Source organism: Maylandia zebra, linkage group LG2, assembly GCF_041146795.1.
Source record: "Maylandia zebra isolate NMK-2024a linkage group LG2, Mzebra_GT3a, whole genome shotgun sequence".
In the NCBI taxonomy this organism is placed as follows: domain Eukaryota; kingdom Metazoa; phylum Chordata; class Actinopteri; order Cichliformes; family Cichlidae; genus Maylandia; species Maylandia zebra.
Window position 1 is genome coordinate 17,653,112 of NC_135168.1, and position 72,089 is coordinate 17,725,200.

Below are 72,089 nucleotides of genomic sequence, written 5' to 3' on the forward strand. Positions count from 1 at the left end.
CTTTGCCTTTAGACAACAATTCTGATGGCAAAAGAGCCAAACGGGACAGGCAAAAAAACAAACAAACAAAAAAAAAAACATCAAAATACATTTAAGTTATGTATACAGATTGGTGCATAAACAATAGAACTTGGGATTTATTACAGTGTTGTTCAAGCATTCTTTGAATTCTCTTTTGGAAGGATGAGAAAAATTCTTTAAAATCCATTTCCAAATTTGGTGTTTTGATAATTTTCATATAACAGCCCATTGTCATTTCAGGGGTGTTATATAGTGCTGTTCTAACAAAGCAACTGGCATCTCACAGAAATGCACAGGCACACATTGGTGTTCATAGTTCACCACACGTAGAGACATTAAAAAAATCCCTTGGAGTCACATTTTGAATGTGTGGTTTGTCAGCTTGAAGAATGATGAAGGCTTACATTTCAACCTAAATGATCTACTAAACCTAACCAAGTACTTTTTAATGTCTTAATCTAATCAGTGACTGAAAGCAAACGTTTTTTAAAAAAAAGGGTGCAAAAGAAACAATTTAGTGAGTGAGCAGAAGTGCAAAATAGGACACAAACAATGATCTTCTGGGTAGCCTGTACTCTCCTCGTTTCGTCCAAAACAATCTAATATAGGACACATAAGCTTTGTGGATTCTACTTCTTGACATGGTATAAGATTTGTAGTCAAGCTGGCGGAATGGTTTAATTATGTTTCTTTTTCTTTCTTTCTTTTTGGACAGACAGGGAAAAACCAGATGACTCATAATATTTCCTGGCATTTTATTTTTATTTTTTGAAGTTCTTTAAAGTTCTACCAATTCTTTCAGTATGTAAAATTGTCCACCATATGTCTTCAGACTTTCTCTGATGAATAGTGGAACAAAAAGTTGAGGAAAATACATAAAATAATGTATCTGTAAATGCAGTTACTTTGAGTTAAAAAAGCTAAAATAAAACCAACAAGTAGAAACACCCTCCTTCTGTGGAGTTTAGGGGATGGCACATCATGTAGACATTGGCTGACTTGCAACAAATGCTGGATGAAGAATAGAATGTGTGGTTCGACATGCCAAGCAGCCTCGCATCTACCGGGACATTTATTAGGGACTGCATGGATAATCCATCCCACACATGAAAGAACTGTGCAAATAGAGAGGTCGGCTAGTGTAGCTCAGACTAGCCATTAAATCTCTGCCCTGCAAGCCAGTTAGTGGCTAAGCTATCAAAGTTAGGTGCTGTCAAAGGGCAGTTTTTGCACAGGACAGAGGGCTTTTGAATCACCGGGCTGTAGACAGAGATAGTTAGACTGCAGTTCGGTGAGAGTATGTTTGTTTTTACTGGGCGATGCACAGTGCGGCAGAGCAGACAAGGACTGCTCTTGAACTTGCTCTTAAAAATAGGGCTGGCGCCATTTTGGTTTTTTGGGGCAGTTGGCACCCACAAAGGCGCTGCATATATATTCATCCACTACTGCTGTGGGCTTCAGTAAATGTACTGCTTATAGCCTGTATAATGTGTTTTTCTAATGTTATAGTTTGCACTTTTGCTGATAAAAAAAGTAGACCTGCCAATGTTTGCAGCTTATCACTCACCACTGCCACCTTGTTTGTGTTAATGTACCCATAGCGAGACGAAGAAACATTGGTCTGACTTTTCAAGATATTAAGCACCTTAGCAGGTCCGCTTGGGTTGCTGATGCTATGGTAAGTGAAGCCAGACCAGAAAAGATATCCTGGGCATGTTTAACTTTCCATTGCACAGGCTGCAGGTTGTTTACTCATTTCTTCAATATTGATGGTGTCTCCATATCTTGCAGTTGTGATGGGACTGTTTTCCATTATGTAACCATGGCTTTTGGTTCTGTATGATCACACTTACCTTTACTGTAAGTGGGAGCTGGGAGCTTGCAACTGTACAGTAATTAGTCTGGAAAAATAGGTTAAAGGGTCCAAAGCTGCTGTTGCTAACACTTGACAAAAACTGGAATGCACTGAAGGTCAGATTCCAGCAGAAAAGTGTTATACAACCCGGAGTGGGTGGGAGGGCACAGAGGAGGGCTTTCACTCGCTTGTCTTGCTGACTTCAGAAGAACCACAAATTCCTCAGGGGTATTTATTTGTAGCAAGGTGATTTCCAGGCCTGATCAACCACATATTGAGAAGTGAGTGGAAGAACAGGTAGAGGAGAAGGGGAAAGAGCAGTAGAAAGCAGTTTATCTGCGCTGTGATGATACTCTGAACAAAGACTGCAATAAAAAGGAAGAAAGAGTGATTTTCATTGTCAGGTTGAGGTACCGGAGGAAGAAATGGAAGATAAAAATGGTGCAAATGAAAGGGGAATCCACATTTTCATGAAGTATATGTGCAATAAACCTGAATGTCATTTAACTCAATCATGCTCTCTCAGCCCGACCTCAAATACACTCACATTCTATATCCAGCATCTCTTCTGTCCTTGTGACACATGATACAATGCTATCTCTGATGCCTAATCCACAGCAACATGGGGATACTAGAGGGCTCATGACACAAATTGAACATTTCAACATGGTGTCCAGGAGTGCAAGGACTCGACTTACCCTATCAGAAATCTAAATGACATGCCTTTTGTGCCAGTTCCTGCGTACAGTAAGGAAATTGCACATGGGATTTTAGAAGACATCCATTTTATGTTCCAAATCCTTCAATAAAACTCTCACATCCTCCCCACCCCGACCACCATCTCTGTGATAACAAAGAAGATGTTCTCGTTTGTGAAGCCAACTGTGCCTTTATTTTGATTCATTGAGACATTAGCATTTAGATAACCCTTCTGAATACAGGACGTGTGGGAATTGAAAACAGGAACCAAATAAATAGTGTGAATAATCAGTAGTTACGTTCTGAATTAGCATTAGTTTGTCTTTTATCCTTTAAAATAAGAAAAGACTAGCAACAACCGTTTGTTTTGTTCTCCTGTTAGACTAGAGATAAATAGAACTGAGAAGGAAAATACAAATATTTTATAGGGTCTTTGTTGCCAGTGCTTTAGGCTGACTGCAGCAGCGTTTTCATTTCAATCACACCACAGATGATTTGCAGTCATAAGCCATTATTCCTTTTCAAAGCAAAAATATAAGTCGGGAAACCTGTCTCTGAAATTAATTGGTACCAAATTAAATGAATGAAAACAAATAAAACAAACAAAACATGAGCTACACTCTTTCAATGATCTAGACTTGAAATACTATATGAAGGATTAGCAAGGATTTTAAATCTAAGTTGATATCTGTTGATATCAAATCAACTTGCGCTACAGTGGATAAAGTCCTGCATATCAATTCAAATTACCCATAGCACAGCTTCTGTGATTTTCTGATACTTCTGCCCATTCCAAATTGGTCATTTAACATAATCAACACTGAAAAAAGCAAGATTATATAATTATATAATGGTGATTTCATCTAGTATAAAAGTTTCACCTGGGTGGTCAATATGCAAACTAACTGCAGGCAGTGATTTCATGGGCCCCAGTTTCTTCTTGATTTATCATTTAGGATTCTTCTCCTGCTCTCATGTATTATAGTCACATCCAGGCCTTTTATTTGATTTGTGCCACCAATTAGTATGTGATGGAAATGGCTGGGACCTCACTGAGATCAATCTCAGCTCCGGTGACACAGACATTGGCAAAATATTGTCTTAAACACTCAGACTGGTTCTTTTCAGGTGTTATTCTGTGGAAGTAAGCCTTTTTAAACATTTGTTTTAAATTTTGAGCTAACATATACTGTAACCCTCTAAAGTTTTTATTCATTAAAACTGAAACTAATTTCATGGAATAATTTCTTTTGATGTCATTCACTTGGTATTTTCTTATATTAAATAAAATCCGTGTTTCTTCTGAGCGGCACGAAAAAGGACATGTTGGTGGTGCAGGGAGACCCAGAGGCAATCAGTATTCTGGTCACCTGCTGCACAACATAAAGAGCATGCTAGCAAGCTGTGGACTACCAAACACACAGCCTACCAATACATGCAGAGACAGACACATATGTGCACACACAATTGGCCACACAGCGCGTTTCATAAACCTTCATTGAAATAAATGGCAACCTCTCCAACAAGCTGCACCTACAGCAATTTCTTGCCTTTAGCAGCAGTTGTGCGTGCGTGCGTGTGTGTGTGTGTGTGTGTGTGTGTGTGTGTGTGTGTGTGTGTGTGTGTGTTTGGGTGGGGGCAGCCTGGAGCAGATGATTAAAGTCTGACAAAGGGTTAGGAGATGTGACAACATGGCTGCAAGTCAATCAGCAGGGTGCAATATAAGAACCTTGCCCAGAGACCAGGTAATGGAGAGGAGGATAAATAGGAGGGGGAATAAGAAGGGGGATGGGAGGCATAATAGAGTGATGTTGCACAACACGATCAACTTTCAACATCTCTTTGATGTCCAGGGTGTAAATTTACTCCTCCAGAAAAAGAGGAGCATTTTTGCTGGACAACATCAGTGATTAAATGGTATTAGGGGGTTTTCTGCCTCAAGCGCTTGAATAAGAGGTTAAATCAGGCATGTATGAAATGAGTAAACATGTCTAAGTAAAACATGTCTGAGGTGTGGAGTGCCTGCAGCAATGGCAGGTGGTAGTTAACATTTCAAAGTGTAAGCACTGTGAATTCCTATGATATTTTTTTAACTTGACCTGAATGGAAGGTAGTGTTGTGGTGATGCAGAGAAGAATGAAGCTGGAAGGAAGAAGCATTTCTGAGCTGTCACATGCTGTGTTAAGGTACAGAAAAAGCTCACAGTGATATCACAAAGGCATTTTGTCACCTACACATCCACACTCACAGAATTCATAGTAATCAGGCTGAAAAAATGCCATTACCATTTGATAACTGATGGCCTGCATGCGTCTGTGTGCCTGCATATGTAATGATAGAGAGGTTTTATATGTATTCACACACGTGTGCTTGTACATCATTGTGTGTTAAGCATGTCTCACTAGTGGTGTCTCTCTCTGCTTCCACCCACAACACCCTCACTCAACCCAACCTCCCACTCTTGCCTGTCAGTAGTGTGGGCCTCTTACTGGGGGCCATGGGCTCAGTCTCCACGGAAACTGCACCAAAGCAAACAAAGGGGTGGAACGGAGCTTAGGGAATACGGTGACACAAAGGGGCTACCTTGCACTGTGGAAGATTTCAGGAGAGACTCAAACAAAGCCGAGCTGCCACTAAACAGTGAAGTCGGCGTAAATAGTCCTTGTTGTTGCTGTCATTAGCAACGCCGGTTCCTAATGCTCACTGCTGAAATCTGCAGTGTGCCGCTGTGCACGAGAGCTCAAGATTTAAAATTAATTCCTAGTCTTTCTCTTCTCCAGGCTTTGGAATTGCTTTATTAACATATGCAAATGACAACTTTAGAGATATGATTAGTGAAATTGCACACTTTTTCTGTGATTTTCCATGCAGTGCATAAAAGGAGTCAATCCAAAGTCGTTTCAATCCATCCTCTGCTTATCGCTGTGCATTTTGTCAGTCAAGCTGCTGTGGCTGACTTTAAACTGATAAAGCCTTGATTCGATTTCTCACTGAAGCTCCAGCAGCAGATAGCATTAACACCATAAGATGACTTTACACTATCCATAACAATAACAATGAGAGCGTTAAGGTTATAAAGATTTGCTAGTAAAATTAACCAGATTATTGAAAATGAAACTCTGTCATAATATGGAATTAACTAACAACATAAAAGATATGTCTTGAATATTTTATATTCTATTTCAAGTGATTGATATTTCTGCAGTCAGGTACTGTAGTAGTGACTGATAAGAAAGCAGACATGGGTACATTCAGGAAGTCATTGGTCTAAAGACGGATTACATTTTTGTAGGGGGGCTGCGGTTGGTCCTGTCCACTGAGACTCATTAAGAATGGCCTTGACATTAAGGGCCCTCTCTTTTTCAACCTGTTTGCAGCCATGATGCTGAGATCAAACAGAGTGCTATAGGTGAGGGCACTCTCAATGGCCTAAAGCTGGTCATTCATCCTTTTTAAAGACAGGAAATCAGGCTAAATAGAGGTCCGGCTCCTCCTCCGCCCTGCTAAAGAGGCTTCAAAAGCTGTAGAGTTTTTGCAGTAAAGAATTTCAAGTGGCCATGGGCCTTTGAGGGGGACTGCAGGACCAATAAAACTCGGGATTACTTGTGTCAAAGAAACACACCTGCATTTCATACATTATCAGGGTCTTTTCCTAATCACCAACTCTAGGCAAGGCAATGAAATGCTTCTTTTCCAGGAGAAATTCAACCCGAGGCAATCATGTATTAAAATATTTCTCACAGGTTTTTACTTGTCTAGTATGCACTTCCCAGTGTCTATGCCTGTGCAGTTCAAGTAACAAAAGAAATAAAGGGCCTTTGTTTGATTAGGCTGACATATCTTTAACTCTGACTTTTCAGCCTTGACATCAGCCCATTGTGATTTTCTTCTAGTGCTACTATTCTTCCAGCATTACCCATACATTCATTGTGTTCCTATGTCTTTACCAGGAATTGGTGTTATTGGTCATATGAAATTATTCGCCTGTTGTTCATAAAAATATTCATGAAATCAAAAGTAATACAGTAAAAAAGTTTTCATGTGTGTAATTGTAAATTCAGTCATGTCACACATCTTAAGTGTATAAAGAAATAATGTTTTAGCATTTGCAGATGCACTGTGTTTCCCAATAGTGGGTAATGGAAGTGTTTCTTTATATATTTATATTCCCTCATGTTAAGCTCCAGCTACACAGGCCTAGAGACTGGTTGGTGACCCCTCACAATAACCAGTTACTAAGGAAAACTGTTTATTCTCTGACCTGTTGATGAGTTGTTGTTGGAGGATGCTGGCAATCACTATGAAATCCATTGCAAAATTCTGAGTCACCTCGATAGCAACTACAGGTCACTGGGAAAAATATTTATTAATCTGTGCTGCAAGTGATTGCTGCAAGTTGCTGTCAGTTACAAGATTAAATTGTTTGCAAAGAGTTGTATGGTGCTGCACCAGAAAACTTGTTATGATTATGATAATATTGCCATGGTTGCACATTGTTTGCATGAAATATGCATGTCTGCAAACACTTGCCAATTACTCTTGAAGTGGAATAAGGGAACAACAAGGGAACAAATGTCAAAAGGTGCAACTTTAACTTTAAAGACAAACATTCTTCTTTTCTTCCATCCATCCATTGAAGAAAAGGAGAATGTTTGAATCGTGTAAAAATGTTTTCAGGTTTTACTTTCCGCTTGTGGTTAGCAAGAGTTTGGAGACAAATCGGTGTTTTCCATGCAAACTATTTCACCTAGTGATTGCAAGCAATCCCCAGCAACCACTAGCCAACTGCATAGTCATAATACATATTTTTCCCTGTTGAGTTGAGGGTGCTGAGTGCTTGCCAACCAAGCTTTAGGCCTGTGTGACTGAGGTCTTAATTGGCTAGTTTACCTTTTGCCAGTGCTGTCTTAACTTGCGTTCTCACTTTGTCACTAGGAAAATATAAATCTTAAACCAGATCAGTTTTTGTTTTTGTGTTTTCGTGCAGTGCATGGTGTAATTTTGTGATGAGAGCCAGTCATTATTACATACTAGCAAACATAATTTCTAAGGTAATGGAATTATGCTGTACTCAGTTCAAGCTGCGGAGGAGTCACAGAAAGGGCCACTCAAGCAAGGCAACCAAAGTGAACATAAACTTCAAATAGAGAAAGAGAAAGGTTACAATCACTTCACATTGTGCCAATAAAGAGCAAAATATACACAACAATAACGTCACACACTGTGCTTTTAGGAACGAAAAAAGGTGAAAAGCTGGATTTCAAGGGATCAAAATATTTCAGATAAAATCTAAATTTTAGCATCATAAAAATATTACCTTTGGGGAAATTTAATAAATGTTAAAATAAAATGATTTTTTGTTTAACAGCAACCATTATTAGATTAATATTTGCTCATCAGTGCACATACCCATTTAACTTTTTAATAAAATACCATGATCTGACCTTAAAATTAAAATTATGCCGTATACCTGCCTAATACAACAACAGGCTTTTGCAGCACTGTGTCAGCATACAGTATCAGGCACCAGGACTCAACATTAAAGGAGATGGACAGCCCTCATCGCTCTGTCACCCTCACGCTCTCATTTTCTCCCCTGTTTTTTCCTCCGCCTCAACTCTTTCTGTCCGTGACAGATGTGTGATTGATACCTGTGGTGCTTGGTGATATGCTGTTTCTAATTTTAGTCTTGCTCACTTGGGGACTCTCACAGCTACAGGTAAATTGGACATCCAAGCCAGAGTCCATCTGTACTAGACTGTAAATAGGCACTGATAATTTTTTTTTCCATGACAGCCATAGATATGAATGATGAAGCATGTGCTGCTTGCAAAATGGCACAAACGATCTATGAGACTGATGTATTTATGTTGCTGTAGTGAGTGCCTGTACTCATATGCACACTTCTGCATGTTTAACATTTGTAGAAAAGCCTTTAAAAATATCATCTCAAACTAGTTTTTCTATGTGGTATTTGGATGCCTTGGGTTCTGTTCTGTGAATAAAAGGTTGTGTCCACTATCACTATTTGCATACGAGGAGTTGCTTTATCAAGATAAACAGCTGGTGGCACAAATTGTCCACATGAGTAACATCAACTATTACCAGGCAAATCTGCAAGTGCACCAAAATTTCAATCATGAAATTGTTATTTGGCTCAAATGTCCTCCAGATAGCTTTGGCATTAAGGTTATTTCTTCCACCAGAAGTGTTCAGTTCACAAAGAAATGAAATAAAACCTTGATTTATATTCTTTCTAATGTTAAATGCATGAAAAAACTGTTCACAGCATCAATAGATGACACTTGCTCAATAGATAATTTTATTGAAAGAAAAATACAGCATGGTCAATGAAGCCTTTGAGCTTTAAGTTTCTGCAATGAAGTAAACAATCAATCACAAGGATTTTTGAAAATGTTTCTTATTGATTGTTTTGTTCTCAGAAATAGCACAAAAGTCTTTTCTGCATGATGTAAAATATTCATGCCTGACACAAAGTGGTACCTTTCTCAGTTTTTTCACACTTTGGAGTCTAAAATGCCAATTTTCTTTTTCTGAGAAAATACTTTTTTTGTTCATGGCACACAGCCGGGAGGAAACTGGGTCATTTTAATCATTTGAATCTCATAATGTAACCAGGCCAGCAATCTACCAGGTACATATAGGTCACAGACCATCTTGGCTCCCATGTGGTTTTTTTGACCACAGCCTTCCCTCCACTGTCACTCGTGATTAATCTGCTTATGTACACATGCAAATTTTCCAAATTGACCCCCTCAGTGTGACTGTACAACTAATGGGTGCCAGCGGAGACTGTTTAGCCATTCCATGCATATGTATGAGCTTGTATATTTAGCAGCCAAGTTTCTTTTGATCACCGTGTAGAGATTGAGTGGGCTGAAATGAATGGTGGTCCAAAGCTGGGGCACATTAGCAGCTGACCACCTGCCTTTCATTGCAAGCAGAAACAACAGATGGGCCAAACAGACTGCAACACCATTATGACGATGCAAAGCAGGGATAGAGTTGAATGTTTCCTTAAGTGAAGGGTTCTTTACTATATTCCAAAACATTTTACAGTGTGACATTCACATGGGGGCGAAAAGTTTAAAAGTTAACTGCAGTTGCAATATTTTGTAACCACATATGACAGCCACACGAGTGACTGTGTAGATGAATATTCCCTATTCAGGTTTTTTATAGGGGAAATACCAAACATTTAAATTGTAAGTTTTAATTTTTTGATGGAGTAGCAGCTCAAATAACACACGCTGGTCTGGTTTGGCATGAGAATTAGGTTTAAATTCTGTCCTAGTTTTCCTCTATATTCTTTTTATAAGCACATTTTTAATATTTGGGATATCCATGAATTGCAGGATATGTGGGATATGCGTTTTACTGAATTAATGAAACATGAATTTTGCAAAAACTTGCCTTTGACACATTGAATTCATGTTAATTTGATGAGAATCTCTTGTGGTTGTAAAAATTATGACATTGTAAACATTAGAGTACTTCTGGCGAAGATACAGAGTTGTCCCGTCCCTTTGCCAAAAAGGGCTCTGCTTTCTGGCAGGGTGACAAACAGTGTCACCCTGCCAAAAAGGGCAAAAGCAACAGACCAGTTCTGTAATAGGATGCAGCATGCAAAAATTAAGAAAGTTTTGGAAGAAGAAGAAAATTATCCAGGGGAACACCAGACAAAACTACAGAGTAGTTAATTTTCAATATTTTTAGAGCTACAATTTAAAATTTTCCCACAGTGTTCTTGGTGGAGATATCGTGCTTCATATTATATTATGAAACAGTACTAAACCACATTATGCTGTTAAATAGTTTAGATGGCACGGAATACTTACAAACAGGTCTTGTCATTCCAATGAAGGTTTACTTGTTATTGTTACTTGTTTTTTAGTTCATGAATCGTTGATCTACACATTTGTTACATTGCTACCTGCAGATACAATTAAAAATTCACCACCTATTTGCCAAGCTTCTGAGTTGTCTTCGAATACAAACTCTAGGACACATCTGGTGCCGCAGTGTGCTCTGCCTGTTATTTAGCAAATTGTACCAGTGAAGAAATCTTTCGATTAGAACTAGGAAATTGCTTCTGTCAAGATCACTCAACTAGCTGAGATAACGTTTGGTTGAAATGGGTCTCAATTTGAAAAAGAGGAGTAATCTAATGCGGCATCTGGATAACATTTATCATGAAAAAGAAAGGAAGGATATGTGCTGATGCTGTAGGGCTTTGGGATTTGTATTTCCTTGTGCTAAATGTAGACAAGCTTTTAATGTACTGAATTTATGGCTGTTGAACTACACGTGGTAGTTTTAATGTTCTTGATCACAAAGCATGATTATCTCTGTAGCTAATGAGAATTCCGATGGACAAAATAAAAGCAAATCTGGCCCAGCTGCACCGTTTTGGGGAAAAAAAAAATCTTATCACAGCTTTGCGGATGTAGTCTGCACATGCAGTAATTAGGCTCGCTAAATGTTTAATAGGCACAATCAATGTGGAGAATGGAGTCTGCCACATGGGGCTTCAAGCTGAGTTGTAGGAACTGTAACTCACTCTGTGGGCTACCTTTACCTTATTGGGGAAAAAAATCTTTGTAAAGTACTCAGACATTCCTTTTCTAACCATTTTAATGGCCAATGCCTCCTGGTCAAGAGGTGGTCGCAGAATGGACTAATTCCACAGGATTAGTTCTCTGTGGTGATCCAGCCAGCCAAACAAATGCGACCTTATGGTGCCGAATCTGTGCATGCACAACTATACAACAAGTGCATAGGAAGGGGCAGTTCAGTCAAGGGATTAGTGGGAATCAACCATTCAGGCATGCCCAGCCATTTTCAGATTCTCTTTCTTGACTTTGAAAGACTTGTTTAACAATAATCACTTCACAGAAGGGAGAACTGGTGGCACAACAAATGAAAGACCAGCCAAATGACAAAGAGGAAACTCAGGGTAAGTTAAGCCTATAGACAGGACAGCTAAGCAAACTCATAACACCCACACTCTGTGCTACTAGGATGTGTCTTTAGTATCCAAGGGACCAAAAGAGAGGGACTGTAGGTAAAACATGGTGAGGTAAACATGGTAGACCTGTGATACACTGGATTCCCGTGTGTCAGATGACCTTTTCTGCAGGACTGCACAGACAGAATAATCATGAAATATTCCAGAGGATGGCTGAAACTGTACACTGTGGTATAAAATTAAATAAATTAATAAACAAATAACCTTCTTGTTCTGTGTCACTAATACAGCCTCATAATTCATCTCATATCCAGTTTATAAAAAGCCTTTATTCTAGCTGTTCATTTTTATTTATTTTTTTTAAATGGGAAAATGTCTTTTGAGATGCATTTAATATTTCTTGCCATAACTAAAATGCTAGGTGATGTAGCGGAAAAGATGGGGGTAGGGGGTGAATGATTGGAGCGAATGAAACTATATTGATTTTGACATCTCCACCTGGTGCACGAGTGCACATTGTATTTCCCTTCCGCAGGGTTCTGTACAGCTGAACTGTGCATACTGTGATTTCCCTGAGCAGCTTGCATGGGAAAAAAGAAAGTGTTTAAACGTAAACAAAGCAATAAAGCAATCAATAAACACAGGAAGCCCTGAGGTACTGCTGAGCAACTAATAAACAGCAACAATGAGGGAGACTGCACAAACAGAAAAAAGAACCACTGACAGAATCTCAGACATTAACAGAAAACAGTGAGGTTCTGACAGTTTAATGAGTAAGTACTGAGTTAAAAAAAAAAAAAAAAACCTAAACAGCAACAGCTAATATATGTGAGGATTTGTATTTTTTCATCGACTGCTGGGTTTCTTGCAAAGACACTGGACTGCAAACCTTAACTGTTTATTTTAACTGCTGAAAAACCAGCACACGCTTCAATCGAACTTGGTCGTCTAAATGTATTATTTCAGTATGCCTGCTTGTCAAGCTGCATCTTGCTATTGTATCTGTCCATGCTCATAATCACGGTTCACACACATCATTAGACAATAGTTAGAAAAAAATGTTTTTACTTCAATCATAACCTAGGAGATTTGAAAGGTGTAAATCTCTAATTTTATTAAAGAGTGTTGTTGAGGTGAGAAACTTGTGAGAATTTAAGTGCACTCCCCTCTTGGCCATAATTTTGTTTTCTTTCTTGTGAGATACTTGCTTTGATACTTAAATAACTTTCTTTTATCAGTCATATGCGAATAAAAGTGACCGTTTATGCCAGATATCATGAAATTCTCTGTGTTTCAAATAAATTATCCTCACAAGAAAGGGACAGACAAACCTTTGACCTTTGACCCTCAAGATTGAATCAATTCATACTTAATTTAAATTGATTGCATATGTCAAGTGTGATGAAATCCATAAAATGTTAACATCACACCAATGTACCTAAGCTTTTCCAACTCCTTCTCTTAAATTCTCCCACTAGTGTACTGAGAACTGTGGCCTCAGACTTAGAGGTGCAGACTACTGAATAAAGGCACACATTAGGTTTATGCTCTCTCCAGTTTTCATTGTGGAGCAGTCTCTTTAGTCTCCAGACACAGATTTAAATACTCTCTACAACAACTTAGCCATGAATGGGGAAAGAAAAGGGCCAAAAGCTTTGACAGTATCAGCTACATGCCTACAAACAACAAAACATGAAACACAACTGAACAGTTTTTTTAGTTAATTAATTTTTAATGAAATAATTGCACAATTAGCAATTATTGAATACTGCAGATCATAGCATTTTTTATCTCATATAATTTATTAAAATATTCTTCTCGCCAAAATTTTCAACAGTCCCCTTGGCAGCTTTTAAACAGTCAAAAGGGGTTTGCCCTAGTGCAAACAATTCTATGCAAGGTGTCCACCCATTAGCTTTTATTCCCAACCTCTTATTCTTTGGAGGGTTGCAAGTGGCTGGACTGCTCTCCTTCATCCCATTCAGTTATGTTTTTACATTCTTTAGGCAGTAGCCATTGGTAATCATCTTCCCAGTCCCGTCTGTAGATCTGCCACCTCTCTATTTGCTCATGGACAAACTTGCAGATTGCATTTTTAAAGCTTGCACAGGTATCAGACCTATCATAGTAAAACTGGTGGCACATTGCTCACCATCTTAGTCACGCATATATATATATGTATATATATATATATATATATATATATATATATATATATATATATATATATATATATATATATATATTTTTTTTTTTTTTTAAGTAGAACAACAAAAAATGCTCAAAATGTGTTAAAAATGGCACACTGTTTTTTACACACATCTACAAGTGTTAATATAAAATGTAATCACAGCTCAACAGTAAGCTTGCACGTATCTATTTTTACATATCTTGTGGAAAATTAAGTGCTATTATTTTATTCTAGTGGCTTCTCTAAAGATGCTAGATCTCAAGACAAGGTGTCTTCAGAGGACAAAGAATTTGTTACTATAATTACAGCAACAATCTGTTTCTTGGGTTGTTTGTGACTACTGTGTAAGTACTGAGCCCATTAATTTAAAACCACTTTAATTTGGTGCATAATTCTTTATGAATGTATAGTTTTAGTCCTGATTTCAGTATCAATCTTCTAATAAATGCCTATGAATTTATGTGTGTAGGATAAGTCCTCATATCAGCTCAACTTCTCTCATCCCCCTACCTTGTCAGCGAACCACAGAGGCTGTTAATATTATCGGCTTTCTGACATGGCTATTAAAGATCACTGCGATTCCTATGAAACCTCATGCTTGAGGTTTTAGTCTTCTGACCACATTCTTATGCAATTTCTATTAAAACCCATTTAAGGCTGCTATGACTGAATTGTACTTAACAAGTCTGTCATCTCTGCGGCTTTATCAACATCAGTGGAGCCAATAGAATGTGAAATGGCTTGCTGGGTTGATGAAACCCCCAACAGTGAACTTTGAGGTTTAGGGATTTGGTTTTGGTGGACAGGTGGTTCCACTGGAGAGGCAGGAGCTTGGTACAGACCCTTTGAAATCTTCTCAACTGGAAAATATGGCTGCATTGGAGATGACAAGAGGGTCCTACTGCAAATAATGATCAGGTCATTCAGTTGAGTCTTAAAATCTTTTTTGCTGAATATGTGTTGAAAGCTTCTTCAAACTTAATTAAATCGGTTTCTGTGTTTATGGATTGGTCGGGCAGTTTCAATTAAATTATCCTGTGTGTCTTTTAGAAGGCAACATTTTATCTGACGTGTCATTTTTTTTTTGTTTGTTTAAATACTCAGATGATGAAATTACCTGAAAGGTGGCATTGATTTTGATAAGCCCGTTTGTTTACATTTCAGTTACAGTTCAACAGACAATAATTCCCTTTGAAGCAGACATTGAGAAAGACAATGAAGTAGTGAGTTTCATGTGCTTTGTGTTATCACTTGCTGCTTGAATTTACTCTCACTGCCTCCCAAGTTAGGTTTCAGAAAAGATAGTGGCTTTTATTTGAAAATTACCTTTCATGATATGTATGTTCAAATGAGACATGAAGATGTGTTAATCAGACACTCAACTTTGACAAGTTGTGACAAGTTAATCTTACTATCATTGCAATGGTTTCAGAAATAAAAAAATCATAATAGAGAAATGAGGCAGATGTAGTAAGTCCAAGATCCAAAAACTTTAATATGTGGCTTGAGGTCATGCAAAGAAGGTCAATCAGTGAGGCATAAGAGGGAGGCTAATAGCAGGCAAAAGAAAAGTTGTTAAGATTGAGTGGGATGCAGTGAAGACCCAAATGCACAGACGGCTTGCTTTTTGAACCAAAAAAAGCAAACCATTCATTTAGGCTAAACTAAACAGAACAGAACAGAAAACAGCATAAATAGAACACCTGGAATACTTGGAAAACACTAGGAACAAGCTGGAAGCAAGCAGTCTGACTTCACAGTACAATGCAACAACAAAGAGACACACACTGAGGGTTTTAATACACACAGACACAGAGGACAATCAGGGAGGAAACACAAGGGTAACACAGCTGAAACTAATCAGAAACAAGACAAGTGAAGTAAAGTACAACTGAAGTGATATACATGCAGATAACATATATAGACATGCAACAACTGTAGAGCTTGCAGGGAAAAAAAATTAACTGCATTGGGAAAGATCATGGAGTGGCTTGACCAATTGTGTCTTACTCTAAGTAAGACTAAGGCTGTATCCCAATTCAGGGTCTGCAGCCTTAAAGGCCGCATTTTAAGGCCGATTACGTCACAGCGACGCGACGAAGGCTGTCCCAATTCGAAGGCTGCTCGAAATGCGGCCCTCAAATGCGTCCTTCATTTCCCTGAATTTTAAGGACGTGGCGGTGTAGACTTCGTGACCCAACATATCCCAGAATGCATAGCGCGGCAATGGGTGTGGATAATTTTGCCGAAAAAAACGGCGGACGAGGGTCGCCCGAAGAGTAAACTTTAAGTAAGTACTGAATATTATGTCACTTATTTATGTGCAAATGTTTAATAACGAAGATCATTAAAACATTACTGTTGGCCACATGTCGGCAAAGTTATGTGACATTAGTGACGTTTGTACAAACTTGGTTTTAAAGCCTTTACTTTAAAATATACGCCGTTCAATAGCTGAGCTTAATCTTACAGAGAAGCTCATGTAGAAACAAACAAACATTTCTTTGATTTTATTTGATTTTCTCCTTCATTTCTGTCAAACAATGCTGTATGTAACGTTTCCAGCTGTTAGTATCATGGTTGCTAGGCAACTTGGGCAGCGCAACGGAGGCTAGACCATCCCGTTTCACAAGCCTCGCACTTCCGGCCTTAGCGGTCTTTAAGTACGCGGCCCTTGAGGATCGTTGAGGCTGTGTACTTTAAGGCTGCAGACCCTGAATTGGGATACAGCCTAAAAGTATGTCTTTTTAAAAAACAAAATGGTCTGTTAGAGAAGATATTTTAATTAAGAGTGGGAAGACTGAAACTTAAATAAAAACAGATTTTAAAAAAACAAAAAATGAATATGAACTAGGAAAGAGAACTTAAATAATAAAAATAAAATAAAATGTCTGAGAAGCATAACTACTAAAAACAAAACAAAAAAACCCAAGGCAAACTGCCTGGAAACATGATTGTATATACTAGAGAGAATGAAAAACTGATTGGGAACATGTGTGGCAGAAAAAATATGGAGGGGAAACTTGGAAAGGTTGGAAGTGAAACCAACAGGAGTGCACGGAGAACAATAAAAGCAAAATAAAATAGACAACTGACTAGAAAGATAAACATAACCAAAATCCAAACCTGTCACAGTGGTCATGACTACAACACTAATGCCAGAGGACACCTTGTGCGCCAGCAGCTTTCACCAGATGTGACATTCTGCAAAAACTTGGTATATATATATATATAATATATATAACATATAAAAAGTTCCAGGGTTTTGTATTGTGCATGTTGTCATGGCTTACTGTGAACTTGGTGGAACAGAGCAAGAACCAAAAAAAGAATTTTACTTCTAAGAAAGAATCTGTTCTCTCTTGTTCATACAAGCACACAAAGCTGGCAGTTTGTTACCAGCCATTTGGACAAACGTGGTTCAGTGCTCTACACAAGGATGGAAAGAACCAAAGATGTGGGAATGTAGTTTTGACATTCAGAATGATTGGGAATGGTCTGTAAAATGTTAAATAAACAACTCGTTAAATAAATGGATAATTATTATTTCGATTGTCATTCATGTCTAAATCATCAAACAAAGCCACCCCAAAACACGAGAACGCCACTGAAATCAACCATGGCGACAATGGTTAAAGAAGTCTATGTTATGATATAAAAAAATAAACTGTATAGCTAACATGTTTTTTTCAATTTTTTTCAAATCTTTAAATCTCACCATGAGCACTTTGCTGCATTTTTCTCTTCTCTGTCAGTGCTGTGCATGAGCTTTAATGATCCAAGCTGCCTGTAGAAACCTTTCTTGGGCTGCTCTTTTGAGTGAACTGTCCAGTTATCTGGCATTCACTCCTTCATGACTTTGACAGGTGAGTGGAGAATACATGGAAGTGAGGTATCTTCCTGGGGAAATGCCAGACAGAGTCAAGTGACCTCTAAGTTTCACACAGATCAGTGAACACAGATATTATCTGCTCACCATGCGCACAAAAAAGGCCTGCCAACAGTTCATGTACCAGCACATCCCAGGCACAACATGCTAACACAAAGACAAATCAATCACTTGGATTGCAAGTGCACTAATGATTCTGTTGACGTTAATGAGAAAGGGGACACGCTCGTGAAGGCAACTAACGATGCCAGACGTGGCGATATCACACCAGTGCCCCTGTAACAAGCCATCATGTCAGAGAATGAGTCATAGATTAACCTGTTTTTTATGTGAACTGATGTGGAGCACTGCCTGTTTCAAGCCTAAAATGCCAAATGCAAAACATCTCAAAAGGTAAACCCAGCATCTCACAAAGATTAAATATGTCCCCTATAACTTGAGCCACATTTTCAGATACCATCTTTGCTAAATATTGCATCAGCTCACAGTTCTGTTGTTTATTTTTTCATTTTTTCAAGATAATCTAATTTGTTTAGTAGTACCTCAATGCATCTCTGTTTAATAGGAAACCTGAGCTAAGAAGCAGTTAGATTGTAACCAATGGGGGTAAGCCAACACTAAGCACTAACTATCAACTGAAGTCTATAAAATAAGATTCATTTAAACTGAGCTACAAATGTTCCAAACTCGTGCCATGGTACTTCACACCAAAGCACATGTTCCAAAGTCAAGCAATAGCTGCATATGTGATTTTTGGCTATTTTATTCAAAAGCCATGCACATAATCTGCTTTAACAGGCTCCATTCTTCTAGTTTCAGACTTTCCACTAAATGTTGGATGTTGGCTGCAGGGATTTGCTCCAACACTGATGCTCTGTAAAGGCCAGTGAAGTTCTCGTATGACTGGAAGCATGCTACTAAAACTTTTACTGTAAAATGAAGGTCTTCAGTCGTTAGAAGTAAGGGCTTAGAAGTAAGGGCTTACAGCATTAAAACAATCCTTGGCTTAAAGCAGACAGGAGTCAGTCAGAGGCAGAGAGAGGATGATGGCATGGAAGTCTATTGTGATAAGAAGAGCTCATGTTTTACTATCATCCTGCAGATAAATTCAATTTTAAGATAGCTGATACTTATATGTTTGAAATATATGTAGGCACAGACAGAGATATGTATGAAAAGCATATATTTATGAGTAGAGGAAGAAAATAAAATGTTAATTGGAATGGAATCAGACTTATTTGCATCGCAGGCTTTGGTTTACAGCTCACTGGTAGCCTCAAATATAATTTAGCATCCTCCAGCTGATTGCAAATCTGAGATCTGGTTTCCTTTCTATATCTAAATATTAATAGTCTCCATTACATGAAAATTACTTTCATCTCCGACTCACATGGAGGGATTAGATTTTAATCAAGGCATTAAATATGACTTTCTATTCCTGCAGATGGGATATGATGGCAGGCAGTCAATTAGTATCATGCTCCGTTTGCGGTCTCACAGTGAATCCTGATAAAGTCTTTGTTATTACAGAGAAGCTGCAAGAGCATAAACAAAAAGACAAAGTGACATGTGGGAATGAGGCAACATAATGATGAGCTTCTGTCAAGGATCACTGCATCAATAAAACTTTCAAAGATATTTGCTGAATTAATAAATTCTAAGCTGAAAACTGCAATTATGGCGTGTTTATGTTTCCTTCAGCTCACACAACTAAAGATTCAAACTGGTAACACCATCTGCTCCAAAATAGCAATATTCTCAAAATGATACTAAATTGAAGTCAGTCTGTTGTACTTTTGGCTGCATTACTAGTCTGCTAATCAAATAAGCTTTTGTGGAGCTTTTTAGCCAAGAAAATTAAACCAGTTTCTTTTCTTAGAATATGGCAGTGGCTAAAAATGTTTTCAGCTTACTTAACTTAATTTGGTTTATTGTCATAGAAGAAAACTTTTCCAGTGTGCCAGTAATTCAAAATGCAAGAGAAAAAAAACAATGTTTATTTATTCATTGTTTTTTTTCTCTGAGGCTGGCGCATTGTGGCAGGAGGCTAAGAAAGTAAGTCCAGACATCCCTCTCCTGAGCTCCTTCTGGGGGATCGCCAGGCCAGATGAGATATATTATCTCTCCAACATGTTCTGGGTCTACCCAGGGGGTTTACTACCAGCTGGACTTGGCCAGAAAATGTCCAGTGGAAGCCACCCAGAAGGCATCTTAATCAGATGTCTAAGCCACCTCAACATACTCCTTTCCAACGTAAAGAAACAGCAGTCCTATTTCGACCTCCGTTAAGATGTCTAAAGTCCTAATATTACTTCAAGACAGTAAACAAATACATTTGACAAATACACATGTATTCATAACCTACAAACAAATCAGCCATTGCTCAAAGGTGAAAGGCAGATAGCATTGTTGCCCAATATTCACTGTTTTTTTATATAAAACTACAGTATTTGTATTTTAAAGTCTAAAAAACAACATGATAATAGGAATGACATCATCTCCTGAAGTGCTGCATTAAATAGAAATTCTCAGCACAGCCACAGTCTGGTGTTCAGTGAGTGTCCTGACTCTGTAGCAGCTGTTCACACCCACTTTTGCTCCTATAACATGCAATGAGAACTTTTTTGAGGTTGTACTCGTTAACATGGCAAGTCTGTCAAACTATTTCCCACTAGTGTGTTGTTGATATTCTGTGTGCCAACATGGTTCAGCTCCAATGTTCTCGTTACACCTATCTCTTTGAACAACACCTTTTTAGCAATAATTCGATGTTAGGTTAACTAGTGATTCTAAATTGACCACAGCTGTGAATGTGTGAATAAATAGTTGAATATACTCTAGTATCCCTCTACTTGAGACCCTGAATTGGATTGACAGTTAAGATGTGAATGAATGAAGTTTATTTTTACTAAGTTGTTCCTTACTAAATTTCATGTTTATGTTCCAAGATTCCAACTACTTTTATTTCGTTTGAAATATGCTTCACATATTTTTGTCACTAAGACTTTGGAATGGATTCCATTATGGCTCTGTGCTCTCTATTCGGCTGTTGTTTTGCTGCCTCACCACAGCAATCTTTAGAGGTGTATGATGTGCTCTTGAAATTCACAGGGTGTCAGTTTGAACCTGTTACCCGTGCATTTCTGTGAGATTGTACAATGCTTATCCTTGTACAACACAAGAGAACTAAAGCTCATCCTCATAAAGAGCAGAAATGTTAAGATATGTAAGATTACATCATTTTAGTTTATCGGCAACATTTCTATTAAAAAATTTACATCCTTGTTGCAATACATTGCCTGCAGTTTATGCAAAAGACCTTGCTTTTAAAATGTATTTTCAACAACAAATTATAAATAGTTAAAACACTGATTAATTCACAGAGGGTTTTAATTGTATTCCATCTTATTTCTTTAATTATCTAATGTAGATGTGCATCAAGCTGATGTTTGTGTCTGTGTGGTGGGGTCTTTTTCTCAAAAAGAATGCACATATTACGGTGGCCCTGAGAGGCCAAACACACTGCAACTTAAGAAAACACCAGCAATAAGAAAAACTCTACAAAAGCACACAAAACACATCGGAAATAGGAAAACCGACAGCGGAAATAGGAAAAAACAAAACAGAGATAGGAAAAACGACAACGGAAATCGGAAAAAAAAAAACGATTACGAAAAGCACAAGGGAAGTGTTTCTGGGGAGACAATAACCCGACGGACCAGTTGCAGGAACCAAAATATGCTAAGAATTGCACTGGGAGAGACTTAAAAGAAGTGGAGGATCTATCGGTTTTGTGAGAAAAGAAAAGATGAGAGGTAAGTGTTTTAGCCTAACTATTAGCCTAAAAATCTGTCATCAGTATTATGTGAATCATGATAACACACCTACCATTTTTTGGGTTCTTGCAACTGCTCTGTCGGGTTATTGTCTCTCCAGAAACACTTCCCTTGTGCTTTTGGAAATCAGGTTTTTCCTATTTCAGTTGTCGTTTTTCCTATTTCTGTTGTCTTTTGTGTGCTTTTGCAGTGTTTTTCTTATTGCTGGTGTTTTCTTAAGTTGCACTCCGTTTGGCCTCTCAGGGCCACCGTAAAATATGATCTTGTGATTGAAGAACAGTTGGGATCCCTGTGATATCAGATCATGTTGAGATTTTGCAAAACAAATAGATGATTTGTGGAGATTTTTCTTTTCTCTATCATATCTGCATATTAGATTGTATCAACATTAAGCATAAAGGAGTGATGCCATCTGTTTTTCTAACAGTACAACCTTTAATGTACTTAAAAAATGTTTTAGTATCACCACTAAACATCATCAGGTTATATTTCGCATTCTTCCTTCAGATGTGAAATCACGGCAGTGGAAAAAAAAGCTGTTTAATACTATGAAAATATATACTTCTGAATAAAACAGGTACTAAATACTAAGCTGTGTACAACTCCTGTGGAGAGCTTTAAGTGAGTCATCGCATCACACTTAACAGCCTCAGTTTTACATAGGTCAGTGGGTTTTCAACTTGGCATTTGAAAAGGTGATGTTAGAATGAAAGAAGTAGTTGCAGTTCATTTATTATCCAATTCGTCTATAGATCTTTCAGCTTCTTTTTAAAGAGTTTAGGATTACAGTACGTCAATTTCCTTGACAAGTCAAAATACCCAGCTTTGGATGAAGAGTATTCGCACTGGGATATGATTGTACACTCAACCAAACCAGACATTCAGGGTCATTAAGATACTGCCCATATAAGTAAATTCTGATATAAGGAAAAACCTTGTCATTTTTGAACCATTTTACAGAAGGTTTTTATTAAGCAAGTACAAATACAGCTCAGCACCTTAGACTCAGAACACTGAGGCTTGTGCTGTTTACCTGAAATGTAGGAGAATCTGAAATTTAGATCAGTAGCTCTTTTATTTTTTTCTGTCTGCAACCTTTGCTGTAATTCGCAGCTTTCCAGGATCTCACATAGAACTAAAGTCTATTGCTGCAGAATGCTTATTTATAATGCTGTTTGATACAGAGAACCATTTAACACTTGCCCTACTCTCAACATGTTATATTAACTATTTTATTATTCCTTATTACCTTATCATTACCATTTTGCTATTACATGTATTACTGTATGTGTTTTTAGTAGGAAAAAAATCAAGTCAGTAAAGCAGTGACATAATAGGGATGGATATTTGGACATACTAGCTTTTTGTGGAGGTTTTTATAATATCTGACAATTGTGCAGACAAGATTGTTATTGTGTGTCGCAAAAACAGTGATGTGCATACTTTACAGGTAACAAAAATCCATAGTTATATGAGGTTTAGATAAGAAAAGAAAACAACCAGAGTGGCATTAAGAAAATAAAGCAATTAAAGCAATGGAACTGTCTGGCCATCTAATTTAATTTTACCTTTATTCCTTAGTGTGCTTAATGTCATTGGATCAGTTTCCAAAACACTGGATCTAACATTTTGGGCAATGCAATTATGTAATATGTTATTAGAATTATGTATTAGAAGAAGAACTAGTCCCTAAGACTTTTTAGACCTAGTAAGTCCTCTAACTAATTATATATCTTTTATTCCCATGTTATCATGCCAGTGTTACTCCTGAAAAACAGTGGGCATGGTTATGTCATGTTCAGGCACCAACTGATCACTCTTATAAAGACAATGCTTGCAATTCGACCAGATCCAGTGCAGTCCTTCTCAGGACCATCCTGGGGTGGCTCTTCATTCCCTGTTGATTAATATAGCACTGGGTCTATGTTCGGAAGGTGCCAAATCCATGTGGGCTAAACACTCCATCCTGACAGTACGGTTCACTTGTGTCCAATGACATAAATTCCATCAAAGGGTGAACAACAGGCTTGTCTGTGCAGGTGCTACGCTACACCTACATCCATCCTCCAAGTAGACAAGGAAATAGTATAATAAAAACAGTTGCTTTCCATGGTTACCTTAGCTGCTTGTGTATGTGTTTGCAAGCAGTCACACTCCCATGTGAGTGTTCCAAAAACAATTCATGAAATGTCTCCAGAAACAAGAGAGGGTATAAACACGCCTGACATTTGACCTAGAAACTGAAGTTGGTGCAAAACTATGTTTAGGTAAAGACATTAAGCTTTGAGAGGAAATAGAGAATTTTATTGTGTTACACATCAACTATGAAACGCTGGCTCCTTTTTTCTTTTTTCTTTTTTCCACAATAACAGCTTGTACAAAACATGATGTTTGGGTTTTCTTGGGAAGGACTGTCTCCTGAGACCATACGCCTCACAAACCTGTATTTTGAGCTATTGCCCTGCACACTGAAAGGCACACAATTTATCTGCTAAAAAGTTGTGCAATTGGCTTCATATCTCCAGGGGAATCCTGGATAGATTTGACTTTGAGGTGCATATTCTGAATTATATTTGTTGGAATAGTTATTGCAGGAGACCTCATGTGTTACCCAAAAGTCTCTTATATACATCTGGATCGGTACAAGGTCACACTGTGTCCATGTAAAACTGCCAAGTAGTTCTGGGAGTTTTTAGAGATGGTTTTGAATGACATTTAATAACATCCATGTAATTACCTTGAAACTGAAGGTCATAAAATTACTAAATCAAGCCAGCCTCTTTCAAAAGCTGAATGCCATTTGTTTGTTTTACATCTCAGAGCTTTATAAACAGACCGACCTCCCTTATTGACTGACATGCTTTATTAGTTTCAATTCTTTCATGCTTCTGGAGTAACATTTAGTTTAATCACCAGTTATCTACAGTGGCACACACAAAAACACAATGGCATCCTCTGAGTTTATGTGCAATTATAAGAAGCCCATTTTCTTGCTGTTCAGCAGGGGAACAAAAGAAACCCGAGCACTTAGATATTTGGTTCAGGAGACGCAACAATAATAAAAATGCAAAAACACAAGCTGCTGTGCTTTGCCGATATGGAAATGCTTCCCATTAACTGCAGTTTTCATTCAGCATCTCTGGGGAGAACAAAGGATAATCAAACCTTACACAGGGCTGTTAACTTCAAGCCTCTGAACCAAGACAAACCTTAAGCCTATAAAGGTATGGCGTGTCCGAGTGGAGGCCCACTGTGAAAACAAATATTGAGCATAATTTTGCTGCTCAGTATTATACGATCGAGCCCCCTACCCTCCAGCAATCTTTCATATGAAATCAAATTTGCACACTGATTAAATTTCCTGCATGTTTTCTCATTTGCATAATCACAAACAAACCTCTAATGGCTATGAATGAAAACACATGGTAATCTGTGGGTCTAAGGCAAACAGGGTGTTTTTGGTACAACAACAACAAAAAGAATGCATGTTGCAAGTGCACAAGCCATTTTCATACTGAGTGATTCAGCATTTATCTTCATTACAGCAATCAATATGGCAAACTGGATTTTTCAGCAATTCCTGCAAACCTATTATGTATTGTTTCAGTGATCAATATCTTGCTCTCTAAACATGAAGACTAGACGAACATTTTTACAAGAGTATTACTGGGACTTTTTGGTTGTGCAGAGACCTGGATTATCACTTTAAATAGAGCTGGAGGGAATATCTGCGTCTTAAAGTATCTTTGAGCAAGGCATTGCAATGATTTATCTATAGCAGCAGCTGCTCCTAGCAGTGGAGTAGGAATATGCCGAAAGCTTTCCTCGTGTGAATGCTTCATGTAATCCTCCCCCTCCATATTCACTTTTCAAGGCCACTGCAGAAACTTTCTTCAAAAAAACCAAAACCAAAAACAAAACAACACCAAACATCAGACAACAACGCATTAACAGACAGCCACAGTTCACAGAAATATGTGTTCTGTGATTTATCTTACAATGTTTTAGACATCGTATCAGATTCAAAATACGCCCCAGTGACACATTTAAATTATTACTGGCTGTATGAGCAGATGCAACAGGGGAAAAAAGGCGAGAGTTTTATTTTTTTAAGGCATTCCACAATGTCATCAATCATTCATTCATCGTGGCAAATATGAACTGCGCTCTAAATGTGACCAATCTTGTTCTGTTTGCTAAAATAAAAGGCTGGATTATAGCACAGAATGTTGAGGATTATAATTATGAAGCATTAATCATCGGTGGAAGATATGCACTTTAATGTCCTATGAATCAGACATGATCATATTCCCCAAATTCAGCAAAATGCTTGTTTGAGCTGGATTACATACTCAAAGTGAACACACACACACACACAGTAAAAATAAATGAAAAAGTAAAAAAACTGACAGACTGAGCCTCATATTGCTAATGAGCCTGTGCAGGAAATATGATCTGATCATTAAAACAAAGTGTCTTCCTCAGACAGCCCCCGCTTTTCCTGATGATCCATGTGTTTCTCCCTGTCAAGTGAAAAAACTCTTACACAACAATCACTTAGTCAGTGTGATTCCTAAATCAATTTACAGCCGTAGCCACCCTGCTGAAGTGATGCATCATTCCACTGCTAATCTCACTTGCTTCTCCAATACACTCAAGCAACCTTGAGGCACCCATAGAATTAGCTTTATTTAATGGATGAGTATTAATCCCTCTTAGTCACAACAAAATTAAGGAATAATGCACCCATGAATATTTCAGTTACACTGCAGCAACACAGGAATCTGCTTACACAGTCTGCCCCGACTTGTAAAAAAAGAATTGGCAATTAAATACATTATTAATGCTTCATGATAAAATTCATATCCAGCTCCAGCTGAATGGGAGCTCGGGACTGAAAATTCAATGAGGAGTCGATACTATTTCAACTGAAGTTGCTGAACACATAGAACAGTGAAAAAATGGCCTCTAAAATACTGCAGCTCATTGAACTGTGCCTTTTTTCTGCTCCTAACACGCCTGTCTCCTTAGGTAGTGCATTCTTATTATATCCCTTAAAAATAGATGTGAACCTTCCAAGTCAGTGAATTCCTGTAGCCTCCCCCTGGAAGTTTTAATTAGAACACCAGTCATTCGTGTTATCGTTGTTTCAAGAGGGCTGCTTCCACATTCCTGAGCTGCCCACTTCATCACAGGATCAGAGGCCTGCAGTGAGTGGACTGTTTAGGACAGCTGCCTCATATTTACTCTGGATTTTACCTCAAGAGTAAGATCTAGATAATTTATGTTACTGATGGAAAGGAAACATAATGTGCTGCTATTTGGCAGAATTCCTACAGAGTCATAGCAAGTCTCTCACAACATAAATAGCAAGAAAAACTCCAACTACCAGCTTACACATGCGGTGAGCTTTCCAAATACACACAAATAGTATGATAAGAAACTACTGGTGCTGTGTCACACCTTTTAAAGTGTGTTTGTGTTTTGCAAAACATACTTGCAGCATTGTTAGAGGTCTATAGATTTGTAATAACTGAGGTTTTTGATATTACAGCTAAAATGATCATATACCTCAAGATAAAACTCAATATGACTTGAATAAACATGAAAACACAGAACCAGCAATGCTCAGAAAAACAAAACAAACTTAACTTCAAAGGTCCAGGGCTGAAAAATTAAGCCAGTGCACACTGACCCAGATGTTTCTCAAATGGCTCATTGAAGTTGGCTCACAAAATGAATCAGTCCCCACAGAATCCCATGTTCTATATTCCCAACTTTATAGAAAACATCAACACAGACTGGAACAAGAATTGATTTCTGGTGTTATTTTTTGGGCTCAAATTTTGCATTATTAGGAGCATGCCTGGTTTGAGTGACAGATATGTCCAGACTAGACCAATAGATGTTCTTTACACTTCACCCTGTACACTTCAAATCACTGAATCAAACCTTTTACTCTGTTGCCATGTGTGCCTTGTGGAGCATTTTAATGTAATTATCTAACAAACAATATGAACTGCTGTTTGGTAAACTGTAGTAAGAGCCTATCCAAAAACTGCGCTCCAGTATTTGTGAAAGGAGTTCTGCATTATTTACTTTCATATGTTACAATAGATGTTACAACTACTGTGGCAGATATCTCTGTATGGATGATGCACCCATGCAGTATTCATACACACAACTTAGCATTCGACCCTCACTTGGTCACTTGAGGCTTCAAAAATCCATGATGGTGGTAATGGCTGAAATGTTAACGTCAAAGCTTCAAAATGGGGGTTCACGCATCAGTGAGTTACCTCATGGTTACCCATTGGTTTGGTCATTCATATACTTCTGTCTTTACCTCTCTGCAGGCGATGCCATTTGAATTTTTGGGGTTAAAAGAACAAAAATTATTTTTGTGGTTAAAGTAAAACAAGCAGAAAAAAAGCATAAGGAAATGCTTTTGGGAACCACTGTTCTCTTGGAAAGTAATACCGCTGTTATAATGTTAATGTCTGTATTTTATGTACCACTCAGACAATTGCCTTCTTCAAAGTTCATTGTTATTTCCAAGATGAATTCTACACAGCATTGGCCAATTGAAAGCTTGAATAAATGGCTTAATTAAACTACCTTTAAACATAACAACACTACTACTACCAATAATAACAATGACAACTTTGGTAAATTAATACAAAATGATACAACATAAATAACATTTTCATAATAACATTTGCCATTTATATTGTCACAGTTGTTCCACAGGTCATTCATAAGCCAACATCTAAGTAATGTGCTTTATTTGGCTAAATGAAAAAAATAAATGTAGAAAAATCCCCCAAACTGACCAAATTGTTTAGTTGTGCAATTGTTTAGTTGCTCTCTGAACTTAACCATAGCTGCCTCACTGGATTCAGACTACATGAATGCATCTGGATTTAGTGAAATATAATTGGTGACTGTCATCTTCCAGCCAGTAGCCATCATTATAGTATTTGTTTGGTACTGTCATTCATACTGGGGAGAGAAGTAGGGATAAGTTCATATGAACTGACCTGCAATTGCATGTTGCTGCCCCCTGTTGATAAACTGGTCTGCATGTTGTGTTTACAGCATGACTGTGAAATGATGTGTTGTTTTCGAGCAACAAAAGATTCTTTTTAATCTACTAAACATTTTCTTTCATTTTAAAATCTTGCAAGTAAACGGGTTTTGATCTGGAGGTTAGACATTTTCTGCAGAACTTATTTTCTATTTATACAACATACAAACTGACAATACATTCTCCCTCTGCCAAACCATGTTATCAGATAGAAAGGGTTGTGAGCAAGTAGAAAATACTTTAGTGACGAAAAACACAAAATATAGGATTATTATGAACCACTCATCAAATGATTTTAAATCAACCACTGCATGTGAGTTTGTCCTGGAACTGTAAAACCTGACAATGTGGAAACATGGGATTCAGTTTTAACATAACAGCACGCATCAGCCTAGGCTATTTCTCCCATGGACTGTAGGAGGATGGCTTCTGCAAGAAACAAAGGGCCCATGCTCTTGGCTCACAATGGGTTAAGTTGTGTGAAAAGCCGAGTTGGCGTTGATGGTATTCATACAAACTGATTAACGATACTGATCAACAAAACACGCGGGATTGTAATGTTTAGTACGAAGGGGAACGAAACTCCGAGTCGTAATTGATTAGTACTGGCGCTGAAATGATGTAATTACCTACAGTAAGGCTTTTGCACGAAATATTTTCTTTGCGCACTTGTTCAAATCATTAAGTATTAACAAGCTATTTTTAATGAAAGTCGCCGTATGCCTTAATTGCAGAATAATGATTGATAGAAGAGAAAGCGCCAGCCTGCAAGAAAACAAATCTGTCTAACTGTAGCTTTGAAAACAGCGAGCCTGCTTTCGACCTGATCAGGAACTTGGTTTTCAAGGGAGAGCGCCCCGCCCTCTTGGTACTTATAACAAGAAAGCCTGTTTGCAGGACGCTCAAACATAACAGGAACACTGGAGACCACATCGCTGCACATGAGCCATACCTGGAAGAGAACTCTGGCTATAAAGACTCTACGGATTACTCTGTCTGTTTCGCCTTTTTACGGCAAGCGAAGGAGCAGAAGTGGCCATGGATTTTCTCAATCAGAACTATCTGAATGCGCGCAGCCCATATGACTATACTTTTAATTTCTGGAACGACTATCTTGGGCTGACGACTTTGGTTACGAAGAATAACAAGCTCAGCATGCCCCAAAATCCCAACTCCATCACCGAGTCCCTGAAAGCGACTCTGGGCTTGGACGATTCCCCGGCGTGTCCGTGCATAATCGCGGGTGCCGTTGGAGAAAGCGGGCACCTGGATTGTTGCTGCCCGTCCGGGAGCCCCCCACCAGCTTCCATCCTGGACTTGAAAGAGCGTTTCTCGATACTGAGCCCCTTCCAAAATCAGCTCGGCGTCCAGCTGCCGGAGCGGGAGGTGGGTTTTGGTGGGAACTTCACTGGGTTCGATATGTTCGGCATGGAGAAGAAGATGCGCAAACCCGCTTCCAGAACCAAACAGGAGCCGAAAATCTGCGTCTTCTGCCGAAATAACGGAGCGCCCGAGGAGGTGTACGGCTCCCACGTCCTGAAGACTCCGGACGGCAGGGTTGTGTGCCCGATTCTGAGGGCTTATACCTGCCCCCTTTGCAGTGCCAACGGGGACAATGCTCATACGATAAAATATTGTCCACTGTCAAAAGACCAGCCATCCCAGCGACCATTAAAGGGTGGGAGGGCTGTGGGTGGTAAGAGGATGAAAATATTTTAAACAAACAAGACTATAAAGTAAAATAAATTGCACTGAACAATTTCCAGATGACTGTTTTGATTTCGGCTCTAGCCTTTATCCCAGTTTCATAAACATATTGATTTTATCTTTTTTGTTTCTCTTAAGATCTCTTATATTTTTATAGTTCCTTTATCCACATAGAATAATTTTATGCTTTATACATCGGATTTATTTTTCTTTATAGTCTGTAGTTATTTTGAGTGTGGGTATACATACACATATGTATCAATAATCACAAAGTGTGAATAAATACAAAAAAAATAAATAAAAAGTATTTTGGTCATGTAGGGAACACACTGACATTGGCAAAGGGGATGAATGTCATAGCCTTTTTCTACCAAGTATTTTTGTATGGTGAGCTAAGCTTGCCTCGATTTTCTTTCACGTCTTAGAAACCAAAGTTATGTTTGCCATTAAAGAAGCTCAAGAATGTGTCATTAGTGAATACTTGTGTGAGTCTGACTGGAGGAGGAACTCTTTGATCCCATCTGCCTGCCTAAAAACTCCACAACATATTTTCCAACTTGCTGTAAAAGTTGACATTCAATCTGCAAGGCAGGAAGAAAAAGAAGAAAAAAAAGACAATGTGGCCTCTGTTTAGGCCTCATATTCTCTGGGGAACGTTCTGATCAGTCGTTGTAAAGCCAAACCTCTGTTCTAATCATGTGTGATGAGACAGTTACCTGATTTTACATTTAATGAGAAATATTATTCAATATGTTTTATGTTTACATTCCCAAATAAGGGTGACACACTGGATTTCTTTTCTCTGTCAGTTCTCTCGTTCTTTATGGTGTTTATGGTTTGGTTTGCCCTCACAATGTATTCACCACAGAGTCTCATAAGCATGTCTGCTTTGCATTATGAAACTAAGTAAGTCCCATTTACCTTTCATTCTGTGTCGGGGTGAAGAAAATGGCAAATGAATGTTCGCAAACAACATGTTATCCCATTATTACATTTCTGAAGAATCCCAAAAAAGATGCAAAAATGTTGTGAATGTATGATTGAAAGTGTCACTTGCAGGACTGCACATTTCTGACAGTTTTGTTTACCAAAGGAATACAATTGAATTGAAGAAAAAAAAGAGAAAGATTTGCTGTATTGTGTATAAAGTGATGTTTATTCAGTATTTTAACATTACAAGTGACTTCAGAGGGCACTACCTCAACAGGATTTTGTACTTACACGTAAAAATGTCAACAGCAGTTTATTGATATAGTGCTGCCATTTATAATAAGGGTTTTGATAGGTATTTTTGATCTTTGTATAACATAATTGTATTTTCATTTTGTTGCATTTAACATAATGGAAGTAAGTTTCCAAAAAGCTATAGCATTGCTCACCAAAAGGTGAGACTGTCTGTAAATAGTGATATACCCATACTTTTTAAAATTTAGTTGTTCAATGTTGCATTCTTGAGAGTGTGCAAGAGAGTGGATATTGAAAAAAAGCTGACAAAATTTGCCACTTTTAACAGAGGTTTTTTGGATTAAATGAATAAGAGAAAAAGAAACACTGTTGAACTTTGTTATTTATATTTTACCACAATTTCCTGTATGCTGCTGTGCAGAATAACAACATATAAATACACTAGAGAAATAAAAACGTATGAAATATTTGGACCTATGTGGTTGTGTTCTCTAATTGGTTTACCCTTTTCTAAACACAAAGGTTTTTGTTTAAGTTTCAGATTACTGATTTAGTGATTCCTAAACTACATTAAACCAAGCGGGGGGTGGGGGGTGGAGGGGGTCGACTAGAAACAAAGAAATGGCTTTGCTTGGCCTAATTGGCCAGCTAGCTGACTGTCTCACTCATGAGTTAACACAGAGCCTGTGTGTGGATCACATATGCCCTGCTTAGGTTACATTTACTACTTTGCATTTTACCACACTTAACCTTTGCTTTTTGGATGAATTCAGACCGATCTGTTGCTCTCATATCTTAAAGATTTGTTTCTGAAAGGCAAACACACTGCCATGGGTTGCTCACAGTTGTTTAGGGAGGTCTTCCCACACAAGAATGTCTTGGCTTATGCCTCACCATTCAAACAGATCATGTTTGTGCTGAAGTGGATTGAATAGCTGGCCCTCCCAGCCTTCTCTGCTTGCCATCTGTGGAATGGCTGCTGCAGACATATTATGTGGCTCAAAAACAGGCAGGAAGCCTTGCTGCCTTGCTTCTTGTTTGTTGGAAAAGAAATCATGGCTGTACACAGTTGTGCAGCTGTGAGTGCTTCTGATTTACTCCAGCAGCTTGGTTTGTTACAGATGTTCTATAAATGATGGAAATGTACTAAAATCATGATGACTTCATGAATCGCCCTACTGTCTTTTGTCTGTCTCACCAGGCAAACAACCTTAGACACTCTTAATTGCTGCTGATGCTAAGCATACAAACATATATTAGCCTGAAGCGTTCGTCTGGTGTCAGCCACTTCTTGGCAGTTCCTCCCTCCCCCCGTCCCTGCTTTCCCTCCTCTGTCTTCTCCTCCTCTGTCTTTATGTATCTCCAGCTGAGGCTGTGGCATTAAAAATGGATGACTACTAAGTGCAACAGGGATTTATCTCAGTGAGAACAGTGGTGAAAAAGCCTGGCGGGCTAGCATTTCAGGCAAACACAGTAAGATAACAGGTCTTATTTCCACTACACTGCAGCTTCCATTAGCTGCTCTGCAGAGAGGGCCCATATAATCTAGTTAGTTCCACCATTTATGAGATATGTATCTTTCATGATCATATAATTCGCCTTAGTTGGCTGTTTTTTTTTGGTGGGGTGGGTTATGGAATATAGCGATCAGATGTGAAACAGCAACATCTGGCCAGTGACTACATATTCTTTGTTTAAATATGAAAGATGAGTGAGAGAAATGTTTTAATTAAAAGGCAAAGATATTTTGCAGGTGTTGACTTAGAGTACCATTCACTGAGAATGAGGCGACTGGATCTGGCATGTGATGAAGATTTAGCTAATGCTCTGCAGCAGCAGTTTGTCTTTGCTGTTAATGTGATTTAGAAGAGTCATTAACTCATATTGCTTCTCATCATGGTCGCTACATAGAAGGTCTCCTGTTTAAAGAGATGTAGTTACAGGAGATTAGTGGTTCCCAACACTTCTTAGTCTGATGTACCATCTAAGTCCTCTTAGATGGGATGAGATGCAACCTTCAGCATTCAGTGCACGAAAAAAATGTCTGTAGCCAATCCAGTAGTTGCACCTACTAAGACAGAAGTGACTTTATCTAGTATTATCAGTGTTTAGGTTTGTGCCATTTTTATTTCTTATCTGCAGCTGCCTTCGTGTTAATGATGCAGATAACATTTTAATAATGAGCACTGATATATAGATTTTGTATATTATGAAAATGACAATTTTCAGTTTTTAATGAAAATTATTTATGTATGGCACAACTGACCCTGCTTGGAGCCTGATCTAGATAGATGTGGTTTTGTTTTGACTTGAAGTGTCAAATATTAGATTTTCTCATGCACTCTAGGCGATTGTAAGTCCCGAACATGTCATGATGACATGTGACATGTCATGAACCATATCCAGGTTTTACTGGGCAAAAGACAATTTACTCTCTGGACAGATTGCTAGTGTATTGCAGGGCAAAACAGTGATCCATTTTAACAGAATTTCAATTACTCAGAAGTATATAATAAATTAAATGAAGAGTAAATAAGTAAATTGTAAAATGAATTCATTTTGCCATTGTAAATTAGCGTATTTTTTATTTATTTATTGTTTAGAAATTAGAATCTTAAGAATTCTCTTAAAATTTTATTTGATGTTTTATTTTCTAATAAGATCAACTGAAAAAATGGCATTATAATGTAAGACCTTTGCTTGCGTACCCACTCACTAATTTATACAGGGGCAAGGCAGCATATGTGCTTCTCCAGGCAGGACAAAGCAAACACTCAGATGTCACGGCTAAATGGCCTGATGGTCCATTTGCATAGCAGTCTTCTCTTTCGTTGACCCATATCACAACAATGTGGAATAATAAGTTACAGATCTACAGAATCCATTTATGGGTACAAGGCAACAAGGATGCTCCTGTTGCCTAGCAACTCATGGAGATAAAATTGAACAGCAGTTGAGCATGAAAGTCATTCCATACATTGAGGTAAAGAAAACACCTTTAGCCTTTATATTTAATGGTTTATTAGTGATTTGATACGGCTTTGATTTTAAAACTGGAAACAAGATCCTTAAAATAAATTGTAAATTGTGTATTTTTTTAAACAGATTGCCACCTCATGTGGTGATAAAGGGTATTACAAAAATATTCATACATTTTTTGTGACACTTTCTATATTCTGTGTTCTTTAAAGCTGCTGATGTGGAAAAATCATAATGGCATGCATGGTGTTGGTGAACTCTCTGTCAACATCTCGACAGTGGCTATTCACTGGACTTCATTCCAGCTCTGTCCCACTGAAGGGCAGATTACAGCTTTGATGCTGTAATTAAAATTTCACAAAGGATTTATCTAAAATCAAAACTCATTGCTGTTTAAGTGAGGTGGACAGGTTATTAAGTTTCTTTCTCAGCATGATCAGCTTACAGCTCAGTGGCTGTTTCACGGGTGCAGATGTACTGTCAGTTGAAATAATCCTCTAAGTCTCTGGTGCATGGATCTGCAGAACAAAAGAACAATAAATAATACTAGTATTTATTCAGGCAATGTGCATTTTTTAAGAGTGTGCTGTATTTAAAAAATGGTTGGCTTTTGAAACAAGTATTTTCCTGTCTGCTTATGATAAAATGGTGGTATTTAGATATTTGCTTTTGTGCTGACTGACTAATAAATGACATCCAGACTTCAAATAATATCTGCTACCATTCACTCCTCACATTGCAGTTATAGACTGCAGCGGTGTAGGAGTATCTTTTAAACTGTTCCAATATTAAATGCATCCCACTAAGCCCTCTATCAGAGGAGATAATCAAAGCTACTTGATGTGTCAGAAGGAGCAAACATGCTGCCATACCTTATCAATTAAGTATCTGAGAAAACCTTTTCAAAAGATTCAAACAATAGTCATGTTTTTCTCCTACCAGAGCATTCATTTTTTTATTATTTTCTTTTGGTTGGATTTATCTAGATTTCATGGGCAGCTTAACTGCAGTGGCTTAATAGTGTTTTGTTATTTGTTCTCTGGTGTAGTGCTGCCTCAGTGCTGTCATTATACCACTTCTGAATCATTGAATTCAGGTCAGCAGGTTTCAGTGGGAAGTTTGTATGGCCAATTAAATGTCTTTGAAGTGGTCTGTAGTTGTTCAAGTCACATACATGGCACATTTGTGTTTGAGTTTAGTTAGGCTGCCTGTTTAACACCGGACTGCAGAAATTCTCCTCTTCTCATCAATAACTACTTTCTCTATAAAATTAAATAATCTGATAAATGAAGTAAAATTTGACCAAATTGCATTTGCAGTCAGCACTAAATACACAATAAAAAATGTTAGTAAGCAAACCAATGAAAGACAAATTAGGTTTCTGATGAGATTAAGGACATTAAAGATCTTTTAGGGAAGGACTTGACTGAATAAAGAAACAAGGAAGCGTTATGACCAGTGTTGGTCGTTACTTGAAAAAAGTAATCAGTAACTAATTACTGATTTCTTCCCCAAAAAAGTAATCCCGTTACTTTACTGATTACTTATTTTCAAACGTAATTAATTACTTAGTTACTTAGTTACTTAGTTACTTTTTAAAATCACGATTTACAACCTGAATAGGTGATAAAGCGATAGATCTTTCAGCCCAATTCTACTTTTTCTGCATAATCCATCATACAAAATGTAATCAAATGGAAAAGATCCTTTTTAAAACTTGTTTTGTTAGTTTTAATCTTTTAACTTTATGCATCAAGCAAAATTTTAATTATATGCAACATTCTCTGACTTGAATAAATTAGTTTAACATTTAAACTTATTTTCTGCACATTCCAGCACTAAAATATTTTTTTGTGTGTGTTTACACTCACTCTTTCAAATAGATGCAAGTAAAACACAGCAGAAAATAAATAAAGTCACAGACTAGCGGTCCTGTTGCTCGATTTTCACCTGTAAAGCAGGAGTGGCGTAGGCGGAGGTTTGCCCTGGTGCAGGTGTGCCGCAGCGGTCAGTGGAAGAATCCGCGAGTTTCTCTGTGAATTTCCCATTACGTCGTAATGCACTCGGTGCTTGCTTGGAAGTTTAGGGGTTTTTTTCGCTGTAAAAAGTTTTCTTCCCACGCACAACGGATGCTAATGTTTTTGTTACTTTTTATGGAATCAAACTCAAAATAAGGTCAGTACTTCCAAGCTTTAAACGCTGCGCGCTCATACTCTCTCCCGCACTCCATATATTATCCATTGTTGATCTGTTGCCAGGAATGTTGCACTTGCTTATGTCACTGTCATGAGACATTCTCGCAAAAAAAATCACGGTTTTAGTAACGCAGTAACGCAGCGTTCCTACGGGAAAGTAACGGTAATCTAATTACCGTTTTTGCAATAGTAATCCCTTACTTTACGCGTTACTTGAAAAAAGTAATCGGATTACAGTAACGCGTTACAAGTAACAAGTAACGCGTTACTGCCCATCTCTGGTTATGACTCTGGTGGTATCTCGGAGTACTTGTCACCAAGTTATAACATTTTAGCAGCTGATATAAACTAAGCTAATACTCTTCAGTTGGTCTTAATGTGACTTAAACAATGTGTTAATTCAGACAACACAACATCAAGGTGGCTGCACAGACAACTTTCTGATTAAACAGACTTACTGTGCACTAACGTTGCTATACTAAAATTGTCCATTTACATAGCATGTTTTGATGTCGCTGACCCATGTGATAGCAATGTTGAAGGCAGATAATAACCAATAAATTCATTTATTGGTTCCATCATTTTCCAGAATACCCTTGCAATGAGGATGATCCTGTCGCCTAGCAACTCCTGGAGATAAAATTGGACAGCAGCCAAGCGTGAAAGTCATTCCATAGAGTGAGGTAAAAGAGGATACCATCTTTATCCTTCATATTATTGCCTATTGGATATTTGGTGCCCTTTAATGTTAAATATTATAATCAAAAGATTGAAAATTGCATTTAGAGACAGATCTAAATGAAACCAGAAAGAATTACCAAATGAACCTAAAAATAAAAATAAACCTCAAAAATAAAATAAAGGAAATGGATTCCTTCAATATATATAAAACTAACCTGGTGAGTGCAAGGTGCGACGATTTCAGTCTTCGGTCATATGCTTTATCTCTTTTTGCACTATAATTGTTGTCAGTGGATTAGAACCTTGCTGTAAATACCAAATATATGATTACAATGCTTTCAAAATCTGTTTGCTGAAGCACTGCAAACCACTAAAGTGCATTTGTCAGTGTTTAATTTGGTGCATTGCCTAAATGAAAAAACGTGCTTTAAAATCTGCTAAAAATAGAATATGATACTCAAACTGGCCAGGGACAACGATTCATTAATATGCTTTCTACTGTTTGCACTCTGACATGCCATTGGAAATGCTAGTACTCCAAAACTTGTCAGCTTTAATACTTCAGAGACATGGGGTGATGTGTCACAGATAAACTGGAGTTTTTGCTGGCCAAGTGTAACGTAAATGTTTAATGAATGCGTGTATCTATCACATGCTTCTTTATTTTAGTGTAAAATAGAAGTTAAGGACAGTTTCAAAGTACTTTTCAAGAAGTTGACTGCCTTTCAATGTAGATATACCTTAATGGAAAATTAATACTATTTACTAGACTTATCTGAAAACAAGTGATAACATATGATACCATTATGACTGTTGTAAGTCACATGAAAGCACTCAATAGCTGTCTTTACTTTAAAAAAACTGTCGATTTCTGCATCATAAAAATCCTACTGTACATACTATTTGCAGATATTGCACAGTTTAGCTAGTGCTCAAGTGCTCAAAGTGAAGTTCGAGAAAGAAAAAAGGTTCTTTTATGCAATGCAATTTGTCTTCATTCATATCTGTTTAATTTGCGTTGACAAAATGATCATTAAAAATGGCCCAGGGTTGTTTTTATGCGATTGTGTTGCTGCATTGATCACCGTCCAAGTGGTAAATTGATCTGTTTTCTATCTTCTTTTATTTAATAATGCAGTGAATTAAAACTGCCAGAGGGCGGTCTGTTTTCCACTCATTTCATATTGTTTCTGGTTGAAAGTGATGAAAAGGCTGCTATAGGTTTTAGGGAAACTTGCAAGATTAATTTCTCTGTAGGTGGAACCAAACAACAGCTATCTGAAAAAAAAAGTTCAGTTAATCCAAAGTGCTGCAGTGAGAATTTTAACAGAGATGAGTAAGAGAGGTCCTATATTTCTTAAAATGGCTTCTCTTCACTGGTTCCCTGTTAAATGTAGGAGCCATTTTTGGGTTAATACCTTATGTTGCTGCCAGAGGTCACCTTTTTCTGTTTTCGTATGGGGTATTTATGGTAGACGCACATAATCAGCGTCAGGTGTGTTATTAATCGCAAGAAGGCAAACAGTTTGTGACCGCTGCGCTGTTATGTTAAAAATTGGAATAAAGACCAAACAAGATAAGTACTATTGGAGTTATTGGACTGTTTAATTAATTCATGCATACCAGTGACATTGCGTCACCCCCGTTAACAAACACCTCAGTGGCTTCAAGCGTAGGCTCAGCCTCTACATCTAGAATTGAACTCCTTCTCCTCAAATATAAAGTCTTGAATAATCAGGCCCTATAATACCATCACTCTGACAGAGCACTTAACTTTCAAACTGACGGCTTACTTGTGGTTCATAGAATTTCTTAAAGTAGAATGGGAGGCAGAGCCTTTCGCTGTCAGGTCCCTCTCCTGCTCCCAGTTTGGATTCAGGAGACAGATGCTCTCTCTAGTTTAGACTCAAAGCTCTTCTTTTTGATAAAGTTTATAGTTCAGACTGGATCAGGTGACTGTAAACTTTCCCTTTTCCTCAATTTATACCTGAACAGGAAATCTACTTTGAAACCTACAAGACAACTGCAAAGCCCTCTGAACCCTATGCAATAACCTTCACTGTCAGATTGCTGCGGAACTTCCTGTTATACCTTTTGACACACTGAACACTTATTTTCTACTCACCCTTTTTACACCCCATCTGTTTCTATACTGGCTGTAGTTCAGGAAGTAGCACAGCTCAACTACTAATCGCAAGGTTGGTGGTTTGATCCCCATCTGTCTCCATGCCAAATATCCTTGGGTAAGATATTAACGCCAAGTTGCTCTCCAATGCATCCATCGGAGTATAAATGTGTATGAATATGTGTGTGAATGTTATATAGAAAGCACTTGCATAGAAAGAAGTGCTTGTGTAAATGGGTGAATGAAACAAGAGTGCTCAGAGTAGAAGCGCTATATAAGAACCAGTCCTTTTACCATACTGATGCAACATATCCTTACATTTTGTCTCTTCCCTGGGTTGTATTTTGTTATGTCTTCGTACGCTCTTCCCTTTCTTTTTTCTCTCCCCTTCCACTTCTTTCCCTGTCCCGCCAGCACAAAGCGTTTACTCACAAGGGATCGTCTTCTTCAAATTACAGTAGGGTCTTAACCTTGCAGCATAAAGCGCCTTCAGGTGACAGCTGTTGTGATTTGAGACTAATAAACCTGAACTGAACTGAAGTTACTTGAGGTTTGATCAAAATGTAAATCTGTATCCTGGGAAAATGGGTGCTGTATTTCTCTGAAGTTTCAGCTTTGCTGGGAAGTCACATGATGCAGTATGCACTGTAGATACCTGAAACCAAAGATGACCCAGCTGTGAGTCAGTGAGAAAGCTGCGGGGTAATGGGTAAATGCACAGAATTAAAAGATTATTTTTTTGGATGGATGATCTATTATGGACCTTATCTACATATTTAAAAAGTCCAAATCATGGATTTTGCAACAAATCAGTGTACAGAATCATTATCAGATTCTGACTCCAAATTTCCAAGCAACCATTTGGCACAGTCAGCTCATGGCCCTACACAGTTAATGTGTTTTTGTCAGTGGGAAAATTCCAGTGCTGCACTGCGTCCCATGTGGTTGTGGTTTGGGTGAGAGGCACAGTAATGCGTTTGTGACGCAAGAGGGAGGAAATTGCAGAAGCTTCCTGCACAACTGTGCTTTTGTACCACTTCCAGGTGGATACCAGGCAAATATAAAGTCAAACAAGACCTCTACAATTCAGCCAGAGAGCTGGATGTTGAAGAAACAACACAACCTGAAGGCTGGAAGGGGTGGTGCATTTGTGAAGCTCAAGCCTCGTGAGATCCCTGAAAGCAAACATTGTGTGCTACAGCTTCTTTAGATAAAGTTATTGAAGACATACACATGTGGCTTGATGTTCTCCTTTAGAGCAGCTGGGTTTAGGGAAACGTTCTGAATGTTTTAGGATCAAAGATAAATCTGGAAGTTATTTTGAAAGAACTTAATGTGGATTTTACAGGGAAATTACAAGTTTGGTGGGGTTAGGGGTTATTTATAAGTCTCTGAGAAATTGACTTTTTACGTCCTCCACATAATAAAACAGTACCATGTTTTTCTTACTTCACTACAGGTGATTATGAAGGACAGCATCAGTTTTCAGTAGGAGAGATATTGCTCACTAACCCCCCCCCCCCCCCCCCCCCCCCACACACACACACACACACACACACACACAAACCTTAACTATTTTCATTGTGATATTACTAAGTCACAGGAGAAATGGCTGGTGAATATTTTCAACCATGAGCTGATCAATGCCACACATGCAGATAATCATAATATTCATTTTTTGCAGAGATTTGTGGATCACATTCTAAGAATGCACTACCTCATTTGGTGGAAATAAAGATTTCTAAGTTAGAGCACCACAGACATCACAGCATAAAGTCATGAACACTCTCTCTGTTACATTACTGTACATATCTTAACTTACTGACAATATGTGAACAATGTAAATAAAAGAATAATCTGAGAATATTGTTTGACAGAAAAATTTGCTGTACATGTAAAGTAACATATAATATGCTTGTCGTGTGACAGTAAAAATCATTATGCAAAACACTAGTAGTCATTAATAGCATTACTTCAAATTTAGCACAAACCCTCCTTGGAATTAAAGATGCATTTTAGTAATGAAACATTAAATGTCAAAACATTCTGTACACTAACCCAACATGTTTTTGACAACAACATAAGAAATAAGTCATTCTATTCATGACTCAATTTCACACAGTTGTCTAAGTAAATAAAATAATGAAGTGATGATATTTTATAACCAAAGGGTCAAAGGTCAGCTGGAACTCAATATGAGGACAAAGAGATGCTGATACAGGCGAAGGAGGTTATGACCAGGCTGCAAAACTAAAATTAACATGTCAGTGAGATAGCAAAAACTTCAAGAGTGGTCAAATTCAACAATCTAGTACATTCTGTAAAAACAAAATTTAATTTATCTGGCACAAGATAATCCAAATTTCATATGTCCAAATAAGTATACCACATCATTTGTCAAACACGCTGAGGCCATGTGTTATGGCATCGACGTGTATAGCTGCCAGTGGAACTGAGTCACTAGTGTTTATTGATGATGTAACTGCTGATAGAAGTAGAAGGAGGGATTCTAAGTGTGCAGGGCCATGCTCTCTCCTCAGATCATCCAGCTGAATGCTACAAAACTAACTGGACAGCAATTAATGGTACAAATGGATAAAGATCCAAAGCACACTGCAAACGCATCCCAAGAGTAAAGAAATTGGATGTTTTCAGTGACCAGGTAAATCACATGATCTCAGCCAAAACAGTATAGTTTCTATTCCTTTACTAAATACAAAACTGCAGGCAAAGCGTAAACAAACAAACCAGGGAACCTGCTGCAGGAAAAGTGTGACAAAGCACCTTGACTGGGTAAATGCAGTATTTGGGTTCCAGACTTCAGGCAGTCACTGAATACAAATAATTTTCATCCCAAGTATTAAAAACAACACTTATATTTTAAAAATATGTTATTTTGTAAAATTATTTTTCATCCTCTTGGATTATTTATATAAAAAAGTGTGGTAGTGTACAGTTTCCAAACAATAATGGATTGAGCCATGGATACAAACTGTAACTTGACCTACTAAGCATTTCAATGTGCTCAAAATTATTTTGTTTTTGAGAAATGAAGTACAGTTCTGTTATTATTCATTATGAAGATAATATATTAGCTTAATTATTTCCAGTATAAGTATTTTCCCAGAGGGAAACAAATGTCAGACCATGGCACTGTTAATAGCTGCATTCTCCACCCAGCTTCAGTATACAGAAAACAAAACAAACCATTGCAACATTGTTATTCTTAGTTCATTTATTTTAATCACACAGGGGAGTTTTGGTTGGTAATAATAGCCAGTCACAATGTGCCATCTGTACCATTGCAATTTAGGTGTTTAAATTTAGCTATTCAGCTGCAGATCACAGCCAAACATTTTCCATCTACGTCTAGATATTCATATGGCTGTCTTCATTTAATATTTTGCTCAAGAGTTTTCTATGTATAACACAATCCTAAATAGCTGCTGGATAGTAAGAGTAAGAGACACCTTTGGGGTGGGGGTCGTAAGTTCAATTCCCACCCAATAGCCAGTAAGGGTCCTGGCTAGACCCCCCATGCTAGAAAAAAACCCAAAACAACCCAAGCCCCGGGTACGTCTGTGGCTCGGACACAAAACATTTCACTGCATGTTGTACTCTGTATGATTGTGTATGAGATGAATAAAGCTTGTTTGTTGAAATATTTAGTTCAATTGTTAAATATTATCATGAGGTGGTGTTTTTTTTACAGTAACACTGCTTTCACCAGATTCACAAGCTGCATTGAGTTTTACAGGTCAATCAACAAAGACTGGCTTGATATGGTTTTGTCTTTTTGAGTTTGAGCAGGCTGCTTGGTGCATAATAAAACTGTTCGAAACAAAGCTTTACAATATCTCTCTGATGAATCTTGAAAACAGCTGTTTTTGTATGAAAACACAAGATCATAGCATAAAAGCATCATTTCAATGTGATTATGTCATCAGAGAATTATAACTGTGTGATCCAGGTGTGTTTGTTTATTAGATGGTTACTGGCCTTTCAGGTCAAGTCCAAGTTGTATTCTAAACCTCTGGCTCCATCTGGTGTTGGATCATATTGAAATTAAATGGAACTTACTGTCTATGGGAAAAAAAGAAAAAGACAAAGAGCACCGTGTACAACTGTTGGACTAATGCAGTATTTGGGGCACAATTAGAGCAACTACATTTCATAGGACATATTTTATTTTGTGTTATAATACTGTATATTAGGTATGTGTATTTGTCTTCATTGTTGGGACCCTTTTTCATATACTGTCCCTGTCAAACTCCTAGCCACCTGAGGACGAGTTTTAATTATTCCAGATTCTTGACACCACTGAGTATTCCTAGATGTTTGTCTGTATTCTTTAAGTTAAGCAGAAGTGAAATTAGTAGTAATATGAAAGCCCAAGAAAACAAAATAGTCTTGATCTCTACTTTGGTATCTAGTCTGAATTCACAGTAATATAACAATATAGAAGGCTAATGGAATTAACAGGAAAAATACTTAGAAATGGCAAAGAGTGATGTTTTTAGAGACAGCTCACAGTGGTTCGAGAAGCAGCTCATTAAAATCTATATCAGTGATTGTTTTAAATATAACAGCTGTCTGTAATATAAACCAGGATTTGAATCATTTTGTTCTCCTGCCAAATCCTGACATCTGAGAGCACCAAGCAAAGTTGGACCACAGAGTGTGTGAGAGAGAGGAGCTCAGTGTATACTGCGTACTTTGGAAAACATTTCAAATTACAAAGCAGTAGTCATCTACAGACATGTCACTTGTTGAGTATCAAGAGATATGTTTAAAATATCTTTTATTGTTGTTACTAAATACCAACTTAAATAACTAAAACTCAATAAATTAAATCATACTGATGAGTGAAAAAGTACTTGAGTTGTAAATTTGTGTGATTTACCTGTTATTACTCAATTAGCACAACTACACTCCATGTTTTAAAGTCATTTAGACTTCTCAGTCTGACGCTGTCACAGAAAACTGTGATCTGTGTGTTTGCCACAAGGTGTCAGCAAAATCTTAGGGGAGACAAATGTTTGCAGGGAAAATGAAATGATTGCTGAAATGACAACGAACACGAGTAGCTAATTGTAATAAAACAACAGGAGCAGTGAAGAATTGCTCATTCACACAAGTAAGGTCACAAAAACACTCACAGTCATCTGTCTAACAATCACAGCTTAATACTGCATATTTAGAAGACTCAACAATACAAATGAGTTTGATTAAAAAAAAACAACAAAAACAAAAAAAACCCCAAAACATCATAGCAAACAATGTAACACCACTTTTAAGAAACATCTACTGTTATTGTTTTTGTCCATTTTTGCCACACTATAAAGGTATAATTTATATTCATTATGAATAAAATGTGAAATCTTTAAATGAATTTTGAGTTCACCTTTGCACACAGAACTGTTGTTTTCTCCTTAATGAGGATTGATTACTGAGATGATTATAAGATTGCTGCCTGGTTTTTTTTAGAAAATGTAATGATCAACGAAAAATGCATGACCTGTTTTTTTTTCTCATTATTTTTCTTTAACATTTCACTTTAAAGCTTTACATATTTAAGAAGTTATGGGTTAAATATATTATCTGCTTTCTAAACACAATGAAAGTTTGGTTTAAATATTCAATAAAAAGAGATTTTGTAATATAATCAACTCAACCACTTAAGAAATTATTGTTCATGTTTATGTCCTTACATCTAAATATGATCTGCACATTTGCACATATTGATGTCAAAATAACAATAACCAAAGACAATGTATGTAGTAATTTGATTTTACTGCTGGATATTATATCTTTGAAAGATTGTATCTGCATGCTACATATAACATGAATATCAGTGGTAAACTAGACTTTTCTTGACAAAATGCTGGTAAGATTTCTGTTATCAACAGATGTAGCTACAATATGTCAAATGAAAATGGCCAGTACATGATAGTGCAGAATGAAAATTAGTCAACACAAAAAAGAAAAACAAAGAAAGCAACATAAGTCTTTTGCCTCAAAAGTTTAGTATTTTCTGGCCTTCTCGTTTAAATAAATAGCTGTAATTCCCAAATAAAACGTGTCTAGCTTGCTGGCTGAATTCTCTATTCAAACCATCTGTTTCCTTCTTTTTTATTCTCCCCTTAACTTGCCTGACTTAACAAACCACAGCCAAGAGGATCCATATCATTTCCAAAGGAATTTAACCATTCACAGCCTCTAAAACTCCACCTACCTCTAAATAATAGCACTTTTTTATAGCCTCGCACACACACACACACACACACACACACACACACACACAAACACCCTTCAATGAATGTTAATGCAATATGGTCACAGCCTGGCCAGGGGTGGGGATTGACTTGTTTCCAAACGCTTAATTCAATTTGTCATCGCCATTCAGGGAGGCTCAAGTGGTCTAATTTGTGTTAATGAGGGGTAATAAAGTCATAGGCTCCTATATTACTGCCAGGGGGGTGTAAGCAAGTGTGTGTTAATGGTGAGTGTGTGCGTAGGGTTGGGGGTTGTAGGTATGGTATTGACTTGCTTTGGTCTCAGGCGGCTTGCCTGGCTGTTCCTGTGGCGTGCCGTCCATCAGGACACTGCCACCCCCTCTCTTTCTCTCTATTGTACCCCTAATTAGATCGCCTTTGTTGGGTTAATGCTGCCGCCATCTGGTCAGCCGTCCAAGGGTGTCAGCCGCAGGGTTGAGGTGGGGACCCCAAAAGAAGGGTCTCTGTGGTGAGGGGGCCCTTCTCCTCCCATCCTCCTCTTTGCCCTCCCCTCATTCAATCCCTCTGGCCAGGACCATCTTCCCCCTTTGGCTGACACCACAAGGACCCTTTCACACTTGAAGGAATTAGTGAAAGATTGATATCTCCCACTCTGTGTCAGGGTAAGAGGGTGTAGCAACACAGCAGTGAGACTTTCTCCTTGCAGCCTTCATATTGTGTTCCCCATATGAACTGCAGGAGTGCAGGTTTCAGAAGGCAGATAAAATGTCAGTCTGAAAGGTTATGAGTTGTAGTTTTGAGTAGCTTTGTAGTAAAATAGGCAACAAGAGAAAGTTGTGGTCACACCAGGCATCTGCCAGGGGTTTAAGTGAGTGAATGTCTTGCAGGTGGTGCTGAAAATGTAAAATAAACCATGAAAACTACCAAACCTGTTTTCTTGAAATGGCATTTATCTATAATGCAGTTCTAAAATGTACTGAATAAATATTGTTCATTTGAGGGATACCAAACAAAACAGTAAATTGTTCAATAAGTAGATACTTAAATTGCTTCCATGAAAATATATATGACTATTATTAAACTTTAGTCATTATATTTAGAAGAAGAAGTTTACACTTTCTCAGCATAGTCCTGAGGAATAAAAATGCAGTCTGCTCCTATACATAAAATCTCAGGTGTAATGTCTGTGAAATATAAGCATTTATACTACAGCATTAACTCCAACATTCACTTTGATATATACATGCGATTATGGGGGTTTAGTCTCATGGGGAAATTATAGTTCATCAGTGGTACAGTAGTGTATTGGCAGTCTGTAGGTAGCTTCACCCGCCTACCTGCATGGATTGTCTGTTGTCAGATGGGGGCAGTATCCCAAATATGTGGCATAATTGGTGTATTGTTCAGCGCATGCCTGTTTTGTTGTTGGTTCATCAGCTGGCCACAGAGGAGAGCAAAGTTACAAGACAGAAAGAGCTAACATGAAACAAAAACAAAAAAACACCAACTGCAGCCAGTGTCTGTACTTTTCATACTGTACTTTTTGATCTTTTATGATTCTTCCATTCCTGGTGAACTCCACTGTCCCCACCTATTGTGTTTCGGCTAAAAATGAATAAAAAACTAATCAGCATTTAACTGACACAGTGTCATCCACGTTCAGGCAACGTGAAGTTTCGATTTTAGAAGACTTAACAGGAGCAAATTTGCAGTGGGTAGAGTTTGAGCCTAGGCTTAAACCCAGGTAAACCCCTTACTACTTCCCTACTCTTCTGATTGCACTGGTTTTCTTTGGGAGGTCCAGTTTCTCCAACTATAGAAAAACATGCTAGCTTAAAAGTTTTACTTCCTGGTTAAATAAGGGTTAAAAAATATCCTTCAGACGTGTATAATCTCCATCATACAAAGAGTGGAAGAAAACTTTCGTGTTGTTATTCTTACACAGATAACAAGTGGAAAAGTTCATTGGCCTTTGCTTTTTTTTCTTTTATGTGCTGCTATTGTTTAACAAGAGAACATGGGGGCAGTAATTTCATTTAAAAAGAATACAGGATTTTTCAGTATGGATATTATTCTTGTTATTGTAGCCATAATAACAGATTCATAATACCTTTGCAACCCCCAAGTGCACTGTAAAAATCTGGAAAATACGACTCCACTGATATAGACATAGTTTTTGGACAAACAGGAATTTCCTATTGTTCTATTGTAGCTAATTGCACAACTATCTACCCAAAGGTCATTTTCCTGTTAAGTCTGTCAAAAAATATATTATTTAGATTTTTGGTTTACTTACTGAGCATAACTGATGTTCATCTGTTTTGGTATGTATCAAATACCTTTCAGAACACCAATAAATAAGAAGATAGCAGCATTGCACAGTATTATACACTGGCACTACAGAGGTGCAGGAATAATGTGGCATTCCAGTAGCTCAATTTTTTGATTGTTACTGATACTTTAAAGGTGTTTTATAGGCTGTTTTTTGTTTGATTCACATCAAGTTGCTACACAGATCAAGACCTCACATCTCATTCTACAATTCCAGAATCATAGAAATGGCATTTGCTGTAGCTTCTTTAATATATTTGTGTTTCAGGAATGATTGAAATGATACCACAGACCTGTCAATAGTTTGACTGACAAGTGATATCTGCTGTACTAAACAGACCCAATAGCAAAAAAAAGAAGAAAAAAAACCAAGATACCCAGCAAGGACATTTTCCCAGTGACACTTTACTTGTTCCGTTAATCAGTGTGTTTGTTTTGTTGATAATGTTTGTGTTAGTGCACACATGGACATGTGTGTTTGATGGAGGGTTGTTAAGATTCTGTTGTTGATGTCTTAAGTCACCCTGCCTCTCTCTTTCAAGCAGAGCGCACAACCCTTACATGACCCTGAGCAGTTGGCTGACTGAAACTCCTTCACGCCTCTTTCATCCCACCCAGAACAACATCGTCCATCTGCCCCCCTGACAGGCCAGGACGCATTCTGCAGTGTGTCCACAGAGACATGTACTGAAGTTTACATGTCTACGAGGTTTTTGGTGCAAATTCACTGACGAGTGGAAAGAAGGTAAAAGAGAAAAGACAACACAAATGAGCTTTGGCCTTAAACGAATACATGCCAAGTCTAAATGATCAGTTCCTGGACTGCGTCTGACATGTGATGACAGTCTGTTTACGTTTTCACATTTTTTTTCACATCTTTTTAATGTGCAGGTAGAGGTATTTCAGTAACAGTTTGGACTGTTTTTCATGTGTTGAGATGTTTCAACTGACTGGCATCAATAGCAGAAACAAATCAGCATGCTGAGAAAATGTTTAGACCATCTGCTTCAAAAGAAGTTAAAGTAACAACAGTGACACAATGACTAACTCAGCAGCCCGCAATGGATTTATTATATTAAAGAAACAACTTTCTTGCACAACTGGGTGATAATGCTGTGTATATATTCATCAGGAATAATGCATTCCAATCGTGCTTTGCAGACTCTAAGTTTCATTCCTTCCTCCCTTTCAACACATGTCCTGTTAAAATTCACAAAACACAGGAGAGTGAAACTCCAACAGCAATCAGCTTTGAAATGTATTATTTTAGCTGTGAAAGTTTTTCTTGGAATTATAAACTTTGCATAACTTCAGAGCAACTTGGGCCTAAATTCCCTAATCATGAAAGTCAAACTTCATTAAAGCATTTGATTTATCTTTCAGTGTTCAGTCAAGTTTTTTTTTTCTTCCCAGCCACATGCTAAGCACACCCTTCGTGTAATGGTCTTATTAAGAGGGAGGTGGTTTCCAAGCAAACTGGCCCTTGTCTCCAATAGTGAAATTAGGCTTGAATGACATCAGATACGATTAAGGAACTTATTAGTTCTTGTCATGTTCTTGTGGGTAATACAATAAACATGGTCCTCAAATAATCACAACCAGCAGTGCTGCAATCATACTAACAACTGAATTTCCCTGAACAAGTATATCTAAATTACACTGTCTTACCTCAGCTGGACTTAGTGTTATTATAGGTGTCTTTAAAACAATAAGTGTGAGTTTTAAAGGTGTTAAGCAAGACTTCAAGACTGAAACCCCCCCCAAAACATTTTCATAGGCCCTGCACAAATGGCATTTTTATCCATATACACACTGTCAAAATATGAGCAAAACACCAAATAATATGTGTCATCGACACTGTAAGCTTTAATGAAATCAACTGAGTAATGCGTTTTTAAGCTGGATTGCATTGCTAAAAGAGTCCTTAAGTTAAAATGCATGGTTTTGAATTATATGGGCTCTTTTCTAAAAGTAGCACTATTTTATAAACAACAAGAGTAAAATTGTAATCTTTTAGCGTATTTTATTACAGCTACATGATATGATTAGTTGTAATAATATATATCATGTATCTAGAATCATTAATAGTATATATTGTAAATCTTTTTTATTTCTGTACATTACTTGATCAAGTGTGTTCATTTTATTACAGTGCAAAAGAAAGCTAAATCAGTGGAGCTCAGAATTTTTGTATATATAATCATAAAACAAAACATTTTATGATATAATGCAGCACCTCCTACGGGTACCTTGGAGTACTGCAGAAATGCTTTTTGATGCAACTGGAAAACTACATTGCTTTATCTTCTTTTTAAGCGATTGTAATTTGCTTAAAATTTATGACCCCTCACACAAAGAAAATGCCATCAAGTACACTTTGAGTGTGAAGCCAGTTTCTGATATCACGTGAGACAAAAATCAAGAAAATTGATTTGTAGTTGAAATGTAGTGAAATGACATAAGGAGTGACTCACATCATTTACATCAGGCATCCTTTTTTGTATTAACTCCGATCAAAACAAAGCAAAGCAAAATAGCCTTTTCCAATACATAAAAAAGACTTTATATATTAAACGCCCTAAATGCTCGTGTTAAGTAGAAAAGCGCTATATAAGAACCAATCCATTTACTATGAATCATTTACTTTGATAACTGCAATGGCCCAACTGTCACCAGGAGAGAGCACAAGCTCGTTGTTTAATAAATCAGGTATTGATGGGACAGTGCTGGATTTATAGGTTTTATATAGATTTATATAGGTATTTTCTTTGCTACCATAAAACATTTTGACCTCTTTCTGAGATATTTGGCTAAACAATACCAAACAATACTAATACTAATTAAAAACACAGTGTTCTATGTAATATGAGTGCAAAAAAAAATAAATCCTTGCCAACAGTTACACAACTCAGACCCAAGGTTTTGAGATCGTTGAGCAAGGTCCTCAGAAAGCGTCTTTACTCTTGTGCAGACACACACACAGAGATACACACAAAGACACACTATCTCAAGGCCTTTATGGTCTTGTGACGCTTGCAGGGTTAAAATAAACGTTACCGCTGAACCATATTGTACCCTCCCTCCTCTCTCCATATCCTTTATTCACAGCCGCGTAATTGGTAGTCAATTTGAGCTCCCCCTTTGCCTATTGTGGGCACATTTTGCTCTGACAGAGTGCGGAAGATTAATGGCTACGAGCAGCCAAGGGAGGCTCGCCTCAGCAAGCATGAGCGCCCTAAATTCATTACACCAATTTCCCCCTGTCCTGTGCTCTCCTATACTTTCACCCACAAGAGAGAAAAAACGGGGGAAAACAAGAATGAAAAGGGATAAAAGCAAAATAGTCAGATGGTGGTGTTGAAAGACTGAAAGAGGTGAAGAAACAAAGGATTAAAGAGATGGCTGCACATTAGTGATGTTACCCAGGTCGCACACACACTCTGGCACTGAGGAGTCAAAAGAGAGGTCTGATTTGTTTTAGAGCAGGGTGTCGTCTGTTTAAATTTTAGTCTGTGTTGACTGCTGAAGTATAGTTACAGGGACTGGCGAGGCACCAGTTCACCTCCCACAATCTGTATCTTTTTCTCCCCATTCTTTTTTTTTCTTCATTTTTTTCAAGAAACAAAATATGTGCATGCACAAACTGTATGGAACTGTAAACCCAAACTGTGTAATTTAACCGTGAATCTTAACACTTGCAGATCATCCTTGGATCCATTTAAATTTTAGAATGTAACCATTTTTTCATAAACTACAGCAGCTTAAAAAAACCTTTGAATTCTTTTTTTGTCGTTTGTTGTTTTTTTTGTTGTTTGTTAATTTATTTCAATCGTGTAAAATTAATATCTAAATGTTCATACTGTTGCTCTGCTTCTACAGAATTGCTGCATCAACATCTAGTCGACATTAAAATGCCTGTCAGGATGTGAAAAAGAGCTCTCTTCCTGTTCCAAGTATTTCACAAGCATTGATGGCACATTTAGATCTTTGTCATTAGCCATGGATCTGTTGGCATCAAGGCCTGGCTGGCTCAGATGAGCAGGAAACACCTTGAACTTGGGAATGATAAGGCTGACCTGTCCCCATTTACTTGGGCCGGCCCATAATTGCAATGATTTATTTCTCCTGTCAGAGCAAAAGGGGGTGCCCCCAGTCCCCCCTCAGCATTTGTTTCCCTCCCTCCTTTTTCCTCTTCTCTTCAGTGTTCTCTTTCTGGTTTAACTGAAATAAAATTGGAATTTATATGTGCATATATATGTGCGCTTGCATTTCTCTGTGCTTGTAAATGCTCCAGTACGCCTGAATGCATGCAGCTCTCTGGCCTCGACAACCTATCAACACAGCCATGTGCTTGACAGTCAGATGCTCTGTGCCCCGGGCGATGGCACCATGCCCCAAGGACTCGCAGGGACTGCTGGAAAAGGATCTGTCTTGCAACAGGGCCTATTTCATTGTCCCCCAGTGACAGACCTTGTGTGGACATTGCCCTGAGTGGATGCCACCAGGAGTTCAGCTAGGCCTAGTTCACCACAATGAATCTGTCTGTCACATGTCATTTCCCCCTGGCTAACCTAACCCACAAAGCAGTGACCACCCAACTCCCTTATGTTTCTGACATTTTCTGTTCTGGTATTGGGACAAAAAATAGAAGGAAGTTCTGCAGATTTTTCTGATTATTTTCTGAATTCAGTTTTGGAAATCCTAACGACAAAAAACAAGAAATAGAAAGACTTTTGAATGAAGTCACTCTGCAAGAATTTGGACCTAAAATACTCCTCCATCAAACCAGTTTCACTGTGGAAGCTAGCACCAATGTTTTGGTTGACAGAAGACAGATCAAAAGATTTTATCATGTTATTTGCACAATATAAAGGGATCTTGAATTGTCTTGAATCCCCCACACTTTGATGCAGAAAGCCAAATGTTTAATTATTTATTTAGTTTTGCATAATTCTTCTAAGTGCAACCAGTTATTGCTAAAATCTGCAAAAAGAAATGTTCCCTATGATTGTTAAATGGATTGATTTCATTGCTGCATCTGTTTAAAAGTGAGGTAATTTAAATTCTTATATACTATTTAATATCCAGCATCACAGGCTATAAAGCATGTTTGCTGTGGCTGTCCTGTGAGGAACTCTGGAAAAAAAAAAAATCAGTTGGGCATGGGCTCAGAAACACAGACTCTAGGCCCTTTTCCATTAGTACCAACTCGAATCGGCTCACTGCGACTCAACTCGGATCGACTGGCTTTCCATTACAATTTAGTACCTCCTGATGTACATGGTCCTTAGCATGGCAACACGTCCGAGTGTTTCGCAGCATAATTAAAATGCGACGTGAACATTACAACAAAGGTTGATGTCGAGGCAAGAATATACCTGCTACTCAGTCTGTGGCTTTTCGTCAGACTCTGGAACATTGTTTTTTGTAGCCGTTTCCCCTGTATCTATTCAAAAATAGCGGTTGAGTACTGCTACGGACCAGCCAATATTTGGCATGCAGTCTGACAAGTCTTACCAGAGTATGACATGGTAAACTGTCAATGTGTACTGGGAGAATTAAAACATGAATGTAAAATTAAGTGTGAGTGTTGGCAAAAGAGCTGATTAAACCTATAACATTCAGAGTTTCTCATAGATGCTAGATCTGTTAAGATGCTTAATCACTGAAGCACATTTTTGACAGAATGCCACTGACTGTGTATGTACTGTATGTAAGGATGGGAATTAAGTTGTTCAGTTCCTTGGAATTGTTAGTCTGCATGCCTATTGATTACACTTAGAGGTTTCACTTGCAAAAAAAGAAAGAACTGCATTTTGCTGCTAATAAAGCTTCAGCCTTTTGCAAGTATCTGCACAGACAGCAGGCTAACAATAATCTAGCCAGAGTGACGTTAAAGCTGAGAGAGTGCTGACCCCAGGTCAGCAGACAAACCCTGAACTTAAACAGGTAACAAATAGATGAGCAGTCAGGCTGCAGTCTTAGCGAGTGTAACGATTACTTTACAGTCCCTTTGTAGTAGTTTTCATTTTTGCGTTGTGTAGTTGGCTATGTGGTGAAAAGTCTTCTTAAAACTTAAAGATCTTTAATTGCTGACTATTGTCTCTGGAAGCAGGCATAACTCTGCTGGTAGCTTCAGTATCACTATAATCTGTAACATGTCTCAATTTCATTTATGTGTCCATGTCTGTTAACAGTGGCTTGAGCTTGTCAAACTGAGAGGCCAGCAGCTGTTGTTGTGCGTTGTGTATTGTGGATAAACCTCTAGTCTTTGATGAGAAACTCATGGGAGACCAGCATGTTAGACAAGCGGCTGCTAGCTCTATTTTAACTGCTCTGAGTTACTATTCAGTTACTGTCTGCCACCTGTGGAAATAGAGCTAGCATTAGCAAGTAAACAAGCTTCAGTGATTTATCAGTGTAACAAGATTTCCTGTTACATACCTTGCCAGCATGAATAATTTAGAGAATTTCTGTGATGTGCGTGTGAAGTAATTAATAATTTATTTAGCAAAGAATCCCCTTATAGTGGGATTACTTTGACAGGAAAGATAATACCTTGATAAGCAAGCTGAACAGGTGCAGACTGCACCAGCATTTTTCTGATTAGTATCTCTGAGAAAGGTTACTAAATTTAACCAGCTGTCTTACTAATACACAACCTTTTCTTAATGTTTTTACTCTGCGTGTCGATATCCACAGTTAACCAGTCACACAGTGCTGTACCTTATGAATATATGTAATACACTTTCTTAAATACCAAGTCGTATTCTTGGATAATTAGACCTGGTCTCATCTTCAAAACTTCACAGTACCATAGCACACTTTTAGAGCACTTCTCTCTCAAACGGTTCTTACTTGTTGTTCCTAGGATACAGAATGGGAAGAAGAGCCTTCAGCTTTTAGTACTGTCCTCTGTGGAACCAGCTTCCAGTTTGGTTTTGGAAGACAGACAGCCTGTCTACATTTAAGATTAGGCTTGAAACTTTCCTTTCTGATTAAACAGATATCAGGTGATCCTGAATCCTTCCTTAGTTACACTACAATGGGCCTATGGGGGTTTCCATGATGCCTCAATTACAGCAGATGGTCTGCCCCGCACTGAACCTGGTTTTGCCAGAGGTTTCTTCCTGTTGAATGGGCGATTTTCCTTCCAACTTTCTCCAAGTGATTGTTCATAGGGGTTTGTCTGATTGTTAGGGTTTTCTCTGTATTATTGTAGGATCTTTACCATAAAATATAAAAACTTTGAGTTTTGACTGATTTCCCTCTCTACCAATGAAATAAAACTGAATTGACAATTCTTCAGCCAGGAAGAAATGCAAAACAGTGAAGATGTCCAGACAGTAGACAATGACCAAGTGACATGTTTTAATTGTCTAATTTTTCTTGTTAAACTGGAATGAAAATGCATTTATTTGTCTGTGTGCGCATCTTTGTGTTTAAAAATATGTATACATAAAATACACACAAAAGCTGTCCGATAGCTCACTTAAAGGTCTTTAAGAGACCAGTTCATGGTACTGATTATGTGAGTGTGTGTGTTCAGTGTAATCAACCTTTGATGATGGCAGTTGAGTGCAGGATGAAAACTTTCATTCCCAGGGTGAATTCACTTGTCCTAGCCTTCAAAGTTCTTGGCAGATTAACACAGCAACAAAGCCGTGTGATTCGGCCTGCCGTGTAATTAATGTACCTTCTTTGCCTCACAGTTTCCACTCTGCACCTGTTCAAAGCCAACAACAAGATCTGTGTCCATGCCAAGGGTTCTTTGGAGAGAAGGTGACAGTGGGGGCAGGTGCACAGGTCAGAGCAACCCCTCAAACAACAAAAAACTGCACACCATTCTCTTATTTTATGCTCTTTTCGACTTGTGCAAGAAATTGAGAACCAAAGGGGGTGGAAGGTTTTAGGGGGCACTTCCAGGCCAACCAGTAAATCAGTATAGGCGAGATAGATTCATTGATCGGAAAGCAACATAAAAGGCCTCCATTGTAGTAATGTAGACAAGGTGCGCAGGTTAGCTTTTCTGCTGCTCACAACTCTATACCAAGCAAGTCTGCAAGGTTCTACTTAACAGCATCTTTTGCAGAGACCTGGAATCAGAAGATGCTACAAATGGTTTTCATTAATGTTAGAACTCACTAGACCTCTGGAGTTGGGAACCATGGATGAGTGGGAGACGGTTGGGGGTTTGGGTTGTGAGGTTTATTGTGAAAGGTATGGCCAGAGCACCAGTGGGTGTTGCAATGGGTAACAGCAAGTGATCATAAAGATGTCATGAGAAAACCTTAGGAGACAAAGTCTCAATTTCAGCCAAGGTGCTGCCAACCAGATGTGGAGCTATGGAGAGGCAACTGCATCATAACCTGCCCATCCTTCATGCCAAATCTGAAACTAACAGGCAGAACGTCTGAGCTCTTTTGAAATGAGGGCCAAGAGGTGTCCAAACTCTTAATGATCTACAATTTATTACAAGACCATCCAGAAAGGAGTAAGAGGTCGAAGTTTGTCCGGTGAAACATCTCTTAATCCCCTGTTTTTTCTCAGACCTTCCCATCACTTACTTTTTATTCCACCCACTCTCTTTTCCCTGCACCTGCTTAACACCTTGACTTCATTTATGACCTTTGTCAAGCTGTTGTTAACTGTTTCACATTTCTGTTGCCTTCATAGAGGTGCAGCTGGCTGAGCAAACAAGGGTTGCATGTGATTTTGGTGTCTTGTGGACTTTTTTCCTTTGCCTGGAACACTTTCCATCTGGTGAAAAAATTCAGAATCAAATAGTAAATAATAAAATAATAATAATAAAAAAAAAGCTACATGCAAGAGCAGCACCAGTACAGCTGTTGTTAAGGGTTTAAGTTATATTACTAGTTTAAAACATACAAAACCAGAACAAAGTGAATAATATGACTAGCATTTTAAGGCGTGGATACCCTAACATCACATTTCAATGCACAGGATGACAATTAGGGTGTTTTTCACATACAGTCCAGTATACTTTAGTTGACGCCTCTCGCGAGACCATAGCTAAACGTTCTCTACTGGTGTCATCTCTTATAGCAGATAAGAGAAGCTGGTCTTCTAACATGTGGTTCCACTTATGAAAAAGTGTACTTTACCAAACCCCTGATCTTACCCTTAACCTAATCAAGCAGTTTTGTTTGTCTGAAAAGTGCAAAAATATGAAAATCCTATCCATTAGATAGAAATTAATTTGACCAGTGTCACATGCAGTTTCAAAACACCAAGAAGACTTAAAACTAGGCAAGGCAAGGCAAGGCAAGGCAAGCCCAGTCTGAGGACATATAAACAGTCTGTGGTCCAGGAAAAGAATCACTACTGTATGTCACAACTGTGACAAGTGGGAATTTGGGTTTTCTCACTTTACCCCAAAACTATGACATTTTTAAATACACATTTAAACTAATTACTGTGACTATGGCCACGAAGAAATATAATAATTATTTAAAAGATTAAAAACAGGCTTATCCCAGTTGTAGACATGATAATATATGGGATTATTAGTTTTGCATATTTATTATCACACCTTTATATTTTTACATGTTCCCTGAACAATATGCAGTAAGAAAAGAAATCCCTTTCTGTTGATGTTAAGTGAAAGTTGTGTTTGACCTGAAACTGACTTAGACCAAGACCAGATGGCCTAATTAATAACAATAAAAAAGGCCATGTGAAACAAAGCATATGGACTGGAAATGTCAAATTCTAAGGGGATTGCTCTGGCTTTCACTGAGGCAAGTGTGCAGCCAAAACATTAAATGGAGACAAAATGTGAGCAAATTTGTATCCATAATATAAAATTACTTTTCCTCATTTTAACCCACCCCTACCCCCGCTCCACTCTTTTTGCTGCAGCCAAATAAGCCTCTGAGGCTTTGCACAGTCGTGTGCAACAGAAATGCAGTGATGTATATGAAGAGAGAGGTAGAGGAAGGGGGGGGGCTACAAAAAAAAAGAATCAAAGAAAATATCTGGCACGGAGATTTACAACCCTGGCAAAAACTTTCCACTGCTGCTTGAGCAGAAGCAGCAGCAGTAAGTGTTTTGAACCTGTGGTCTGACAGCGCAGGAAGGGTGGCAGGGCCGCACGGAGGGGAGGGTGCCTCAAAATGGCTTTACGACTCTTGTTATCAGGTCTAAATAAATCAATAAAAATCCCACTTAAGGGAAGGTAGCATATTTCATTTATTCAGCTGTTATTGATAACTTCAGGCCATTTGGCCCGCCTGGAGTTTTATACTTTAAAAGTCATGATGCTTCAATTTGTATAGATATGCAGGTTGATTTGCTGCAGGTGTGGGGTTTTGATGTTTGAAGCGCATAAACATGTGGTGTGAAATGGCTGAAAAACTCCACTGCACCCTGTGGTAATAGCAGATTGTGAGTGGTGTTGCTCAATTTTTCTTCAGTTAGCATTTTTTAATCTGAAAACCAAATTAAGCAACACTGTTAAACATGTTTATTAGATAACCCAGTAAAATTGAGGTGGAATGCTGAATAAACAAAAGCAGGAAAAAATAAAAAGGTTTGCAAAATATTTTGACAGTTTTTTATATTGTGAAATTGTTGTGGTATGTTACTCAACTTTAACACACCATATCTTATGAAACATGCACAGACACTTTATTGTGTCCACCTGTTGTACTGTCTTGATGATTTTTTTTTCTAGTGTTTAAAAAAAAATCCCCCAGATAACCGAGGAGATTAATCATACATCAAAAAGGAAGCTAAAAGAACTTTGAGATAATAATTGGTGTAAACTAGTGCATTTACATTTGATAAACTTTACTTGATCTAAGAACTTAAAAATTAATGGAACTACCACTTGATGTGAGACTGAAGCATGTAGGAAACATATGCATCTTGTGAATATACCCTTCTGTGTACATGTCTGCCAGCAAATATGATTTCATATGGTGTATGTTTGTATATGTCCAACATCGAACGTAACACATGCCTTATCCATTACATCTGTCTCCACTTTTTACTTTAGCTGTGTTGGCTGCATTTACTAGTGTTAAACACATGCGTAGTTCTGAGAAAGAAATATAAACTGCCTGTTCCTTCCTTTCCATATACTGTATTCATTTTAAGGTCCACTCCATTATACTCATACTTACAGAAATTATACCTAGTTAATATGCATCATACTAATCCTGAGTTCAAATTTTTTATGCCAATAATCTACCTGATGGTGTGATATATAAATGCAAATTGAAAAGTATGCATTGAAACATCAAACAGGTTCAAAAGCATAATTGCTTATTAGCTAATTTCCTGATTTTTCTCAATCTTACAAAGGGTGTATAATGGGGCAATCTTCACAGTTGTGTGGTTTTTTTTTAAAGTGTGTCAGAAAGCAAATATGTGTGAATATGAGTAATGTGAAGGGAAAGACCGATCTTTGGTATTCTGTAAATTACAGCCTCTTGTTGTTTTAAGGCATAAGGTGGTGATACTGCAGACAAGATGACTAGAATATGGAAGTTGGGGGAGGCTGCCATGCTACCCACTCATGCCTCTCGCACCCCATGCCTGGCACGGTGGGGGGTTGCAGGATGGCACTGTAGCCCATCTGGCCAATCACTCAAGCAGGGCCGAGGTGTTTTCAAAGGGACCCGGCAGCAACTTGACGCGGGGCTGTCTCCACAGGGGTCAGCGGTTGTCTGGGCACAGGAGGCCAATCTCCTGCTGGCCTTTGAGAGTCAGACATATCAATTCTTGAGTTGTGAGCTCTCTCTGCACACCCTCTTCCTACACACTGCCATCAGCCCTTTCCATGTATAGTGCACGGGCAGCCATGGTCTGCTAACGGGCCAGGGTCTGTGACCTTGAGAGCTTGACAAACAAATGAGCAGGGAGCTTGACACAAGACCGAAGGTGACTAACCAGCTTCTTATTTACGGCTTTATTTTTACTTTTTGACTTTTTTCAAGATTGCAATTTTCACATTAGTGTCCGATCATGTGTCAGACTAAGATTACAGCAGTGATTTCTATTGGAACAAACATTATTTTAAGGTCAAATGAGGTACATCAAAGAGAGGGAAAAATATTTATTTAAAATACAATACTTTCCAAAGAGTTTTTTGTCAAAATTTGATTTCAACAACACTACATTTTATGAGAAGAAAATAGAATTTCTGGCATTATGAGGAGAGCGTGATTTTTGTCCTTGTCTGTATTTCAATTTGAGGCATTTCTTAGAGCCGAGAAGGTCAAAGATGAATCTTGTTGAGAGTGCAAGGGAGTGACGATAGATTATTTTTTATTTCATCTGAAGATGGCGTTTACGAGTCTGTGACATTATCCACAGCGACGAAACCTCACATCTGCACAGCTTTTCAGCTGTTAGAGTCATTCACAGAGACTGGGGGTGTTGACCTTGAGTTATCAGTGAACTGTAGAGGGCGAATGGAAAATAGTGCAAGGCCAAAAAATGTAATACAAAAAACTGACATATTTAATTTTAGACATTTAACGTGGATAACTTATTCGCTGCAACTAGAATTTTAAAAAGTCATTGAATTAATTAATGATATGTCAGGAGCTAAGAAAGGGCAGTGTTTGTAAAGCTCAAACGTTTCTTGCCTTTTGGAACTGATGGATTAATATATCTGTTAAACAGACTTTTCCTTCCTGTTTAAATAATTCAGTTGTCCTGACAGAACAACTTCCATGGTTTTAAAGCCATGGTTTTATAGGGATAGCATGGTTCATAACTATAAATATGAAATATTTTTTTTTAAAACTAAGGACCTGACTTGCCTTTACAGATGTACAGCCCTTACTGCTGCAGAGGAGAGGACTCACATCTCTCACATCAGACAAGGGAAAGCCCGTTTTCTGTCTCATTCTTGTCCAATTTGTACCTGAAAATACTGTACGTAAAAGTATTAACAAGTGTATCACACTTTCTAGCCACAAGACAACACATTCCCACTTTATATACACATATACTGAGACCATAAACTCATCAGAGAAGCGAATCAGGTCAGTAAGTTTATTTTTTCACAGAGTTCCATACAAGCAGACTTTGTCTTGAAGCCAAAGGAGTCGATCCTGTCTTAATTTTTCAGACACTATGTTCAATTTTATGCATTATTTGTTAAAAAAAAATGTTTTTGCAGTTAGCTCAAGTAACACAATCACAGAGACATGTTCATGACTCTGGATCTGAATTACTGTAAGTTCAAGAGTGCTCGTCTTTTCTATAGTTCACCTTAAGGTCTCAATTTTAGAGAACATTCAGTGGGAAGAGAATATCTCTAGCTAACAACCAGCACAGCCAGAAGCAGAGATTCTCTCTACTGCTGTACATGTCAGTGAACTGGCTCTGTTGTCAGCATTCCCCTTCTGCTCTCCTCTTTCAGCTGCCCAGTCGCTCAGTGCACCCTCTTTTCAAGATGATCATGAATCATGGAAATTGATTATGCTGTCACATCTCAAATCCCCGTGCCCAGGGCTTGACCGCAGAGTATGTGACTGTAGGTCGGTCAAGCCTGCTTAAGGGATGCACTGCTGGCTGCCCTGAAGAAAGGCCAGTCAGCTGCACTGCCTCTACAGGGTCATGCAGCTTCCTACTGAATGAAAGAAGATCACTCACATTGGCAGAAAGGAATGAAGACATCCCGCTTAAAATACCAAAGTCTAGTCATCCTCACTCAGTTTGCTCCTGACTGCTTGCTGCCCTTCCAGGTCCTCATCACCACTTTCCTTGTGTCATCTGTCTTTATCAGTACACCATGCTAATGACCTCATCCATGACTACATATCATTCCTCACTGACTTCCATTCAAATTCTTTGAGGAGTCTTGAGTAACATTCGAGGGACCAAAGGGCATCACGGGAATTTCTGCCTCATCACATATGTGACAAAGGCAAGACTATTTCAGGAAAGGAAAATGAGAACATTAATCTCTTCAAAGTCTACACGATGAAGAAACAAATGTCCCTGTTAACTTACAGTAAAATGAGATTTGGGTTAGTCAGTACTGGATTATTATCTTAAAGTGTACAGTACTTATGTAATCCATAATAACACTTGTTTTAATGTTGTTTCGTCTTCCATGAGCTATGAGAACCTGTCAGCTATTTTTTTATATAATTCTTCTATTTTAGTATTTTTTGAAAATCTTCCTGGAGGTAACATTTTAAGTCCTAACCTGAAGTTGAATGCTGGTCAGGTGAGGTTAATTGTTTCAGGAGGTCACTCATAGTAACCCATTCTTAGTTTTAAAGCCAGATTCAGTTAATATTTTTGTTACAATGGTCATTGTGACCATCCATAGATCAAATAAGGAAAAACTGGCAAAGATGTAACCTTGGGCAATTATAGAATGATAAAATCTTGCCTTTTCAAAATAAGAGAGACAATAGAACACCCATTGCTTCCCAATAAAGAAGTGTGTGTAATATTTCACTTCACAGCTACACGAGCAACATTCTTTCCTGAGCAGTATGAAATAAAAAAATCTGACTGGCTGGATATCTGGCTGCTATTGGTCAGTCTCACAGAATTGAAACCATCAATGAAAGTTCTATTTTTATACACAAGGTTTATATACAAGTTAATGTTTTTAGGGATATTATCAGATTTCGTCCATTTTGATTAGCACTGTGTGTAACCTGCTACAAAGTAACATTAATATAATCACATGACATCATTTGGTAACGTAGTAATGCTGTACTAAGTTCACATTACAGTTATGTTGTTACTTGTGTTGTAAAGGTTGTTCCATTGTCTGCACAATGGACAGAGAGAAAACAGAGACAATTTTGAATTTAAAAAAAGTGAAGACTGCATCCAAGACAGAAACAACTGTGGTTTTCTTAAACTCTTCCCATTTGCACCATTTGTTGGTTTTCATACATTCACAAAAACAAAATGCATGTTAAGAGTTTTTTTTCCTAAACTTGTCAAGTGTTTAAAGTGTTTGTAATTTATCAAATCAACATTATTATTCAGCCTCTTCTAGCGCACCTTTGCCTTTAAGCCAGAGTTTCCAACAGACTCCTCTTAATGATTTCTGCAGATTGTTGTTCTTTTTTATTGAGAAGATAAATCTGCTGTAACAAGCTGAAAACACTCATAAATCTGGCATTGGGGTCCGGTTGCAATGAGACTTTAAGGGTCAGTGTTGCTATGGTAACACATCAATCCTTCCAGGGGCCAAAGTGAGCTCTATAAAAGAGGTGAGTGTCTGTGACAGTGTTACTGTTGTTATTGTGTGCTCACCATTAAAGCATTTAGAAATGACACAGTCTGAAGGGCCACTTAACCATTTTCGGGCATGTCAGCATTTCAGGCCTTCCTGAATTACTGTTGAATCAGCAAATTTTAAACTTGGTGAACTGAAATGTTCACAAGCAGGCATTCATTTAAGAGCAGTTAAGAGTGCATATGGGGCTTCAGAGGAATTACTTGTTTCACTTTCGTTCTTTAACCTGTGGGAGTTGCCATTTTGCACTCAGGTCTTCCCATGTAGCCAATGTTAAATGCACTACTCATTTTTTGTCTTTGCTTAAACAAAGTAGAACAACTTCAATTTTGAGCTAAGGGGGTCAACTTTGATTAGGAACAGACAAAAAAAATCTGCAAAAAATGTTTGCAAACCGGTCAGTAAATTCTGTCCTGATATTTGGATAATCACTCAGTATCAACTTCTGCTTGAGTAAGTTTCACTGGTTTAAAATTAAACTTCATCTACCATTAGAGACAGGCAGCAGAGGAAACTTGTATCGTCAGATCAAAGACAAACACTCTGTCATCATTTGGTCTGCTGTTCATTGTTTTTTTTGAGTTTGCGGCTGCAGCATCCATCCGATGGCATGCAGTCCCAACAAGGTGTCCAAGCAACGAGCCAGAGCCTGTGCTGAAAGACGCATCTCACGCTCAAACTTCACTTGATCCCAAGCAAAGCACTCAGTTGCTCATTTATCTTTCCAGGGACAGTTTGCTCTCGGCTATATTAATGAATGCCAGTTGTTTCTGGGCTTCACAATCAGGAACTTCATATTTGACCCGGGATCAGTCGGATATAAAATGCTTTGGAGGAAAAAGTTATGTGCGCTGGCTGATTTCAGTTTGAATGTTTGTAACTATAGACTGTAAAGATGGACGATGCATGACCACTTCCATGGACAAAACTCAAGTAAAAATATCTTGAAAATGACTTTAAAATACAACACGACTTCCTCTTTTGTTAGAGAGGACTAATATGTCATTCTAAAACCTCTCATAGGTGAAATATAGGCCATGAAAGCTTATTATCTTTATTTCACTGCACATCAAACCTTTCAGTGACCTTTCATGCAGTATTCTGAAATGTTTTCTCTTATTATTCCACTTTACCCTTTACATTGCACCCCCAAGAGTTTTTTTTTCACCTTATTTTCAGTCAAATAATGTTACGGTGGAAGATGTTCTTTTTAAACATGGCAAAAAATAATGAAATAATGAGGCCATTGTATGGCCTATTGATCTCTGTAGTTAAATCCTAGGGCATCAGAGGGATGGGACATTCTTATATAGTCATGACATGACTCAACAGTCAAGTTGCATCAAATCTAACTTTTATATTATTTACCACTTTCATTCATTCATTATTTTAAACTTGGAATCATTCAACGCTACTTCAGCAGAGTTAAAGAATATTAAATTGAGAGCTCGAAAATAGAGTAGTAGGTTCACTTTGCATTTCAGTATACAAGTTCTGGTTAAAAGTTGAGACTTTTGAGAGTTTATTTTCTAGAAATTACATTTCTTTTTGCATTACGCACATTTAAAAAAATTAAATATATATTCTACAGCTATTTAATAATAATGGATTGCATTTATATAGTGCTTTTCAGGGCCCCCAAAGCGCTTTACAATTCCACTATTCATTCACACACTGGTGGAGGCAAGGTACAGTTGTAGCCACAGCTGCACTGGGGCAGACTGACAGAAGCGGCTCCTCTGGCCAACACCAGTAGGTGTAGTGTAGTGTCTTGCCCAAGGACACAACGACCGAGACTGTCCGAGCCAGGGCTCGAACCGACAACCTTCCGATTACAAGACAAACTGCCAACTCTTGAGTCACGAGCGCCACGCTATTTAACATATGTGCAACATAACAACACTTTATTTTTTACATATATATCCTTTTTTTCTGAATTGAGCGCTGAAAACAAAGATGGAAAACTACTTTTTCATCTTGCCATATCATAGACCTTGTGTTCTTCTGCACTCTTGATGAATTGCTTTCACTGATTAGAGGCTATTGAGTTTCAGTTCTAGATCATTTGTGCCCTTTCCCAGCATGAAGGACCAATCACTGACACCACAACTAAAACCCTTCATTTTGGATGTAAGTTTTTTGTATTTCAGACCCCTGCAATAAACCCTTTTAAGATGCCTTAGACTGAATAAACACAATGTAAATACAGTCAGTCCCCTATCAGCAGTTCCAAGCTTGATGACAGCTCAGTGAAACCTATATTTTGGCATTTAGGGCAAAGCAAATAAATAAATAATGAATTCAAAAAAGCTTTGGTTGTTTAGTTTCATAGAACATTTGTTTGGTATTTGTTTTATTTTTGTTCAATAGACCTTCCTTTACTTTTAAATTCAGGACAGTCCTTTCTTACAAGCTCATCAGTGCTGCAGAACACTAAAAAGTATGCTGATTCTTAAGACTGCTGCCAAGGGTAGTTATCACCCCAATCAAGCTTTCATCAATTACTTAGCTGTGCCATGCCGAGCAGATCAAACAGTGCGCTGATCCTCTGATGACATTTAATTTTGCACCATCCTGTCTTTGACAAGAGACCAGAGAGAAAGAAGGACGGGGAGATTGTAGACTAATAGAAACCATTCGAAAATGCGGTAATGTAATCATATGAGAATGGTCTTTGTCATTGTCTTTGTCATTACATGTTACTGAAAAGAAACACTAGCTCATTGCACTTTTTTCTAAAGTAGTGCAAGGACACAAAAACACTATAATCATGTTAAATGTTAGCTGGAGTGAATTTCTAAAAGTAAACAGGTTATTTTAAATTCGCTAATGTTTAAAGTCTGCAACTTTTTCCATCATTCCCATGACCATAAGAACCTCATTAGGCTAGTAAGATGACTATAATGCTTAGTTCAGGACACAATCTGTCATCTTTTAGGATTTCTTCCAACTCCCCAACTCTCTTCATACATCTGCCAAAGCTTGTCAAACACTATACGACAGATCTTTCAGGCAGAAAAGTGCAATAATGCCCTGTAACTTCTACAATCCTCCTCTAATCTTAGCTAATGAAATTGTCATCTGACACTGTGTTGTCTGAGCAGCATGCGGGGAAGCGACTATTTGTAATTGCCTGCATTGAAATGGTTTCCCAAGAGACCTATCCATCACATAATCTTGTTATTGCTCTGAAAGATGAGAAATGCATTTAGCTATATTGTGATTTTTTTCCCCCTTTAAAAAATATCACAGCAAGCATGCAAATGTCCCTTGCCAGTTGTGGTTGAGTCTTTGGGAGGTAAATAAGCATAACACAGCACTGATTTGTTGTTTAATAAAAGAGAGATTAAAAAGAAATTTGCTTATATTCCCAAATGGATCCTGTGTTGTCGATCTTATTATCGTAATTGTTCACAAACAAGGATGTAGCTGATATTACACCACTTGCCTATATAATATGCACTGCTGTGGAAGTTCACACTTTGCAAGACCTCAAAATTAAGTTTACGCATATCTTTTAATAGCTTGTGTTCATAGCTCACTAATAAGAACTTTAATTTTAACTGCACAGTTTTAAAAATGATCTACTTTCCAGTTTTTTCTTTTTAAATGAGCTGCTCAAAGCTATTCTTTTTCAGCATAACCTTAATCTATATTCTTTAAGCCCACAATCATTTCACTATTTTGCCTCTACTGCTAAGAATCACAGACGACTACTTTCAAAAGCCAAGATAAAACAATGCAAGTATGTGTTTTAGCACTTACCACTCATGAAGCATGACAACTCAAAATAGCTTACAAATGTAATTCAGCTCTATAGGAACTTTTGCAGCTGTTGGCTCAAGGTCTTAGCCTTTGGTAATGATTTCTTGTTATCATCAGTCATTCAGATATTTTCCAGGACTGGCTCGAAGCACCTACGATTTCTTGCCCATGGGTGGAGGTTTGGACTTTTTTACTTAATGACCAATTCAAAAAAAATATTTCTGTTAGAATTAGCACTGATTTGTTCCTAAAACTCCTCTGAGCATAACTGTTTTCACCAATGCTGTTAATAGCTGCTTTGTCAGAACTGCCTCTAGCATTTGACTACTGCATGTAAAGTATACAACTTTGTATATACACTTTGTAGTGCCCCTTAATCCTCACAAATGCCAGTAAGGCTCAGTTCACCTTATTCAGCTGTAAACTTCATTCTTTCTTTTCTTTCAGAAATTATGACTATCACTGTTCAAGCAGCCAGCTATTCTAGAGTTTATTTCAAACAGACTGCAGATCATGCAGCCAGGAACATAAAATGCTTGACTTCCTGTTTCCCAGATTTTTTCTGAAAAGCTAAGTAAACAAATTTAAACAGTAGGTTTGAGTATTATGATAATACAGTACAAAGAAGGTATTTTCTTCTGTTTGAAAAGTTCTGCTTATTACTTCCAGTTTTGCGCTTTAGCAAAAGTTGCCATTACCAAAGATGGAAAACTACTCTTTATAAGTATAAGTAAGTCTGCTTCCACTTCAGGCCTGTTCCGCTGTGGAAGCCCAGGATTTATATTCCATGGGGAGCCTGCTGGTGAACAGACGACTCACATGTGTCTTTACACTGCTTCCCTGCGGCCCCCTTTAAAGGCATTCTGAACTGATTTGGGGGATATCGTAAAGCAAATGATAAATTTGTACCCCTGTCAAGTGCGGCTGTGCACTGACGATTTGCTCCAGGAATCATGCAGGAATGCCATATATCCCAACTGATTGCTACTCCCCACTAGCTGATGGCAAAATACATTACATCATTAAAGGTATTGGAGGAAATAACTTAGGCTTTGTTCCTGCTATTGTTCTGACAACCAACAGCCTGTTTGATGTAATAAAGATCTATGCTGAGAGACAGACACTGAACATGTGTCTCTCTGCTAAAAACAAATACATATTCATCCTCTCCCTGTTTCACCCCGTTTTCTTCTAAACCCTCAACATCTTGCAAATGGTTTCTGGCAAGTGCAGACATCATATCCCATTGTGCACTAGCCTGCTATTGCATTTAGCAAAACACAGTCTTTTTGTGTAATTTTCTCGTTTGCCTCTCTTTGATTGTACCGCTACATAGAGGACACTCTAGAATGTTTCATAATTGGAAAATAGTGTATCGTTTTGCCTCAAGAAACACTTCTGACTGTTTTTCAGTTCCAAAATATTTCATCTCCCTATGGCACAATGAATCAATTAAGTATTTGAACAGACCTCTAGGGTAGTAAATGGTATACCACCCTGGATTCCATTGTATTTGGAGGAGATTAGTAGGATTTGAGCTGCACTTTCAGATTAGATGGCGTGAGAAATGCAGCTTGAAGGCTGGAGAGAGAGAAGGCGCTTGATGCTGCCGGCTCCATCCTTGCCTTAGGGGTAGCTGGTAATCCCCTCAGGCAGAGGCAATAAAACTCCTATTTCTACTGTACCTGCCAGCTGAGCATCTAAGTCCGTTCGAAACACAGGGAGCATGAAATTCCCAAGGAACCATATCAAAGCACCAGCCCCCTTCATTATGACATCAGAACCTTCTGAAGTCAACAAGCATGAAGGCAGACTGGAGCGCCGCTTGGGTTCACAGCCTTGAAGGGGATTCGTCGCTATTAAGGGCTATGTGGGGGGATAGCAAACAGAGGGTAAGTGCGGGAGAGAAGGATTACATCTATCACCACGCATATGTGCTCCAATCTAAAAGCCTTGCCTTCCATTTTCTGCCCCCAGCAAGTCTCCCAACTGTTATGATAGCTGAGACAGTAATAAAGGCTGTGGCGGTATCATAAACACACCATGATGTTGGGTATCAAATACTTAAGAGCCTGTGACCAAGATCTTAGTCGGAGCCCAGGATTCTGGTAGAAATATAAACATAGTAATGGTGATAATTACAGCTGGTTTGGCTGTGAGCCATTCGTCATCTTAATAAACACGTCTTAAAGCCATGAAGTGAAGCTCAAGAGAAGGTCAGCCTATAAAGTCACAATAATCACATTTTAACACTAATGTGATCGCGAACATTTAACTATACTGTCTAAATGAGAAAAAGCCACACATTGTACAACTAAAGTTCTACATGTATTCACACCTGATACACCACTAGTGTGTCAGGCTGACTGGTGCATCTTAGTTTGGTGAATCATTGATTTTCTTTGCAATTTTAATTCATGTTTTACATTTTCCCTTAAACTGCATTAAGATGATTATATGATATGATGATATAATGATTTTCTCTCAAATAAACATCATAAAATTGAGTTTTCTGCTACTGGAAAGAGTTCCATATAATTAACTAAAAATAAGTTGCTGTACACCCACCGTTACCTGACATATTTTACCTTACACAGCAGGTGCAAAACACTTGTGTAACAAAACAAATGTCAGATCCTTTTTCCAGTATGTTAATAAATCCACCAGGCAACACAATATCAACCTTTCCCTTTTGCATTCATGTCCAAAATTCAAACACTTTCATTCTGATTTCTCTGTGGGTTACTTTGGCAAATTTTATCTTCACTCACAGTGAAGACCTTTGGTTTTGAATACCCTCTATATGTGTCCTTGATATTGCGTGAAATGGACTGGCTCGTAATCAGACGTCAAATTTGGTCAACTCCAGTTCATTTGGTGCAGGTGACTATTATTTTATTGAGCTTAAATATGCCAAACCTGGGGTCTGACTACAGTTCATATCACAAGTGTAAAATCACCAAATATGCAGCAGAAAACCAATTTAATTTAAATATAGAGTTTATAAGGGGGGTGTATAAAATTTTTATGAAAGAAACACACAATCAGATTTCAAACACTCAAAAACACGCAGTATATCCAAATGGAAGTGTCACTTATTATCATTCTTTTTTAACAGTGACTACAAATTTGAATCCAGTGGAATATCATCCACATTCAGACATCCTAAAACATGTTGACAGAGGACTGCTCCACGCATGGCAGGCATTAGAGTCAGTCCAATGATATGGCCCATTGGAAATTAACATATGTGTTTTTGTAAGCAGCCATCAGTGAGTGCAATTAATCATTTGGGCAATTATTAATCCTGGGGGTTTCCTGCTAATATTTCACAGAGAAGATAATCTCAGACCCGGGACTTTATTTCCTCCTTTGCTTCACTGTGTATATACATAGCACCACTTAGTTGTATAAAATTTCTGTTGCGAATAAATACTAACAGGTGTGGAGTTGTGGACTTTTTATATCAAATAAGAGAGGGTGAAGAATGGGCCAGCTTTGTAAGAAGCTTTTAAATAAGTGATTAGAAATGAAATATCAGAAAGCTACATTACAAAAAAAAAAAAAATCTATTACTTTCTTCTTTGTATGAACTTTAGAATGTAAAATAGTGAGTTTGAAATCTTTTTGCATCTGGATCTTTGACCAAAAATGAAACAAAATACTAATTTTCAAAGGAATGTGTTTCTAGACAAATACGATAATGTATTAGACCACTCATCAAAGCTGAACAGTTTTTTTATAAGCTAGACTGAGTGGACACACATGTTAATAATCCAAACTGTTTCCACAATTGTTTAAAAGGAAATATTGGAGACATTTAAAACCTGGAGTGGAATGTGCTTTAATTGCAGTCCTTGGCAAAAGAAACAGACTTGAGTATTTGATCTTGCCCAGTGTTGGCACCGTTGCGGGAAACACGCCTCCATTTTAAACACAGCCAGTCACTCTCTTCCTGCCAAATCAATGAAAGACAATAATTGTTGATGATAACAATAACTGAGCACGCTCTCTCTACAGTCTGTTCTGGCCAAATTCTGATCATTTCTGTGGCTTGCAAAACAACACGTAGCCCACATTAAGAAACAAAATGAAATTCCTTATGATGGATGACTTTAGGAGGCCTCTGGATAGGAATAGCAATCTAACGCTGGGACGTGATCCCAAATCTCTGCATAATGGCTTCAGCTGCCTTGTCAGTCACCTGAGCTCACTCCGCTTTTTAATCGAACCGCCAGTAATGAGTCGGTCAAACATGACCTGACAAATTGATTTGGATTCCCATCTGATGAATCCTTCCACAAAACAGTCCCTCTGTACATTGGGCCAAATGTTGACATGGAACGAAATAAAATGAAGAAATGCAATAAGCAGAGATGCAATAAAGTTCCAGACAAGCCTTTGATCAATATAGAACGTGCAGAAAAATGAATGTGAACTGTCTGATTTAAAGGGACAGTTGATCCAATTTAGCTGCAGTTTTAAAGAAAAAAATGTAAAACTACTATTGGATGATTTGATTGAACTTGAGCAAGCAATACAGATGTACTGCAGCTGCCTGAATTGCTTCAAACTAATATTCATACACATGCATCTGTAATTGCAGGCTCGTGCATGTACAAATACTCATTCAGCACATGTTCTCTTACATATAAGCCCAACATAACAAGAGTGATGAATAGAGGTACAGTATGTCCCAAAGTACTGAGCAATGAGTGTTATCCTTGCTGTACTTCATTACTGCAAGCTCTGAATGTTTAGTTTTTGTCACTGTGGAACTTGAGTCTGTCAGTACTTGTGTGTTGCACTGAGGGATATAAAGACAGACAAATCCTTTACTGTTCTTGCAAATGAGAAACAGGCTAAAATGTAAGTATGTCTTTGTTGTTATCTAAAATTTTCTTCAAAAGTCATGTTTTTAATTGAGCTAAGCAACTTGCATGACATCCATGTGCAGTGGGAATATTGGGACTACTCATTAATTTGATACTGCGCTCTTCAGACTTGTGCCATGTTCAAAGTTTTGGAGACCCAGTAAGCTTGCTACTGTGAGACTGAGAGAAAGGTTACT

General features: G+C 37.9%; 1 protein-coding gene and 1 long non-coding RNA gene across 2 annotated transcripts; both read left to right on the forward strand.

Moving 5' to 3' along the window:
- Nucleotides 1-29,445: 29,445 nt before the first annotated feature.
- Nucleotides 29,446-31,932, forward strand: nanos1 (nanos homolog 1). The gene has a single exon (XM_004553690.6). The coding sequence runs from the start codon at nt 29,606-29,608 to the stop codon at nt 30,284-30,286; it is 681 nt and encodes a 226-aa protein (XP_004553747.3). The 5' UTR covers nt 29,446-29,605; the 3' UTR covers nt 30,287-31,932.
- Nucleotides 31,933-37,221: 5,289 nt separating this feature from the next.
- On the forward strand, nt 37,222-52,178 carry LOC143413627 (uncharacterized). Its single transcript, XR_013094244.1, has 3 exons — nt 37,222-37,316; nt 48,552-48,751; nt 51,886-52,178. It is a non-coding gene; the product is annotated as an uncharacterized LOC143413627 (long non-coding RNA).
- The last annotated feature ends 19,911 nt before the right edge of the window (nt 52,179-72,089 follow it).

Bases quoted from the DNA above. Each gene is read 5' to 3' on its own strand.
- nanos1 (XM_004553690.6), top strand. From the start codon at position 29,606: ATGGATTTTCTCAATCAGAACTATCTGAATGCGCGCAGCCCATATGAC.